Below are 72,089 nucleotides of genomic sequence, written 5' to 3'. Positions count from 1 at the left end.
AATTTTGTCAATTTGAAAAATTAATGTAATTGAACATTCAAGGAAAAACAATATGGGCTGTTCTAGGCCCAAACAATAGCATACAGAATGGCCCAAAAATTGATCCAAGGTCCAACTAATTTCGGGCGGCGCCAGCTAATATGTTAGTCGTCTGTGAACTTGCTATTCCCCATCGCGAATATCACGTTGTAAGTTCCTCTTGTCTCTCGGTCTTTCTCATTTCTAGATTTTTACTCCTTTGTTTTAATCAATTCAATTTATTAAATCAAAAGACAGTCAACCAATTGGGGCTAAGATTAAAGAACTTCATAATATTCATAATTGGTAATCATTTTTTATGTTCAGCATATTTACTAGTTGTTAGAGAGGGGAGTGCAAGCTTATGAATATTAGGCCTAAAGAGTTCCTTGAAGTTCTTCAGTATACCAGCTCTTTGCGTTTCATTTTAGGTTTTGGGTTGAGTGAGACAAACTTAATATTTGATACTCCCTCCGTCAACTTTTACATGTCCAGTTTGAAAAACATTTACCATTTCATACCTATTTTATCCTTATAAGTGAGACAAACTTCAAGGAATTTTGTTGGTGGCTGCACAACTTTTGAAGTATGTTTGATTGATTTCAATTGTTTAGATGATTTTTAATAATTAGGGGTGATATAATAAACTTATCATTTTATTTATGGCTCCTTAAGAGGTATGCCAAGTCAAACATGGGCAAGTAAAAATATCTTGTTCGGTACTTAGTTTCTTAGAAATTGTCTAGAAAGACCTTCAACATCATATAATCCTAGCAAATTTAAGCAAAATTAGACACCAATGAATCAAAATGTCTATGTAGGCAATACCAACTAGTTGAAGATTAAGGCTTCTATTATTATTTTTTTGGGTATAAAGTGAAATCTTACTAACCGAAAAAAAGTATAATTATATGAATGCTGAGCATCCACTATTCCTATACAAAAGACTAATCCACTAGTTATCCTCTATCAGACATAAGTAGTGCAGAGAAGAACTAGTTAAGCCATTACAATTAGAGTTGCCAATACAGGTTTCCATCTACCAGGTTTCTGGTAGAGTAGGACAAAATAGCAGCTCTACAAAATTTGTTTCTTTTTACATTAGTTTTCCAGCAAGGATACTTATTTAAATACAGCCTTTTGGCAGAGAATGAATACACAGAAAATTCCCAGTAATTAAAGGACAACCCAAAGGCACAAAGCATCTTGCGTTGGCAGGGTCCGGGGAAGGGTTGCATCCCTAGGGTTGTGATGCAGACAACCTACCCTAATGCAAGCATTGGTGGCTGCTTCTACGGCTCGAACTCGTGATCTATAGGTTATACAGAGACAACTTTACAGTTGCTCCAAGGCTCTCCGTCAAAATTTTCAATCATTAAAAGGCAATCCGGTGCACAAAGCATCCCGCATTAGTAGGGTCCGGAGAAGGGTTGTACCCCTAGGGTGTGATGTAGACAACCTACCCTAATGCAAGCATTAGTGGTTGCTTCCACGGCTCGAACCTGTTATCTATAGGTCAATCGGAGACAACTTTACCGTTGCTCCAAGGCTTCCCTTCAAAATTCCCAATCATTAAAGGGCAGCCCAGTGCACAAAGCATCCCGCGTTAGCCGGGTCTGGGAAAGGGCTGCACCCCTAGGGGTGTGATGTAGATAGCCTACCTTAATGCAAGCATTGGTGGCTGCTTCCAAGGCTCGAATCCGTGATCTATAGGTCACAAGGAGACAACTTTACCGTTGCTCCAAGGCTCCCTTCAAAATCCCCAATCATTGTTTTCACTAATTCCTAACACCAGTGGTGCTCAGTTTGCCAGTCCCTAGTGGAGCTGTGAATGCCCAACCAGTTCCTCATTCTTGCCCGTAGACTTGATATAGTAGAGCACTCAAATAATAGGTGGTCAAAAGTTTCAATAGCATTTCCACAGAAAGCACAAGCCATTGGATAAACTTGAATCTGGGATAAATACTACCTTGCAAGGTTATACTCTTCCAAGGAAACCTTTGGATGTTGAGGGAGTAGACTGACATACATTTTTCAAATAGAGAACCTCCCTCCTTGTCGCATCTTGTCTAGTCTACTAACCAAACTGCCTTGAAGATTAAGCTGCATGATAAGTAGTCCAGTGTCCAGGATTTTTCTTATTACCCAGGCAGCCAGTTCCTAGGTGTTGAGCAAGTCTCTACTGTGTCCTTTATATAGAAGTCGTGCACCCATTTGATCCGTAGAAAATCCTTCTTGTGAGCCAAAGACTAAAGTTGCTTTGACACTGCCGCTTTATTCCAAAGTCCCATGTTCAAGACATTCAGGCCACCTACCTGCTGATTGTGGTAGACATACTCTGTCCAAGTAACAAGAGGTTTCTTTGATGAACTAGCTGCACCAGTCCCAGAGAAATGCTCTACATAGAGATTCAGTAGCTTTCATAATCTTCTTTTGCAATTAGAAAGTCCGAGACATATTCTGGATGCCAAATTGAACAGACTTTATCATTGGTAGCCTTCCAGACTTCCAGTATATGAGAGTAGTTTAGTGGAACAACATGTTATTGTAGAGGTTCTCTTCTCCACCAAAGACATATGGTCAGTTTCTTTGAAGATTAAGGCTTTGTTTTGTCGGTTGGCGCACACTAGTTTAATATTTGCTGGACACTTTTAATCTTGTTGGGGCTTTGTATGTTGGTAGAAAATGGAAGCTACCTAATCTTGTTGGCAGTTTTGGAGGAGGTTTTGTTGTTGTTCTTGGTGGTGGGGGTATTTTTTTTCTTGTGATTACTGTTGTTTGCTGCTGCGAGCTTGTGCTGCTTGCATAGCAACCTATTTGTCTCCCTCAATGTAATACATAATTACGAAAAAGTAATGTTTTGTTTTTCTTATTTGTTGATTTTTATTTTTTTATCTTGAAAGCTACAGACTTTGAGTGGTTGAATTTCTTTTATTGCTTGGAAGAATCACTAATGGCACTCTCATTAGAGGACTTCCTTCTTCGTGCCCGAGTATTGAAACTGTACAGACATGCTTTGAGAATCTCAAGGAGAGTACCTTCTCATGCTAGAGGTGAGACACATACTTCAAGAATTATTCAAGATAGCAATGATGTATGGTGCGCACATTATGTTGTTTCGTGCTTTTCCATATCTTTGGTTTCTTCAGGACAGTGATATTTTAAATTTTTGCATTCTAATAGTTATGCAATAGTATTTGATCCACTGGGGTGTCTTAGCCATTGAATTTTGTTTATAAATCTGTTAAGTGGAAACTTGTGGTTTAAATCTATGAACCATTAAGTTGCTCCCTTTTTCCCGAGAGAATTGCTAAGAATGAAATAGGAGTATGTTACTTTGACATGTCCTAGACAGATACTAGTGAAATACTCCTGGGTGAATGGTATTATGCCAGAAAATTGCTCCCGTCGTTGCAATCGGGCCTTTGTTAAGCAAAACTAGGGTTCAAACTCACCCAACAATAACTCTAAATAATGTTACTGCTTAAGAATTCCAGCAGAAGAGAACTTGGTAATTGAAACACAGTTAGGGATCGTTTGGTAGGATGTAGTAGAGAAAATAAAACAGGATGTAGTAGAGAAAATAATACATGTATTAGCTTTGGTATTATTAATCCGTTGTCTGGTAGTGTTTTTCAACCTATGTATAACTAATGCTCCCTCGATTTCAAAATGTTTGTCTTACTTTCCTTTTTAGTTCGTTTAAAAAAGAATGTGTTTTTCCCTTTTTGGCAACTCTTTAATTCCAACTTTACACATGGCATGTTTAAGACCCCAAGATTAAAAAGCATTTTGGTACATTCTACACATCTTTAATTGAAGATCACAAAATTCAAAAGTCTTCTTTAATTTTTTAAACTTCTTGCCAATTCAAAGCCAGATTAACATTTTGAAAAGGAGGGAGTACATATATTAGTTATACACCCTATTTAGTACTATTCTTCTCCCAACACCCTATTCATATAATACAACAAACCAAACAGTCGATAAAAAATAATGTCAAAGATAACTAATCCCAGCATTATTAATACACCTATTCAGTACTATTCGTATACACCCTAACAAACAACCCCTTAGAGTTCATCAACTCACTGCAGGAATATAGTTTTCTTTTATTGGGGGAATTCACACTTTGTAACTCACAAGCATTGTATTGGTGCTTGGCTATTGACATCTATAAAATCATTTTTACCTGTTTCCAAAAATAACATGGCTTTTGCAGAAGATGTGCAATGAAAGTAAGTAAAACAAAGAGTTGTTTCTATCCATTTCAGCTATACTTCCGTAATTATCAGCAATAAAGTATTTTATTATTTTGTTCTTTTTCCCTTGAATTTTATTTCTTATTCTTTGAGCATGATAGTCCTTTCTAATGGTGCAAACTTCCTGGAAATTGTTCTCGGTTTAAGTTCTTTTCTCTGTTCAAATATGTTGCTTATGAATTCCGCCCTACACATTTTTGGTTTCAGCTGATTTGAGGCATATTATTAGACAAGAGATGGAGAATAACAGGCGTTGTAGTGAAAAACAGAGAATCCGGTACTTGGTTAGTGAAGGATTAGAAAGAGTGAAACGTCTGGATGAGACGCTTGACATGCAAGGCCATTGATTTAATGTTAATGTGTAAACTATATCGTAGAGCTTACATTTTGCAACCCTAACAAGTCAAATGTGTGTTGCATTTGCCTGTAAAATCAGCAATTAGAAACAGGGAATGTGGAAGTCGAAGAACTTATTCGGATTAGTCAGGGACATGCTACAACGCCGGTGCTCAGCAATATCTCCAGGGCTTTATGCAAATATCTCGAACGATCCTCTTGTAGCCATATTCTTGTGTACACAGTTTACATGTAGGAAAGATGTTTTCTCAAAGATCATATTGATTATTTTCTTTTATGTACTTGGACAACGTTACTATTTACTGGTTCAATGTTATAGTTTTATAACAACTACTTCGTGTTCTATTCTTGAACTGGGTGGGGGGGGGGGGGGGCAACACTTGGTGCCAAGCTGTTAAATAAAAATAATCTGTTTGGTTCCATACAATCTTTTCTAGATATGAGTCCCACATTATCATCAACAAGAGAAATACAAAACGAATGAGGATTATTGTTACTGCCAAGGAAGTTCATTTTGAAATGCTAATACCCAGAGAGTTCTTTCTTAAGCTAGGGTCTTCTTTTTATCATGACTATATCAAACTAACAAGATTCAAAAAGTGTATTTTCTATGTTCTGATGAGGTTTCATTGGATTACATAGGCTACCCAAATTGGTCAAAGTTTATGATGAGCTAACATAGGTTATGCAAACTTAATGTGCTGTTGAATACTTGCCAGAAAATTTCTGTAGAATTTAACATTCCTACAATTTTTTTACATTACAAATCAATTTAACATTATTTTTCTTTCCACTTTGCGCAATTTTCATGCTACCTACTCCACTAGACGCAACTCAGTAGGGAGAAAATGTAAGAATTGTGATATTGCGTTGCTGTTTATTTTACGTGCACAAAAACTAAAGATACCCAAGATTATTTTCTTTTTTCTTTCTTTACTTAGAGTTGGTCAAACATCACACACAAATTGCTAACTATAAGGAACTTCACACTTCTTTCACTTTGCTAATTTTTAGGAACTTCACACTTCTTTAAATAGCATGCAATTGCTAATCATTACAGTATTACTAGTGCCAAGTACTGCCCATATTTTAGTTCTTCTTATTGCTAACTATTACAGTTTTACCAGTGCTACTGCTCATTTTTTAGTTATTCTTGTTGCTAACTTAGTGCTAACTATCCATTATGGTTATCTCATATCTCCCTCTGTCTTCTCGTATGATTTTGCTTACTATACCTGCGGGGCTCCGGATGCTATCGGGGCTTCCATCACTTAGATTTAGTGCAATAGAGCGCACCACAAGAAGCACCCCTCAATTGAGATGTCAAAGACAGGAACATAGTAGCAGTGACATCTCGAAAATCACAAAAGTGTAGAGTTTGAAGCAATCGCAAAGGAGAAATTGCCAAAGATGGTATATGATTACTATGCCTCTGGTGCAGAGGACCAGTGGACTCTCGCAGAAAATGAAAGCGCATTTTCTAGAATTGAGTAAGTATTTCTATGACAATATATGGTCCTGTTTCATATTTTAATTTTCATCGACTTAGTTGTTCACCTAAATAATAGCATGTAAGTAGTTTTTTTTCTTTTGAAACAGGATCTGGCCTAGAATTCTAGTTGGAGTAAGTGACATAGATCTAACCACAAGTGTACTGGGATATAAGATTCAATGCCCATCATGGTTGCACTAACAGGGATGCAGAAAATGGCGCATCCTGAAGGTATCTTCGGATTGCACTTATACTAACTTGATCTCATCTCATCAACTATAGCAAATTGAATGTTTATTTTAAGTATGGGATTGATACAACTCATATGATCCATTTGAACTGAAAAGAGTAGTGCATTATCTGTTTTTTACTACCGACTATTTATATGTTACATATTACTTTGACGTAGAAGAATATGCAACAGCACGAGCAACGTCAGCTGCTGGCACAATCATGGTTTGCATTTTTAAAATACGTTTATTTTTCTTGGCTTAGTTACATTATTGCTGGCTCTATGCTTATACCTTTTATTCCATAAATGTCCGTCCTATTAATGAAATTGTGTTTTTAGACATTATCTGCAATGGCTACTTCCAGTGTAGAAGAGGTTGCTTCAGCGGGACCTGGCATTCGCTTTTTCCAGCTCTATGTGAGTTTCACTGCTTGTGTTGGCCTTTAATAATCGTTAGAGAAAATGTCGTGTCTCTATCACATGGTATGACTTTATACAGCTCCATCTCGAGAATCTCTTGATTCGTAGATCATTTAGTTTTCACACATATTTATATTCGAGCCAGTACAGTAGTTTCTTGCAAAATTTGTTTCTACTTCAACACTTCTATGTGTTGTGTGAGATATCGCATGAGTAATATAAAAAAAGCAAAGAATTAGTTATAACATATTAGAAACATCAATATTGGCTACCATTTGTGTTGCAACACTTACCGTGACTACTTTATTATTCAGGTGTTCAAAGATAGGAATGTTGTTGTGCATCTTGTGAAGCGGGCTGAAAGAGCTGGATTCAAGGCTGTTGTCCTTACAGCGCATACTCCAAGGGATGGTCGAAGAGAAGCAGATATCAAGAACAGGTAGTTTTCTTTTTTCTTAAAATATTGGAATGTGTGATTTAATTATCAGCTAGTCTTAATTTCTCTTCTTGTTTTTGACAGATTTGCTTTGCCTCCTCATTTGACGTTAAAGAACTTCGAAGGACTTGATCTAGGAAATATAGACAGGGTAAGCGACGTACTCAAGACTTCATTTTATTCTATATATGTTGCTCAGACTCGGGTATAACAATATAGAAGATTTTATCCCTTTGTGCCCATTGTTCATTTTGTGTACGGTGCAGATTGATGAGTCTGGACTTGCTGCATATGCTGCAAGCCAAATTGATCTGTCACTGAACTGGGAGGTAAATATATAAATAGGTTGATGCTGCTTAACTTCTTTTTTTTTTGCGTGGATTGCCCTTCATTTGGGATGGTCTTTAATTTTTGGTTTTTTCCCTTCAAATTGGCGGTCTTTAAGTTTTGCCCTTCGCGTAACACCCCAAGGTTATGGGTTCGAACCCCAGCTCAGTAAAAAAAAAAAAAAAAAACTCAAGGCAGAATTTTGCAAATCTGCCCATGCAAGGCAGAATTTGGGTCCTAGGGCAAAATTTTTGCCTCGATTCTGACTTCGTAGAGCCGGTGCTGCTGTTGCCTGCGCGTAGGGCCGGTCCCCACTCCCGTCCTGGGGCGCTAAGGAGCTTTTGTTTTTGGAACAGACGGTAGTGTTTTGCTGACGCCTCGAATCAAGCTTTTATTGCGACATGCTATGCTTTCTCGCCCATTGCTAGTAGGTTGATGGGTCGCGCGCCCATAGGGCCTTCTCATCAGTTGCAGGGTTTGGTGGCTCGAAATTGACTTGGCTTCGCCAAAAGGCGAAAGCTACTAACAGTACCGTGCAATAGCTGGCCTAGTGCAAACCATGGCATACATCAAACTACCAACTGCATAAGAATAAGCAACAAGAGACATTTCCTTCTTCTCTTCATCAGTTGATGGACTTGACTTTTTCTTTAGCCTCTCGGCTTCGAGAAGCCGTGGGCCCAGTAGTGCTTTCTTAAAGCCTGTAACCCGCTCGACGTAAGAACCGATCTCAAGTGCCCATGCAAGGCAGAATTTGGGTCCTACAACAAAATTTCTACCTGAAGGATAAAATTTAAAGACCACCATTTTGAGGGGTAAAAATTAAAGACCACCCCCAACGAAGGGCAATCCTGCAAATTGCCCGCTTAACTTTATCGTTGATGGGCTTTCTCTTAACTTGGTGTTTCTTGGGAATTCGAATAGGATGTGAAGTGGCTTCAGTCGATAACCGACTTGCCAATTGTTATAAAGGGTGTGTTAACTGCAGAAGATGGTATGTATGCAAACATATACTAACATGTGAATGTTGTATTTTCTCCGTTGAAACTCTTATGAACTCTATATTTGTCTTAACAAGGTTAGATGTTGTAGCTGGAGCAGCATCACTTATGGTGTCAAATTACGGAGCTAGGCAGCCTGATTATTCTCCTGCAACCAGGGGCGGACCCACCTTGAAGGGTAGGGGGACACATGCCCACCGTAATTTCGGAAAAAACCTTATATACATATATTCATGTACCTTGAAAAACTATCATATATTTTAAAATGACCCCTCAAACATAATTGGTAAAGTAGTTCAGTTGGTAGGAGTGCCCTTGAGCTGAATCTACTGGTCGCGACCCGAGTTTGAATCTCGACTCCTACAATTATTATTTTTAAAATTTGTGTAGTAAACTGCTGTACAAACCTGAATTTAATGCAAATTTTTATTTTTTATTTTTTTTATTGTTTAGTCCCCCTCTCATTTTACTTTTTCATTAAATCCCTCCCCCAAAAGCCTCAAATTCCAAAAAATCTTTTCCCGCTTCCCGCTCATCTTTTCCCAAGGTAATAAGCAAAAAGAAACTCCTTTGGCTCTCTCCATTCTCAAACCCTTCTTCCATTCTTCCATTATCAAGTTTCTCACAAATCACTAAGGCAGGAACGTCACTCATAGTCAAATCTATTATTGATATTCATTAATTTCTCCGGCAATTGAATTCAAGCCAACGATCGGACTTCTCTTACGGTAAAGATTTTCCTTTTTTTTTAGTGATTAATATAAATTACTTATTATATAACTATTTAATAGTATTTAACTACTAGGGATTGAGGAATATATAACTTTATAGATTTAATTTAATTAAAAATTGTATTATCTTATACTAAGCCCTAAAATCTTAGCATATTCTTAAATTTGGGGTTTTGTACAATCAACTTAAGGTCTTGAAAAGTTAGGTTTGTTTTTATTTTTCAAATGAAAACGCGTTGAGTTCAAGTATGAGTTGATGATGTACTTTTGTTATATTAGTACCAAATTAATTATAATTGATAATATTGAAGTTTGCTCTTTGTGATTGTAATCAATAATTTTTTTAAGAGTCGCATGCCTAACTTTTCGCTAGTAATTGACGTACTAAAGATAATGGTGCCTCCGTTGTGCTCAACTCCTAGGTCCGCCTCTGCCTGTAACTATAATGGCCTTAGCAGGGGTTAGCACTACTCAACTTTGACATCTTTAAAGTAAATATTTTTCTCTGTTTTTGTTGACAAATAGATGAAAATTTTGCAGGTTGTAATAAAGAGAATACCTGTTTGGCGTTCGGCGTGGGACTGATGTCTTCAAAGTATTGGATCTTGGTGCATCTTGTAGAAATAAGTGATTCAAATGTTAGTTATTAAGTGATTCAAATGTTAGTTATGTTAGTTAGGAAGGTACATATGAAGGTAGTTATTAAAGTAAGGGACTCAAGTGTAATTAGTAAGAATGAGTCAGCTATTAAACTTATAGTTAGTTAAATCATCCCATGTATATATACACAGGTTGTATACGGTTACAACAATAATGAGAATTAATCCTTCTTTCTTCCTCTATACTTCTTCTTCTACATACTGATTAGAATCAAGAACTTGATTCATTTCTCTTCTAAATTCTTCATGGTATCAGAGCGACGAGCTTGAAATCCTTGCTTGATCGATCCAGTTCAATCTGTTTGTCATTTCCGCAAAAATATGCAATGTTAATATACAGTTTTGGTGAAAATCTTGAATAATCAAGATAGTTGCTGATGATACTACGAATGTTGCAAATGGAAGTGCCCAGACAAATGAGCATATTAACAACAACTCTCAAAGGCAAGGAAGTCAAAATGCAGGAATCGATTATACTCACCTACTGTTTCTGCAGTCATTTGATGTTATTAACATTCAGGTGATTTCTTTCCAACTTACTGGTTCTGAGAATTTTTCTGCTTGGTATAGGTCAATTAGGTTAGTCTTGTTGGGTAGAAACAAGTTAGGGATAGTGGATGGTACTGATTCAAAAGATAAGTTTCCTGGTTTAGAGGGTCTTTGGGAGAGAGTAAATGTCGTAGTCTTGTCATGGGTGATGAATTCTGTGTCAAAAGAATTACTTGGAGGCATAATGTATGCATCTAGTGGTCAGTCAGTTTGGGAAGATTTGATTGAAAGATTTCATAAAATAGATGGTTCAAGAACATTTAACATTCATAAGGAAATTGGCACATTAACTCAAGGCACCAATTTTGTGTCAGTTTACTACTCTAAAATGAAGGAATGGGTAGAATTTGAGGCATTGGTCCTAACACCTTCTTGCAACTATGACAAGTCAAGAGAGTATGTTATCCACCTGAAGAAACTAAAGCTTTTTCAGTTCTTAATGGGATTAAATGATACATATAAAGCAGCAAGAAGTCAGATCTTGTTAATGAATCCCATGCCATCTGTTAACCAAGCTTACTCAATGATTATGAGTGATGAGGGTCAAAAAGCTGTAGTTGCAATTGCTGAGGTGTTAGGTGCAAATCCTGGTTTCTCCAGGTTCTTATGAGTCTGCATTATACACTAGAACAGGGGGAAATCCAAAGTTCAGGAAAAACTACAATCTGTTTTGTGACTTCTGCAAGATTGATGAGTTATGATACCTTATGTTTTGATGATTTGACAAAACCTTAAGGAACTAGATATGATCAAGCTCACTTGTTGAATTTGATCAACCTCTTGATACCTCATATACTGCTATGTTGACATGCTCGTGGAAGAATCAGATGCAATCAGTCACACTACACAAGCTGCAGGATATGTTCATATATGAAGGACCATATATGTTTTCAGAGGGACCAGATGAGATCAGGTTCCCAGAAGGATATGTTCACATATGAAGGATCAGGTACATCTTCAGAGAGACAAGATGAGATCAGGTCCCCAGCTATTGCTTGATCAATTATACAGCTGTAAAGCTACTAACATTGCAGCAGTGTAGCAAACAACATTAGAGTTGTTGCAGCCCGTTCAAGAACATATGAGGGATCAGGTTCCTCCAGATGAGGGACCAGGTCCCTGGAGTGTTGAAAAGTCAACTCTATATCTGTAAAGCTACCGACACTATAGTAGAGCAGCAGTGCAGCAGTAATACAACAACAGAGTTGCTTTATGGGCTGTCATCTTCACTCTCCCTCTCTCCCTCTACATATACAACATCATGCTCAAAGTGAAGAATCATTCTTGCAAAATTCGAAATTGCTCCATCCTAAGTGCAAGTCTCTACCTTGCAAGGTGTTTCTCAAGAACAGAGCCTCAGCAACTCGAAGGACCAGATCCAGAACTGAAGATGCTTGGGGTCCTTAGGTTGTTGAGTCTTTGTTCTTTTGTACTTAAACTGTAAACCTACTTTTCCATAAAAAGAAGTTTATTGTAGGTGTTTTGAAGTCTCAAAGGTTGCTCGTTGGAAGTGTGTTTCCTCAAGCCTTTAAGTGGTACACTAGGCTAGAGTGAGCTTAGTTGTATTAGTGTATGGGTGTCTAGTGTTAGTCACTGTGGTGAATTCTCAAAGGGTGCCTTTGAGTGGTAGGCTAGGCTAGAGTATTAGTTATAGTCTCAAAGTTGCTTGTTGGAAAAGTGTCTTCACATAAACTTTGAGTGGTACACTAGGCTAGAGTTAGTCTAGGTGTATTAGTGTGCTTGGCTAGGGGTAGTCAAGTGTGAGGGTTGCATAAGCGTTATTGTAAGGGTGAGGGGTTATGGGAGTTAACTTCTAGCTTGCAATAGAGTTGTAACCTGAGTTTGCTCGGTTAGTGGAGTTGAAATCCTACTGGGGTAGGTCGTGGTTTTTAATCCCTTGAGTAAGGAGTTTTCCACGTAAAAATCTTATGTTAATTTTTGTACTGCACTGCATAAGGAAACTGGTACACAACCAGGTACCTCTATACTGTTTTTGGTGGACGCACAACCTCTAACAAATATTAGAGGTCATACTAGAGAAACTTGTTACAAGATTCATGGTTATCCTAAAGATTTTCAATTCAAAAGAAAAAAAGGAAAAAATTCTACCTATCATGGAAACAGTTCTGCACATAATGTGATGTCTGATAGTGCTGGTTATACCTATATAAGTGGACAAGTTAACAGTAGTAATAATAGAGGAGGTGGCTCTACTCAAATTGGACAAAGTCATATGCAGCAGATGAATGCCGAAAATCAAGTGTTTGGATATGGTGCAGGGTCATCTTCATTTGTCGAGTCAAATGAATCAAAAAGAGGCCTGTCCACTAGTATCAGCACATATTGCAGCTGTTGAACAAACCATCAGATGTTACTCACTCAGCAAACATGGCAGGTATTATGATTACTGCATTGACAGTCCAGGATCAGAAACAAGATGGATAGTAGATACAGGTGCTACTAATCATATGGTAGCTGACCTGAAACTACAAGACAAACTAACTGTTTCAAAAACTGGAAATCCTAGAAGAGTATATCTACCAAATGGAGACATTTCTTTGGTTACTTATATAGGATCAAGTACTTTATTCAATAATAATACTGTTACTGATGTCTTTTATATCCTTTAGTTCAAATTCAATTTATTATCTATTTCCAGGCTAACCAAAGAGTTGAAATGTTCAGCTTCATTTTTCCCTAACTTTTGCATTTTTTAGGATCTCTTCAATGGGAAGGTGAATATGATTGGTAAAGCAGACAACATTGACAAGAAATAAGTTATCCTAACTGTTATAAATTCTAGAAATGTGGTGTCTAGTCTAATTGATCAAAACTGCAAAGTAGATATAGATATATGGCATAAAAGATTTGGACATGTATCCATTAATGTTCCGAAAAAATTACTTTCTGTAAGTCTAAAGCATATTACAGACGCAGTAAATAAGTGCACAGTTTGTCCTTGTGCCAAACAGACTAGATTACCTTTTCCTATAAGTACTACTCTTCTAGCAGTTTTGATTTAGTTCATATAGACTTGTGGGGACCTTACAAAGTTGCAACTCTTGAGGAAATAAATTCTTTCTAACTGTTGTGGATGATCATTCTAGCTTTACTTGGGTATTCATGTTAAAACTAAAATCTGATGTCTTTACAATTCTACAACATTTCTTTACATATGTGAATACTCAGTTTAACAAAAGTGTGAAGATAGTAAGAAGTGACAATGATATTGAGTTTATAAACAACTTATGCAGCAACTTGTTTAAAGATCTAGGCATAATCCATCAAACTTCATACACATACACCCCTCAGCAAAATAGAATTGCTGAGAGAAAACTTACACATCTTAGAAATGACGAGAGCAATCAGGTTCCAAGCCTATATTCCTATAAAATTCTAGGGGTTGTGTGTGAAAGCTATAGTTTATATCATAAACAGATTACCAAGTTCTATCCTCAAAAACAAGTCACCATATGAACTACTACATAATAAGAAACCTTCTCTACTACACTTAAGAGTACTTGGCTGTTTATGTTTTGCAAAGATTGTAAATAAAACTGACAAGCTCAACACAAGAGCTAAAACTATTGTCCACTTGGGATATGCAGAAACACAAAAGGATACTTACTCTATGATCTAACTAGTCATGTTTTGTTTGTCAATAGAGATGTTATATTGAAGGAAGATATATTTCCTTTTAAGAAGCAGGAATCACCTACTCCTATATTCAATTTCAATGGCACAAATTATTCGGATATTGCAACATACAAATATACAAACATCAATGTACAAATTCAGACCATAACACAGGCTGAGTGGGAGCACATTCAGTTACAATAAGGTGATTCACCAGAAGTTGACTTACAACGGCCTGAGATTCCAGAGTTGGAATTACTGGAAGTCAACCAACTTGCTGAGCTTCCACCTGAAAATACTGCAGCGATACCACCACAGAATCCTGTACCTGCACATGTACCAGTTGTTGATCAATCTCAACCAAATACAAGTGTCATGAAGAAATAAAACCACCAGTATGGATGAAAGACTTCATTTCACTGCATATACATGATGAACCTTATTCTATGGCCAAATACCTTTCATACGACAAACTCTCACATAAATACCAAGCCTACTTATCCAAAATGTCAAATATACCAGAACCTAGAACATACAAAGAAGCAGCATCAGATCCTAAGTGGATAGAAGCCATGAAGGCAGAAATTTCAGCACTACATGACAACCATACATGGGATATTGTCAATTTACACGGAAAGTCACCTATAAGGTGTAAGTGGATATACAAAGTAAAGTATAATCAATAGGTGAAGTAGAAAGATATAATACAAGGTTAGTGGCAAAAGAATAGAGCCAAAAGGAGGGTGTTGATTACCAAGAAACCTTCAGTACAATGGTGAAAATAAAGACTGTAAGGACAGTTTTGACAATTGTAGCTCAAAACAAATGGCACATTCATCAAATGAATGTCTTTAATGCATTATTACACGGTGATTTACATGATGAGATCTATATGGAGTTACCTTAGGGATTTAAGAGTCAGGGGGAGAAGAATCCAGTATGTAGACTCATTAAATCCATGAATGGATTGAAACAAGTACCTAGACAATGGAATGCAAAGTTATTTGAGGCCCTATTAAGTTTTCAGTTCAAACAAAGTGAGCATAATCACTCTTTGTTCATCAAGAAGACAACAACAGAATCAGTTTTTGCACTCATATATGTTAATGATATGCTTAAAACTGGAAGCAACCTACAAGCTATTAAAGAAACTAAGAATCAACTGAAATAATCTTTCAAGATGAAAGACTTGGGTGAACTCAAATACTTCCTAGGAATTGAGTTTACAAGGTCAAAACATGGCATACTCATGCACCAGAGGAAGTATGCACTTGAACTCAAATACTTCCTAGGAATTGAGTTTACAAGGTCAAAACATGGCATACTCATGCACCATAGGAAGTATGCACTTGAACTCATTTATGAAACTAGACTAAGTGCTTCAAAACCAGCTATAACTCCTATTGATACAAATGTCAAATTTGACTACAAAAGAGTATGACAGTTTGATCACCAACAAAGAAATTTCAGAAGCAAAGAAAGCCACTACTAGTACAAAGGTTATACAGATCCATTGGCAGATCAAGGGGCATATCAGAGATTAATAGGAAAACTGTTGTACTTAACTATGACTAGACCTGACATACATTTGGAGTACAGACTCTAAGTCAATATCTTCAGCAGCCTAAGAAGTCTCATATGGAAGCAGCCTTGAGAATAGTAAGATATATAAAAGGGCAACCAGGTCAAGGAATCCTACTGTTAAGTGCTCAAGATAACACAATTTCTGCTTTTTGTGATGCAGACTGGGCAGGCTGTCCACATACTAGAAAATCAGTATCTAGATACTTGGTAAAATTTGGAAACTCACTTGTATCATGGAAATCAAAGAAACAGTCCACAGTCTCAAGAAGCCCAGCTGAATCAGAATATAGAAGCATTGCCACAGTTGTTACTAAAATCATTTGGTTATTAGGACTAATGACAGAACTAAATGTTGAAGTTCAAAAACCATTTGATATTTTTACATATAGGAAGGCTTTCATGGAAGTTCCTTCTATCGCTTTATTGTGAAAGACCAGATTAGCCCGTTTTGCCGAGGGAGCAACCCCATTTTTCACCTTGAATTGGTCAAAATATGCGGACTTTCTTACTTTTCGTGGAGGATTAGATCCAGTAACTGGGGGTCTGTGGCTGACTGATATTGCGCATCTGACTACTTCATGCATGCTCCACTTGGCTCGGGGGGATATATCTCAGTTGGTAGAGCTCCGCTCTTGTAATTGGGAATCCAGTCTATCATGAAAGGACTAAACACATTGAGATCGACCGCCATTTCATAAGAGAGAGAAGATAATAGAAGGGCTAATTGCTACCAAGTACATTCCTTACTCAAGAGAAACTATCAGACATACTTACAAAAGGGTTATGCAAGGTTCAACATCACTATCTCTGCTCCAAGCTAAGAGTTCAACACATTTTCTCACTTCCTAGCTTGAGGGGGTAGTGTAGAAATAAGTGATTCAAATGTTAGTTAAGTTAGTTAGGAGGGTCCATATGAAGGTAGTTATTAAAGTAAGGGACTCAAGTGTAATTAGTAAGAATGAGTTAGTTATTAAACTCATAGTTAGTTAGATGATCACATGTATGTATTAATGTACACAGCTTGTATACGGTTACAACAATAATGAGAATTAATCCTTCTTTCTTCCTCTATACTTCTTCTACATTCTAATTAGAATCAAGAACTTGATTTATTTCTCTTCTAAATTCTTCACATCTGCTGTATTTGTAAGTAATAATGATCCAAGAAATTTATATGGACTTCCTAAGAATTACAATCACATATTCATGAATTCCTCTTTTGCTGTAAAGATTGGCAGACCAGTATTGTACGCGTTGGTTGTTGATGGGGAAGCACGAGTGCGAAAAGTACTGCAGATGCTTCATGAAGAGTTTGACCTTACAATGGCACTAACTGGTTGTCGTTTAAACCACAGGGGGTGAGTGAGGTACCAGGACTCACAGTGACGGTAAAGATTCTGTAGAGATAGAACTAAAATACTAGCGAAGGAAAAGTACCTTGGTAGTTGAATTAACGGCGCAAAAGTAATCTTCATAGAGATTGAATTGCTCGTGCAAACTTACTTTTGTAGAGATCGAGTTGCTTCACACGAACATCTTCCTATAAGGGGGCTGATGAGGCTCACAAAGGCGTCCCTCTCCACAAATTGGCCGTCAATCGCAAAATTCAGAAAACCCTTGCACTAACAACACAATAAAACTACCAAAATAATTTTACCGTTACAACGCAACACAACTACGTAATGAATTTTTTTTGCACTCATAATGCAATGCAACTACTAAGATAAGTTTCCTATACTATTACTAAAAAAAAAAAAAAAAAAAACTCATCTACTAAAGTAGTTTAAGACTATACACTCAACTATAAAACAACCATATCCCCACCATTTGAAAAAAGAAACTATAAGAGACTTAGCCAGAAGAAAGACATCTTTTATTGGACAAAGTATTTTTACAAGAGTGAGAGCTAGATTGGAAATTGGATGTCCTCCAAGTACTACAAAGGCTCCTATTTCTAGGAGATGAAAAGTTAGTACATATACTACAGTTATTTACAACACATAGTACAAGTGGAACACTTAACAATAAAATAAATACAACAAACAAAAGTGTTACAATGTATGACATTTAAGTAGCTAATAGACAAATCATAGTGCATAATGATGAACTAGAGAATAAGAAAATAGTAACTTGCATGGCCTGGGGTTTTAGTAAAGTTATGGCTGGACATGGATGATGGCAAATGGCCCCTTAAATAGTACTCCCTACATCCCAATTTAAGTCCTTTTTGGTTTGTCCCAAAAAGAGTGTCTCTTTCTATATTTAGTAAATTTTTCAATTCCAATATTCTACATGACAAGTTTAAGACTACTAGATTTAAAGGACTACACACATCTTTAATTTAAGACCACAAGATTCAAAAGTCTCCCTTTATTTCTTAAACTTCGTGCACGGTCAAACTAAGACACTTAAATTGGGACGGAGGGAGTAACTGCTGGAAACTTGAGAATTTTATGGCTACATGTGGATTACTTTATTTTCATGAAAAAAGGGATCCTTAAATAGTGTTTGCACGGCATGAAAACTTGGGAACTTTATGGTTATACATGGGTAGACAACTTATGGTGGTGTTTTTCAATTTTCATGGTAAACTAATGTGGGGTAAAAACAGTAAAAGATGAAAAACTTGTGCACATTTTTTATGTTATTATGGTAATTTTTGTGGGATAGAGTGGTGAAAAAAAGATAAACAAGATATGCATATGTTTTGCTTTTACAAAATGGGAATTTATTATAGGATAATGAGGCTAAAATACTTTAAAGACTTATGCTGATTTTTTTGGTGTTTCTAATGAGAATTCATGATGCAAACAACTTTAAAGACTTATACTAATTTTTTGGTTTTTTGGTTTTTCTGATGGGGAATTATGGTGAGAGGAGTTGGCTAAAAAGGTTAAAAGAAAGGTTTTAAAGACATGGAAGTTTGTCTTATTCCCTAATCCATAATTATACATTGTGCTTGTCCTTTAACCCATCTAACCTGCGCTTTTCATCCCTTGTAAAATATCTCCTCGTGCATGGATTTTCTTCTTCCATAATTTCTAGTTTTTTGCCTTTCTTTTCCTGCGATGAAGTACTGCCTTCCCCATTTAAATTAATCTTAGCAACTTTTTCTGGATTAATTTCGTATGGGACAAGTGAGTCTTCAACTTTTGCCTTGTACTCCCAGAGCGCTACTTTGACATTTTGTGAACAAGGGTGGGTAAAAGGATAGTTCCAGCTTCCTTCCTTACCTGGCCATATCTCATCTGGAATGCATCTGTTCTGTAGGAAAATCATCTTCTGAGCTTCGGCATATTCTTCTTCCATAACTTGGATTGTGACCGGATAGTGGTATCAAAGTGGCATTGTGGCCATAGCATGAATGGTTTCTTTGTCAATATCAACTGGCCCGTGAAATATAAATATTTTGACTCCTTATTAAAAAGATGAACCCAATATTCTTGAGTCTTGAACCACATCAAGAATATTTTGAGAGAAGGCTCAAGGTTTTCAAAGTCCCAAAAATCACTACACTTGAATTCTATGAGGATGTAATATTGATGATAGAGATACCAAAAGAACCATAAGAGCTCCTGGGAAAAAAATGTTTTCTTGTGCTATAAACACCTGGCAAAATGGATATTCTGGACTAACACTGGATGGCGCTAGGATGGAACCTCCGTATTTTTTGAAAATCTAGAGCTCATAAAAAGGCCTCCTTGCTATTAACATGCATGAATCAAGAGGATCTAAAAAAGACTCAAATAGCTCCCGCGGATGGTGTGCCGATGTTGATGATGAATCTGGTTGTGGGCCTCTGAGAACATGAACATTACAGCTGGTGACTTTTTTTTTTCTTTTGCTTTACCTAAGAGAACCTTTTTGAAAATTCACCTGTCTTGAAAGAAAATCTGTCAGATCATTATCTTTCCTTTCAAGGCTCAGTGGTTCTCTACTGCAATGTCAAATACTTTTGGTATCTCCCGACAAGCTTCAGGTCAAGCACTTGAAAGGAAAAGCTACTGTTCTTGCAGATTTCCTTTCAAGACCAGGTGAATTTTCAAAAGGGTTCTTTCTGGTAAAGCATCATCACATGCTAATAGCAAGGAGAACTTTTTATGAGCTCCAACTTTTCAAAAAATACGGAGGTTCCATCCTAGCACCATCCGGTGTTAATCAAGAATATCCATTTTACCAGGTGTTTATAGCACAAGAAAAGAATTTTTCCCAGGAGCTCGTATGGTTCTTTTGGTATCTTTGTCATCAATATTACATCCTCATGAAATTCAAGTGTAGTGATTTTCGGGACTTTGAAAATCTTGAGCATTCTCTAAAAATATTCTTGATGTGGTTCAAACCTCAAGAATATTCGGTTCATCATTTTAATTTTTAAGGAGTCAAAATATTTATATTCCACAAGCTAGCTGATATTGACAAAGAAACGATCCATGTTATGCTCACAATGTTACTTTGGTACCAATATCTAGTCACAATCCAAGTTGTGGAAGCAAAATACGCCGAAGCTCAGAAGATAATTTTCATGCAGCAATTTTCATGTAGAATAGATGCATTCCATATGAAATATGGCCAGTATGGAAGGAAGCTGGAACTAACCCTCTACCTAGCCTCATTGGCAAAATGTCAAAGCAACGCTCAGGGAGTACAAGACAGAAGTCGAAGACTCACGAGACCCATATGAAATTAATCCAGTAGAAATTGCTAAGATTGATTTAAATAGGGAAGGTCATACTTTATCACAGGAAAAGAAAGGCTAAAATCAGGAATTATGGAAGAAGAACATCCACGAACGAGAAGGACAAGCAAAATGCATCATTATGGATTAAAGAATAAGACAAACCTTCTTGTCTTTAAAACCTTCCTTTTAATTTTATCCAAATTCCCGTACCATAATTCCCCATCAGAAAGACCAAAAAATCAAAAAATTAGTATAAGTCTTTAAATTTGTTTGCATCATAAACTCTCATTAGAAAAATCAAAAAATCAGCAAAAGTCTTTAAAGTATTTTAGTCGCATTACCCTACAATAAATTTCCATTTGAAAAAGCAAAAAATATGCTTATCTTCTTTCTCTTTTTTCACCGCTCTACCCGACAAAAAAATCTCCATAAATATAATAAAAAATCTGCACAAGTTTTTGGCCTTTTTGTCTCTTTACCTCACCTTAGCTTACCGTGAAAATTCAAAAACATCATCATAAGTTGTCTACCCATGTATAGCCAACCATAAAGTTTTCAAGTTTCCAAGTCATGCAAACAATATTTAAGGGTCCCTTTGTCATGAAAATAAAGTCATCCATATATAGCCATAAAATTCTCAAGTTTTCATGTCATGCAAATAACTTTTAAAGGGGCCCTTAGCCATCATCCATGTCTAGCCATAACATTACCAAAACTCAAGGCCAGACAAGTTACTATTCCTTTGTTCTCTAGTTCATCATCATGCACTATGTTCATCATCATGAACTATGCTTTGTCTATTAATCACTTAACTGTCTTACATTGTAAGACTTTTTGTTGTATTTATTTTATTGTTTAAGTGTTACACTTATACTATGTGTTCTTAATAAGTGTAGTCTATGTAATAGCTTTTCATCTCCTATAAATAGGAGCCTTTGTAGTAGTTGGAGGACATTCAATTTCCAATCTAACTCTGACTCTTGTAAAAATACTTTGTGTAATAAAAGATGTCTTCTTCTAGCTAAGTTTCTTACAGTTTCTTCCTTCAAATGGTGGGGATATGCCTGGTTTATAATTGAGTGTAGAGTGTTAAACTACTTCAGTAGATGAGAAAAATTGTTGTAGTAGTTGAGGAAACTTATCTTACTAGTTCCATTGCATTATGAGTGCAAAATATTTTAGTAGTTGTGTTGCATTGTAAGTGTTAAATTATTTTAGTAGTTGTATTGTGTTGTTAGTGCAAGGGATCTCCGGGTTTTTTTTATTGATGGCCAATTTGTGACGAGGGACTCCTTTGTGTGCCTCTAGCACCCCCTTGTAGGTAGACATTTGTGCAAAGCAATTGGACCTCTACGATAGTGAGTTTGCACGAACAATTTAATCTCTACGAAGGTACTTTTGTACCGGTAATTCAATTCTCTACCAAGGTACTTTTTCTTTGCTAGTATTTTAATTCTATTTGTACCGAGTCTTTTACCGTTTCTGTGAGTCCCGGTACCTCACTCACTCGTGATCATATCAAAACTCTATGGGATCCCCCTCCCAGGTTATGACTTGCTCCTCAACAGAATTGATTCACAGATGGGAGTACAGCTAGCTGCAGAGTCATTCAACAGTAGACATGTTACAATAACAACAATATATCTAGTGTAATTTCGCAATAGTAGACATGTGTTTAAATTAAATCTAATGGCTAGTTAGCTTCCCTCTAGTTACTGTTTCTGTTGAAAGTCTTAGAAGTAGAGTCAGTGATTTCTGGTGCAAGTATAACAAAGATAACGAGAAACAGAACTGTGTAGATCAATGTAGTATATATGCACAAAGCTAACTACAACTAAACAAACTTATACATTTCAGCTGAAATTCGACGAAAATGATCAACTTCATATATCGCCTTTGTTCTTAAAGTTGAATTATGTCTTTATTTCAGTCTGGTTCTTCATAAGTATAGTGACTTTCTCTCTCCTCTTAAATCCTCTCCGTACAAACCACTCTTAAATCCTCTCCGTACAAACCAACTCCAACGGCTAGTATCTTGCCGTTAACAGCTAAGAAACAAGTTGCCGACTGGACTCCGACCAAAATTCCTTCCAATTCTCTCACCTAGCTAATCTCATGAGCATCTCTATAGGAATATTTGGTCCCCCACAACAAAAAACCCCCAGACCACTCTGATCCAAAGATGTTACCAGGTTGCTCTAGTGCTGCTTCTCATCTGAAAAGCTCCAACTCTATCAATGTGTTGATGAAGAGGGGCTTCGACCTATGCTGGAGCACTTAATCTCAATTCGCAATCACTCAAAAAATGAAAAATCAAATTACAACCTCGACAACACAAAATTGTGGAAGGAAGACGGTGGTGGTCTTTAAAAAAAATACAATCTGCTTGCAGAATGTGCAAATGGACAATTGTTGGTATTTATTCTAAATCTCGTCCTCCAATTGAAACAATTAGAACAAAACTTTTGAAAATTATTCCTTTAAAGAGCATTGTTAAAATTGGAGTGAAGGATCTTAAACATGTTTTTATTGATGTTGAGAATGAAGAATATTTCAACACTATTTAATTGAAGGATGCTATCACCTTCATGGGAGATAACAGTATGAAAATTCTAAAATGGACCGCGAAATTCAGAACGGATGAAGAAACCACTTTAGCTCCTGTTTGGATAAACTTACCTGAGCTACCTTTGCACTATTATGAGTGGGATGCGTTGTGTAGAATTATTGAACCAATAGGCACTCCCATAGTGATGGAGCCACTATCTGAAAAATTAGACTATCCACTGCTAAGTTAAGGGTGGAAATTGACCTAACCAAACCTTTAATCCATGAGGTGACAGTGGAGATCAGAAATGCTTTAGGAAATATGAAAAAAAAATTTACAAAAAATTGATTATGAATCCATTCCTTTATTTTATTCTCACCGTAAATTTCAAGGGAATTGCAATGACACATGCAGAATCCTTAATCCCGAACTTCCTGATCTAAGAGACGCTAAACTAGAGGTTGAGAATCCTATGGAAACTGCTAAAAATGGCCAGCAAAAACAACGGAAAAATATGAACAGAGCTAATGGAATCACTATAACCAGCAAGGGAAAGAAAACAACAATCAGAGAAAAAGTTACAATAGCATAGTGGGAACAAAGGCTCATGATCAATAACACACTTTTAATGGCGCTACCAATGATGAGGGATGGAACCATGTATATAGATTAAATCATCTTCAAAACCAGGATGCTGAGGAAAGACAAGACAAAAAGGGGCAAAATGTTACACGAGATCATATACAAAAAGAGGAGCAGGTCCAACAAAGTTCAAAGATGATAAGATGGGATAATCACAAGAGGACAAGAAGAAGAGCAAAGATAATCAACACACTTGGCAAATGAATATAAGAACTAGAAGGAGTAATAGGAGCTCGGCACCCCCTTGGCTCAAAAATATTGAAGATCTAATGCCGAAAGAAGTGGTCCAACTGGTAGCTGTAAACCAAGAAGAGTTGGCAACTTTGACCAAGAAACAAAAAAAAGTTCAAAAGTGCAGTTTCTCTTCCAACAGATGTTCTCTTTGATGGAGAAGTTCAACATTTCCTGACTAATGGAGAGGCTCTCACTATCAAAAATAATACTCCTCATGAAATCACTAATATTGACATCCAGAGAATATTAAAGGCTTCTATTGATGGACTCAAGAAGATTAGATTACAAGAAATTGATCCAGGAATTGAGAATTTCAACAAATAGGGGGAACAAAAGATTGAAATAATTTTCTCATTGATCCTGATCCACCAGATGAAAGGAAGAACTGTAACCAGATGGTACAACAAGGACAAGAGGAAAACATTATTGACAAAACTTTGGGCACTAATATGTTCATGAAATGTGCTGACGATGACAATCTATCATCTAAATCAGATGATGGTGTAATTAGGAACCAAGACTATGGGTAAAACAATCACGTGGACCCTAAAATAGTTCAACAGAATATTTCATGCTACAACAACTTGTCACCATGGAAGAGTCTCAATACAGGTGGATTATTTAACACTGAAAAAGAGACAACTTACATTCAGAACTCAGAACAAATAGTCCCTTTAGCTAATGTTTCCAATGATTATCATTTCATGGAACATTAGAGGAATAGGGTCTCAAGGATCCTTAGAAAGGCTCAAACTCATGATTCAACAATTACATATACCCTTGATGAATCTTCAAGAAGCTTTCGTCAACAATGGTTGACTGGATAAATACAGATGGAAAATGGGAATGCATCATGCTTATAGTAACTGCTCTAGCAAAAATTGGATTTTCTGGTCAAATAAAATCCAAGTTGACATCATTCAACACAAAGATCAACACATTCTCTTAAGGGTCCGTAATCACAATGATCTTTCCTTCCTTTTGTCAGTAATTTATGCCAAATGCGCTGAATGTCTTAGAGAGGATCTTTGGGATGACCCTGAGAAGTATAGCAAACAATTGATCAGAACCCTGGGGAGCAGTTGGTGATTTCAATGTCATTTGTTCTCAAGAGGAAAAAATCGGGGGAAGGCGACATAGAATGGAGGCAAATTTTGACTTTATTAACTGCCTCATTGACTGTGGACTTCAGGATGCTGGTTATTCTGGATCTAAATATACTTTGAGTGATAATAGAGATCCACCATACACTATATGGAAAAGACTTGATAGCCTAGTCTATAATTCTCATTGGTTTGATGCCTTACTGTCACACATCTTTCTAGAGCATGCTCTGATCATGTTCTCTTGCTTCTGAAGCTTAACAATGGAACAACTCAATTCATTAGATACTTTAGGTTCCTTAATTTCAAGTCTGAGCATGTGGATTATGATGAGGTGATCAAGGAGGCCTCAAAAGAAATTGTCTATGATAATCCTCTTTACATCTTGCTCCAAAAAATTAAGATAACTTGCAAGACTCTTACCTCATGGTCCAAATAGGCTTTTGGTGACATTGATGAGGAACCTGAGAGACTTAAGTCTCAGATGAGGGTACTGGAGGAAAATAGAATCACAGAAAACTCTAAGGAAAACATGTGTGAACTTTCCAAATGCAGAGCACAATATACCAAATACCTTAAAATTCATGACTCTATGCTAGAGCAAAAATCTAGAGTCAAATGGCTAGAAGGGGGGATTCCAACACTGCTTATTTCCATGGTGTCATCTAGGATAAGAGAAAAAGACTTTTCATAAAGAAGATAATGGATGATGAAGGGCAATGGCTTGAAGGAAATGATGCTATATGTCACAACCCAACCCACGGGTCGTGAAAGTTGGTATCAGAGCCTAGGTTATCGGTCTCACAAGTACAAGTAGCAAATGTCTAGTAGAGTCTTGTGGAATGGTACGATGACGTTCGTACCCGTCCGCAAGAGGCTATAGGATATCTAGAAGTTTCCCTTCATTCATTCCATCGTGCCGCCTTAAATACCCCGTCTCCTAGTTGGATCCAATTGGTACCTGGATGATTCCAAGTGGTATCTTGAAGGGCCAATTGATATCTATCGATTCCAATTGGTATCTCTCTATTTCGACTCAAGGAAGACCTTCTATAAGTAGGTGCGTAATTATTTGTGTGACCAAACGAAAATTTTTATGGTAATGATGGTGTTATAGACTGGGTACTGATTCTGAGAATATTAGCAAGTTAATGGCACAGTCATACTCGTAGGTGAAAATCACTTTTTATGTGCTAATCATTTAAGTAAACCCCTACGCGATCTGAGCTAGAGTACCAAAAAAGTCAACCACTGGCACTGTAGCACCGTTGTAGCGGTATGAGGACCGCTACAACGGGATCGCTATAGTGTACATTAGACCGCTATAGTGGAACCAGAGTTTCTGCGAGGGCCGCTATAGCGGCGTACTGTGCCGTAGCGGTGCGGCTGCCCGACGGTCTGGTGACCGCCGTAGCGGTACCGTTTGACAGATCGCATTTTCTTCCTCTCTGTTTTACTTGCCACCTAGTTGTTCATCAATTAAGTGGGGGAGAAATCGGTTTCCAAAACGGTTCATTCGCCAAAAACATCTCGCCCGTAGGGGGCATTCGTCTTACGAGCGCCCGCCAAGAACCCGCGCCCAAAACAACAAAATAGAAATTATCCAAACATGCCAAAACAAGCAAAAAGCAAGCATATTGTCTAAACATCAAAGCCCTACAAGGGCAAGTGCTAACCAAAAGTGGGTAAAAGGGAGGGGGAAGGATCTCTCGCCACTCCTCGACTGGTCCTTATCGCCACCATCAGGAGTCACTAGAGTCCTCGTTGCATACCCCGAGTCCGGACTTGTTGAGGAAAGCCCCCAGGAGGCATCTACGTAGTCTGCCTTGGAAGCCGCCTTCGGGACTAGGGCCTTCAAGAGAGTCTTGATGCCTTTCCACTTCTTCACAAATAGCTTGTCCCTAGTCCGTCTCTTCTTCTACTCCTCGTTAAATCATCCCGGAGATCTACATGAACACAGCCAAGGATCCATAGGCGCCCTGTAAAGCATCCACAACCTCTTCCATCTTGGTACGGGGTCTCCGCAACCGCCAAGTCTGCTCGACGATGAAAATAGCGATACCGCCGGGCGCTAGACGACCCCGCCTCCATGGAAGCCCGTGCAAACCCCATCATGGCCGCCCTCGCCACAACCATATCAGCCTACATGCGCTCCAGATTACAGAGGGTACCGTGGCGACTCGCGTCCTTGGCCCGCATTTGTTGTCCTCGTTGTCATCCAGAAACCGGTCCTCTTCCTTTTGTCCCTTCCCTATGCTCCCTTGACCTTCAATGGGTCAAAGACGATATCACACTCCACATAGCGGTCCCCAGGCTCCATAGGCACCCCAGCATTATGGCAAAGATGTGTGATCAGGGAGGAAACATCGAGTCAGCTCGGGCCGGCGCAGCACTGGCTCTGCCACTCCTCGATCACACCGCCCACATTCACGGGTACACCATCCAGAATACAAGGCATCACAAGGGCCCGCGGGCAAGTGACATCAGTAGTATTGCTCGAAGGGCGAACTCGTCGGGCAACGAAGTTTAACCACCTCCGGGCCTCAGTAGTAAAGTGTCTACTCTTAATAGCCAAGCGGGAGACAACCCAGGTAGCCTTCTTCCTTTTGATTCCTTCACCAACATCCTCACTAACCACGGCCTGTTACCTTCAACGTCCTTAGCCCGAAGCTCATCCTGTGGAGGGTTGGGCAGCCCATGAACAACATTAATGGCCTCAGCACCCACTTTTATGTTAACCCCTTGAATGGTAGTCTGCGACTCCGGAACAATCCAATCCACAGTAGGGAGCATAGCATAGAACTCCCTGACCCAGTTACAGTGGATATTCCCGGGCTCCTCGACTAATGGATCCCAACGAATGCGGTGTAGAGTCTGATAGAATTTTGAGGCTAGCTCCTCAACCCGGTCCATAATGAAAGCCCGTTCATGAAGTAGGCCCTTGGTCTGCTGTTCCATGTAACGCCTCTTACAAGCTTTGTTGGGAAATTTGACATATACGGGGGGAGGTAGGGGTTGTTGTCCTTGTGGCTGTTGTTGTTGACCCGCCATAATAAGGGAGAGACTTAGCCTGAAAAAGTGGAAAGCAGAGTTGGATTAGTGTGGTATAAAGAGTTAGCGGTGATAGACCATGCAGGAAATAGTAGAAAAAGTATAAAATTCGATTATGTCGGAAGCAGCTCCACTGCGGCGATGGTATAAGCCGTTGCGTGGCCCGGCCGTGGCGGTGAGAGGGGCCACTACGACGAGCGTTGCCGTGGGTGCTTTGTCCTTTATGCGGAGCTCGGCTATAGCGGCAGTCACACCTAGCGGCCACCTCCCAAATTTGATGGACCGCTCCCGGCGACCGGTTCCATCGTTACGATAATGCGCTGTGGCGGTGGGTTCCGCCCTGCGGCGATCCCCACCTTCTCGGTCAAAAAATTCTTACCCAGAACACTGGTTCCAAAACCTAAAATTTTCACCATGGTTTCCCCATTTTTGTCAAGGATCAAGTAGTATGATAGCATGCATGATTTTTGTAACGTGTTTTACCCTATTTCAACTACCATAGTTACCAAAATTTTGAGCAAGAACACCGAAACTTTGCACCACTACAAGTCATCCCACCCCAACATGAAAACTACCTCATGTTTAGCAAATCTTCAGTATAAGGTGTTGCTAAGACATTATGAACATGAATTAACTCTCCATGACCCAAGGAACTACCCTCCCCAAGAACCAAAAACCCCTTTTTGTCTAGAAAATTGAATTTCTTCCTAATCTAGCAAGTTAAGCAGGGAATTCTCGAAATAGGAAGTCATAGACAACATATAGAGCAGTAGAAGGAAGCACATACCTTGAAATGGTGAGAGATCTGCAAGCCTGGCAAGAGAAAAATGAACTTTAGGGTATAAAGGAAACCTTTGCTTTCTCAGATATTGTGTAAGTATTTTAGTAAATGGAAGGGGGTAGGGTGGTTATAAGGTAGTGGGGAGGGAAATGAGGGGTTGGGTAATGTATAAGGGGGGAAGAATTCGTGGGCAGTGGAGAGGTTTTCGGTTATGGGGGAATAAGGGAAGTGGGAGGGGTGAACCTTTATTTTTTTTATTAAACGCGATAGGCCGGCCGGTGGCATTTCGACCCTTTTGATGCCGCTATAGCGGTGTGGCAGTGAAATTTTTTGTTTTGTTTTTGTTTTTTTTGTCGTTCATTATTTCCCCATAGCAATGGCTCGAAACCCTGTTTCTCATGGTGTATAATCCAGGAAGGTGACCCTTACCTCTACCCACCCTGTTCAGGGACGAACGGTAGTTTAATTGGTATCTGGTGTAACGACCCGTTCGGTCGTTATTTAATATTTCACTAACCCATGCCCAATCTAGGTCGAGGGTCGTAAATAACAAGCTCCATGATGTGTTTTAAGGGCTGAGAGTGGACAAAATCAATTTCGGAAAGAATTAGAAATTACAGGCCAGGGAAAAGAAGCGGACCTCTATAGCGGTCAGTGGACCGCCATAGCGGTACCGCTATAGCGGCGTAGCGACCGCCGCAGCGGTCCGTGCGGGGAAGTAACCCGTTTTGGTTACTTATGGTTTATTTTTCTCCTTTTCCAATAAAAAGACTCTCGAGGGGTACACTCTGGGGTTCCATGAGAGAAAAACCCTTCGACACCAAGAAAAAAGCCTTTCCTAATTTCCTCCCCCGCACAATCCTACGAATATTAGCGCTCTTGGATTCGGATGAAGGCTAAGAAGACGAGCGATTCATGGAGATTCAATTAGCTCTTCGTCAACAAGGTAGGTTATGGTTTACTTGAGTTAGACTTTGATTAGCGAATCATATATACTGTTAGAGTTGACGGGAGACTGCATGATTAGGTCTTCAGACATGGAGTTTTGATGGACATACTCTTTAATGTGATTAAAATATTGTGTAAATGATAGTTAGGGTAATAATGAGTTATTATTAATAGAAAGTCTTGTCCTTTCAGGGGGTGTAGTGTTTACTTTACGCAACCCTAGAAGTGGGTGATTCCTGTCCTTATAACCGATAGTATTAAATATTTCTATGGTTTTTTTCCTTGGAAAACAAGAGATTTGCAGTGGAAGAATTATATTGAGGTGGATTGGCATTGCGCCCATCAAGGGCAGGAATTATGTTTGATTTGATATATTGCATCGTTGCATTGCATTGCATGGTCTATGAGGAAATGCATGTAGCAGGCAAGGCTGAGTGTGGTATCATGTTATCTGGTCTTGTGGCCGTTGAGTGGAATACATGAAATACATATATGTTTTGGATCCACAGCCGAGGTCCGTTCCGGAGCGGAGGTTTATGCTCGGGTCAGAGAGTGAATCCGAGCAACGAGTGGTATGGACACCGTGGGTCCCTGCGGTCGTGACTGCGGCAATGATATCAGTTAGCATGTCTGTACAGTGTGTATGGGCCCTTGCATCACATTTTTGCATTTCATTACCTCTCTATGATATACATGCATGTTCTACTGTTGTTAATATTGCATATTCATCTTTATGTTTTCGCTGAGAGCCTGGTGGAGAGGGGATTAATATAAGATAAGTATAGCAGCGGATTATCAGATAGTGATCCATTTCCCCAGGTGCATCGTATTGTAGTAAGTAATTTACGTAGGTGAAACTTTACAAGCATAAAAGGTAGAAGTTAGAGTATACAATGAGCGCGGAGCGGAGGAGTACTAGTTTGGATGAAAGGGAGGTAATGGTTGTGATTTAGTAGAATACCTGTAAATTCTTGGAAATAAAAGAAGTGAACATTGAGAGTGGAAAGGTAAGGGGTGATATTGTAATAACCTTTATTTTGAATCATGAGGTTCATTTCCTTATCTGCTTATCTTATTTGAATTTATATTGTGTTTCGTAAACTAATCTTAGTCCACCTATGATGCTTACCGATGCGTGTGGTGTCTTGCGATACTACTCTTGCTACGCATACTTTTTGGGTGTGATATGTTGCGGGTTTTAGTTGAAGTTTCGCCGTGTGGACTTATCGAGCACTCTCCTCTGACTTCGCTCGTCTTACTCCAGAGAGGGCTTTGTGTGTCATTTATTTTGTCTTCTGTATTGTAGAGCTCTCTGTACTTTGTCTAGACTAGATTAAAATTTCTTTTCGGTTTATTGTATTTTAAAGCGGTACGTACGAAGCTTTACTTTAATTTTGTGATTTTTGAAAGATTGTTGTCGCAACTGTTTAAATGTTGGGTTTAGTTGGTAAGGGTTCGCCTAGTAGGTTAGTAATATGGTAGGTGCCTGAATGACCCGTGGGTTGGGTCGTGACACTATAGCAGAAGGAGCAGTCAGATTTTACCAGAACATTTTCAAGGAAGACAATTTCAACAACAATTTTGGAGCATTGAACTGTCTGCAGAGGTGTATAACTGAGGAAGATAATGTCATGCTGAATGGCTTTGCCTACTTTACAGGAAATCAAAGATTGTGTTTTCTCCCTTGATCCTGACAGTGCTCCAGGTGCAGATGGATTAAGTGGTATTTTGTATGAAAAATCTTGGCACATTATAGCTAATGACCTCCATGGAGCTATTAATGCCTTTTTCTCATGAGCTATTCTTCCCAAGTTTTATACTCCCAAGTTTTATACTCATACTTGTTTAGTCCTAATTCCGAAAATAGATCAACCTCAAAGCTTCTCTGATCTTAGACCCATTAGTTTATGTAATGTGTCTAGTTAAATAATTTCTAAAATCATTAATACTAGACTCTCTTGCATTCTTTCAAAAATTATTTTCAAAAATCAAAGTGGATTCGTCAAAGTTAGAGTTATACCTGAAAACATCCTCCTTGCTCAAGAATTTATCAGTGATATCAATAAACCTAGTAGGGGAGGGGATGTGGTCATGAAGTTGGACAGGACCAAAGCTTATGATAAAATCTCGTGGAACTTTCTCTATATGGTTTTAGGGAGACTTGGTTTTTCTAAAAATTGGGTTGAACTCATCAAAAGCTACTTATGCAACAATTGGTATTCTGTGTTGATTGATGAAGGAAGAAATGGTTTTTTCAAGTCCACTAGGGGACTGAGACAAGGTGACCCCTTATCCCCTCCCTCTTCATCCTCAGTGCGAACTTCTTTCTCAAGTGCTAAATGATCTTCGTAAAAAAGCTGGTTACAAAGGCTTCTGGATGAATAGTGGAGGACCACAGATTAATCATTGGACTTTTGCAGATGACACAATTCTTTTCTATAATGGTAGTAAAAGACCTATTCAAATTTTTATGGATGCTCTTATAAGAATGCCTCTGGCCAACTCATAAACAAGAACAAACGTTGCTTTGCAGTAGGGTCTAAGATTGGACTTAATGCTATTAACAAGATTAAGAAACATACATGTATAAGATACCAAAGTATTCCTATGAACTATCTAGGGTGCCCTCTCTATTCGGGAAGGAAACTCATAGAATACTTCTTTGATTTTGTTTTGTAAGGCGATCAACAAGATTAGAGGTTGGCATACTAAGTTCTTATCCACTGGTGGAAGGGAAACTTTAATTAGACGTGTCTTACTTGCTATGCCAATTCATATTCTTACTGCTTTTAGTCCTCCGAAAGGATCCTTGGAGCTTATTGAAAAATATATTAATAGATTTCTTTTGGTCTGGGCATGAAAATGGAGGAAAACACCACTGGGTTTCTTGGCAAACCTTTGTTACCAATACAAAGAAGGGGTGTAAATTTCAGGAGCCTTCATGACACCTGTCTAGCTTTTAAAGCCAAGCAATGGTGGTGTCTCAGAACAACCAACTCCCTTTGGAGCCAATACATGAACTTCAAGTACTTTAGAGAGCATCATTCAACTACTGTGATATGGAATAAAGGTGACTCTTAAAGCTAGAAAGATCTTTGCAATATTAGGAGCTTAACTAAAAAAGGCATATTTTGGAAGCTTGGAAAAGGAAATTAATCCTTTTGGTTTGACAATTGGTCTGGCCTTCGACCTCTTAATCAACTTTTGAATATTGACTTTTATTATAACAATTTAAAGGTCAACATGGTTTGGAAAAGAATACAATGGGATTGGAACTGCCTACATTTCAACCCCCTCTAGAAGTGAAGAACAAGATCATTAGTCTCAACATAAACCATATCATTTATAAGGATGATAAGCCTATGTGGACTGATACCCCCACTGGTAAGTTCATTGTGGGATCAGCTTGGGAAAATATGAGACAAAAAAGAGTCACAATGATACTCTGAGCAAGCTTTGGCACAAATACATCCTATTCAAAATGCCATTTCTTACTTGGAGAGCAGTTCAAGACAGACTTCTAATAGATGCTAGAATTGCAAGATTTGATATTCATAGTGATCCTGGATGTTACTGCTGTGAGAATGCTACTGACAACAATATTCCAGAGAGTATAGATCATCTTTTTTCCTCTGGAGATCATGCTATGAAAGTTTGGAGTATTTTTACAGGACCACTGGGGATACAATACCTAAATTTACCTCTCAAGCTCATTCTTCTCAATTGGTGGAACCTCAACACTGTTAACCTCATTGCTGATTTTGTGACTAAGATCTTGCCTCCCATCATCTGTTGGTAAATTTGGAGATCTAGATGCAACTGCAAATATGAGGAAACTAAACCTTCAATACACTACAAAAACTAACATTCTATTCACTGTTTTGCAGGCTACTAAGAAGCAGTTTAGAAACGCAAGGATTGGAAACTCTTGGCATAGTTTGCAAAGAGTGACGGAAAATACAACAGCACAGAAGTCAACACTAGCAGTGAATTGGATAAAAACCCCCACCATGATTGTGAAGCTGAATAGTGATGGTAGCTGCAAAGAGGGACAATGTGGTGGTGGTGGATTGATGAGAGAGTACAAAGGAAACTTCATATTTGCCTATACTATTAATATCGGGCATGGCACAAGCAACACTGTGAAGTTGCAGCTCTTTTATATGGACTAAAATGGTGAGCCAGCAATGGCTTAAAACTAGCTTGGGGAGAGACTGATTCATTACTACTAGCCAAGTGCATCAACAAAGAATGGAGTCCTCCCTGGAAAATTGCTAGAGAAGTGCAGGAAATTCAAAGATTAGTTGAAGTATATGGATTCAACATTAGTCATTGTTTCAGAGAAGCAAACAAACCAGTTGATAAGTTAGCCTGCTTGAGCCACAGGACTGATGGAATCCAAACGTTCAACTTTTTTGCTGATCTTCCAAGACTAGTTAGAAGGTTAATAAACTTAGACAGATGAAATATGCCTAGCTTCAGGGTAAAACTTGTCAAACCATCTCTTTTGTGTTTGATCCTCCTTAAAGGATAGATCTTCACAGTCATAGTTTAGGTTCCTTAATTTACTATGACTATACTTTTGGTGCTAACCATAGAAGCTAACCTTCTAAGATAGTCTCATCTCAATGATCATGTAAAAGTTTGGGATGCCAAACTCAAAATGTACCTTCTGCTCATAAATGATCAATGGAGACAGTTTAAATAAATAAATAATATGTTTATTTCAGTCTTTAAAACACTGCTTGTTCATGCATTTTAGATTGGTTACCAATTTCTGCTGGTGATTCTTTTGTTTTCTGTCACTCTACTGTTTAGTCGTGCCATATCTTTTATGATTTTGTATAGCGGCAGTGCATCTAATTAATTTTGAAATGAACAATGTTTATTTTCCTACAGCTTTCATGTTCAATGTATTGTCTTCCAAACATTTTTGTTACTTTATAACGAAAATCAGTAAATCACCATTTATCCGTGAGATGTATCAGTTTTTTGTAGTGGCAGTTGTTTAATTCTGAGAAGAATAGTACTAACATAAGTTAAGAGATGTATGTGCTAGTATGTTAAGACCTCTGCATGTTGTCACGACCCAAATACATAAGATCCTGATAAAAGAGGAGCAAGAATTTAAATCTATGATTTCTTGATTCTAGCATTTTTAAGTCACTGGGTTCCTAATTAATAATTTGTACATATCCAATAAAATTTCACAGACAAATATAAAGTTTGGCTAAAGCTATTGGTTCCGCCGAATCCAACGGCGGACTTGTAGCTCCGCCTTTGATTCCCGACCACCACCCCTGCTACTACCACACCGAGTGATCCTTAATTTATTACTCCCAACTTATTACTCCCTCTGTCTCAATTTATATGACACGTACAAAATTCGAGAGTCAAACTTTTTTATTTTGACCGTGAATTTAGTCATACAAATTAATTTACATATTTAGAAACTACATCAAAATACTATAAATCACAATAATTAACAATTTAAAATATTTGAAGGGCATACAAATAAGTCGGGGTCATATATTTTCTTATTTGACTCTCGAAAAATGAAAAGTGTCATATAAATTGGGAGAGGAATAGCAACTAAGTGGCATAAAACAGAAGTTCAATCATATATGTTGGCTTGAGTCAAGTACATTTTTATGGGCAAATTACCCTTCTTTTGGGGTGGTCTTTAACATTTGCCCTTCGCTTAACACTCAGAGGTCCTGGGTTCGACCCCAGGCTCAATCAAATATTAAAATAAAAAGATTTGCAAGCCATAAGTTGGAATTCGCAAGCAGAAGTTGGGATTCGCAGGGTTGGAACACAACTTACGCCTTAAGGCAGAAGTTGAACCCAACTTATGTCTTAAGGCAGAAGTTTGTCTTAAAGCAAACTTTTACCCAAAATTAGGCCTTAAGGTAGAAGTTTGCAAAATTACAGCATTTTTTTTTTTTTAGAGTTTGAAACCCAGCTTATGCCCTGCGAATCCCAACTTATGCCTTGCAATTTTTTTAAAAAATTTTTGACTAAGCTGGAATTCGAATCTGAAACCAAGAGGCTTGTAGCAAAGGGCAAAAATTAGAAGACCACCCCAGCGAAGGACAATCCTGCAAATTGCCCAGTCAAGTATGATAATAAGCCCCAATTAAGGTGTAAATAGATGTGTATATGGAAATAAGAATTGTAGTGGCTTTCTTTCCTTAATAATAGGGTAGGAATATTATGTACTTAATGTAGATATATTTTGCTACCTTAGAATATGACTCTTTCTTTCTGTACAAGAAACAATTATAGTTTTTTTATTCTTTTCCTAATTAGGATTATTGTATCTCTATAAATTAACCCGGTTGAAGCGTAATGATCATACGTCTGTAATGCATTGTATGTCTCATAATAGGTCCCATTCTTCTACTCTTTCCTGGAAGTCGATGACTATTCATAACTATTACCTTGACACCAAAGAAGAGTTCAACCCAATGCTTTATTTCTGTCCTAGTTGATCCTGATTCGACATTAGAAGTATATTGATTTTTCCCCAATAACCGAATATTTTTGTACGTAAATACGCATATTTGATTCCATCCATAAATCGATTTTCTTCCCTATGAGTTATAATCTCAATAAGAATACTAGTTCTTACTATTCATAGATTATGATACAAATATACCACATCAATTCGTTATGTATGGATGATGAGATTCCACTCATGGAGAAAGGTTTACTTTCATCAAGGTAAGCGTCAAGGCTAATCTCTCCAGTCCACATCTAGGTTACATTGTAAGATTTTAATTTGAATTATTTAAAAATGTAAAATCGACTTTTATTGCTTATACTAGCATTTTGATTTTGTTAATTTCAAATATAAGATGCACAACTCCCATAATAAGATTTCCACATAAAAGTTTCAAAATTTATATTGCGATAACAAGAGGCGTTAGTCTTTCCTAATTTTTTTTAAACCCAAAAAGTTTGTATTCATTCCTCTATAATAATAATTTGAACTCGCATCTTTTGTGATATTGGTTTTAAGATGAAATTTTGGCAATTTGAATTATACGTTAATATTTAGCTTTTTGTTTTTTAATACTCTTTTTGGGTCTTTAATTAGATTAAACTCAATTGCGCATCTTTGGTGGTATAATTAATACTGTGCACAAGTATATGCTCTAAACAAACTAAAATTTGTAAACAGATGAATTAACCCAAATATATGTCGTTTATAAGCATTACTTTTCTGGAGAAGAAAAAATGGAGGAATTGAATCTTAATTTATTATTTTGTTAATTCTCTTTATAAGTTTGCCATGCTTTAAATTTACTAGTAGTTTATATATAATGAACGTACATTATGAGAGTAAGCATGGCCAGAGGTAGGAGTTGAGGTTGGGGCGGAGCAAGGTGGGTTAGAGATAGGGGTGGGGTGGGGTGGGGCGAGGTGGGTGAAGGGGTGGTTGGGTAGGGTGAGGGATCTTGAGATGGGAAGGAGACAAATGCCATCTATAGAACTTATTATTTTCCTTACCCACTTCCTTGATTTTTAAGGAACTTATTTTATTAAAGAAAGTATTTCACAAATATTGACCAACCAAACATGAAAAAATTGAAAAATGTTTCGATCCCAAACCTAACACAAAGGATTTTTTGTTCACTTAGTTTTCAAACAAGGATGCTTATCAAATAGCACAAGTCATTACTTTCGTCATTGTTTCTAAGGTGTTTAGTCTAGCATTTTCACTAAAACACTTGAATAGCGGAACTAATAGAAAAGGAAGGTCGATGATTTCTACTACGTTAGACATCGATGCTAGTCCGATATGGATGTACATTGGCACTACCAGTGCATTACAGAACAATGGTATCCGCTGATAAATATTCCTAATAATACAAGACTTGAGCTGAACAAGTAAATTTGGAAAGCCATTCTGTTTGATGCCTAGTTAAACAAATAGAGTGTTATCCGCATAATATAACAGCTCGTTAAGAAATCATCTTAAGGGCATTTTCTTTGAACGTAAGATGCCCCATGCTCTTCGTACCTGTCATTAGAGAGAAAACTTTAGTTATAGCAGGAAGCAAAAACTAGGGAGTACTCTTGCTTGCCAAAAGTAGCATGTTATGCCTAAGAGAGAGATGTCAAACTTACTCGGACTTTGAAAACCACATTTGTTGAAAGGAACCAAGAGACGCCAATATGCTGCCCCCTATCCAAACACTGCACAACAACTTGTTAGTTCAGTGTCGTGTGAAGAAAGCCTCAACCCATTGCCAAGTGCAAGAAACCATCATTTATGGAACAATGCGTATATCCTCTTCACATTAGCATTTCGAGGTTGTCGTAAAAGCAGTTAAAATAAATGGAAGTATGTTTTACTGCTTTCTCAACTCTGCACTTATAAAGGTAGGGGAAAGGGAGAAAATAAAGATATACCAATAGTACTTGAAATTGTACTGGGCAAAATGCAATCAGCCTAAACATAGTAGTAACAAATATAGGGAGAAATCTAAACCGGTCTGAATGTCGCATCCAGATGAGAAAGGTAAATCCATAACGCACACTATACAGTAGAAAGCTTCTTTATACATTCAACATCAAAAGGAACTATTACCATGAAGAGACTGAGAAACAGTAAAAGAGAACCACGGAGTAATAGTTACCTGAATCTCCTCTCCGTAGCATTTCCACTAGCCAGTACCTTGACTCTCGCTGCCTGAGGAGACTCCTGGAAGAAGCGCAAACAAGATACAAAATTAGGCTATTCAAGCTAAGGAGATAGAATGAGAATGCAATCCTTGAACACCGCCACATGCATGAATGGGGGAAAGGGACATAGTTAAGTCTCAAATGGGAAACGACACCTCTAGCAAGTCCTTTTCCAGACGTTCTTTGAGTTGTTGCATCGATGCTGTTCCCCCAGCAAGCTGCAGTTGGCAGTGAAGTCAAACTAACATCTCATCTAAAGTTTCATACTCAAATAGACGAATTAAAATAAGTCTATGGAAATCCATATGCTCGTGGTGCGATCCAATGATGAGTTTGAGAAGCATCGGTTCTAATCTGCTACTTAAATTTTATATTGTTCTTCTTTATAAAAAATTTATGTACTATGTCATAAGGAGCATCAGTCCAGTTTTAAAATTAAAATTATTTTGTTGAGCAGTTTCCCTTTTCTTCTCCTGAAGGAAGCATCCTCTCAATTTCAGTGCATATAATGTGAAAATGGGGATTTAAGAGAATTTACTTTGTTCAATGATCTCACAAGTATTTAAATGTTAAGGGAAGCGCACAAAAAGAAACAGCAGCCTCATGTTTAAATAGATTGCAAGAAACGTTGATGGCTTTACCAATATACTACTAAAAAGTTCTCTTCGAATATCCACATCGCACTTGTTTATGCTCTCTATAACCTGAAAAGTTATAGAGTAAATTACTAATCAAAACAACAAAGGAAAGGCGAAAGAAGAACATTTTGAAGGACTTTAAGTCCTTCTTAACCAATACTATTTCTATATGAGCATCATTCGAGAGAGAAAGGACCAACCATTTGTGGTAGACCACGAAGGGAAGCAGCAGTCTCAGCAAAACTTTCCATACCGGGGATAGTCTGTGACACACCAGTAAGGAAAATACCAAAGTAAAGACTAGATAAATGAAGGAGCTAGCTTGAAACGGCAAAAGGACAGATTATCTGGATAACAGGCATGTTTAAGCAGACAGAACTTTTTTTATTTGTTTGATAAGGGCATTCCATACTACATTTGGAAGCATATGATAGTATACAGAAAAGAAAACAAAGAGATACTTTATTAAAAGTCATTCTAGATTGATATATATATATATATATATATATAGCTTTGGCAATTGAACTACTAAATCTGAATCTCAAGGTAGAGGTCATGGCACATATAAGTGTCACCCTAGAAACATCCCACTATTGTGTGACCTGAATACTATAAGCTTCTCATTGAACCTTTGAAATGCAAGGAAATTTAAAAAGGTAATGTCAAACCAAATTGTGTGAACTCCACTGGAGGTATGTAAATTAGCACAGCCAGGTCCATAATCCTCATTTACTATCAAAATAATTCTGAAAATATAGTTCTCATCCATTGCAATGCAAAGAAACGAGTTCGCAGATCATACCAACAAGTGCTTCAGCTATAAGCACACCCAACGTCTGAAGGATCAATACATGAAAAGCGATAAATACAACAGAGGGAGACAAAGCAAGAAGCACTACAGATACAACACTTAGGATAACCCTAAAAATACAGAATCATGGATAGAACAAGATGAAATTGTGCACAAACAACAGTTCACATCCATCCATGACTCGCATAAGATAAGCAAACTAAACAAGAAACCTGAATTTGGACGACTAAGCAACACCAACCTGAACCAATGATGGATTGAATATAATGTCAGGAATCTTGAATCTATCAGCTCCGACTTCTATCGTCCTGCGTCACCATGTAACAAAATAATAGAAGGCATATTAAACTTAATGAATCCACCCCCCCCCCCCCACCCCCACCAAAAAACACCCACACACATCTAATTGACCTAATCGATTTTTTTGCTAAGGGTAAGAGAACAGTAATGAGTTACTATATTTGAGTAGTATGAAAAGGTGTTGTCAAATTCAAAAAGTATAAACTTATAGAGTAATTCTATCTTCAACTAGTATGACATTGTTTCACATTATGGACTTCGCCAATAAAGGAAAGTGGTCTGTATGTGTTTTAGAATAACAGGTTAATCAAAATAGGACCCAGCAGTAACTCTGAACAGCTGAAGCCTAATCATCTAGGACAGTTTAGATCTCCAATTTTTGCATGTAGATCTCCAACCAAAGTTTTCACAGAAACTGAATCACTCATTCTCAAATAGAAACAAAGGAAGACTACAACACTTACTGCCCATCAGGTAGCTCATAAGATGTCGTAGGAATGTTTGAATATGAACTGTCTGCAAGAAATAGAGTAGCTGCATATTATTTTCAGACTTCAAAACAATATGCTACATATATAGAATGAAATCAAAGAAAAAAAACATATGAAAACATACAAGAATAAAGTATCATTGGGACTTGAAGCAATCTCAACTTCCATCAAAAGCAAAAATATATACGCAAAAGGTCTTCGGACTGGCCAGAAGATATCAGTGACATTTTATTGGATGAGGAAGATTACATTTTTCCTTTTTTCTTTATCTGTTTCATTTTAGATAAGGATAGATAATAGCTCATCCAGGGATTACAGAAGAGATGACTCTTTCCTTTCAGTCGACAACACATTATAGAATGTTAGCAATATCTTCAGGTGTCATATCCTTTCACTACATTTAGATCAAGATTTCATTTCCTGTATATTTCTCCTTCATTGGGCGCGAGATAATTCAATTTTTTCAGCGGCAGAGTTGGATGAGGGAAGAGGAAACAAAATAGTACTTAATACCGCTGCTAGATAAAGATCTACCACAGACGCTACTTCCGTTCATTATAGTCCCGTGTCCCAATTGAAGCAACTTGTTTTTTCTTTTTGAGAGTGAAAACAGATTTTCATTGACAGATAGAATGTCATAGTTTATTACATGCAGTTTTCCAATATCTCGATCAAATTTCACAGGTATAAAGTAACTATTTCCAAATTGACCCTAAAAAGGCAAAAGTGGGCATTCGATTTGGAGTGGAAGTAAACTATTTAGTGAACTGCCTTCTCATATTTAAATACATTTGTATCTTCTAGGGAAACTGCATAATCAATGAATCAAGAAGAGTATAAGAATATAATAGCTCAGAGGAGAAACAAACCATCATATGGAGTATCTGGGGCACGGGAGACGCATTCTTTTATGTCACTAGCAATCGCTCTCTGCAAAAATAGAACAATAATGAGCAACTGAGAGAAACAACCATTGAAGAAAGGAAATGCTAATACTAATTAACCTGGCAATACAGTTTGTAGCTCTCTGTTGTATCAGGGAAATCAAGGTCCGCTATCTGTGAAGCAAATCATGAATGTCATTAATAAATCTATCAAAACATCACAAGATAAATGGCATTAAGCACTAAAATGCTAGCAGACCAAGCAAATCAGAAACAACAACAACATACCTAGTGAAATCCCACAATGTGGGGTCTGGGGAGGGTAAAGTGTACGCAGACCTTACCCCTATCTCGAAAGATAGGGAGGCTGTTTCCGAAAGACCCTCGGCTCAAGAGAAAACATGACGAGAAAAGGTCAGATAAGCACAAGCAGTTCAAAGCAAAATGAAAATGAAACTAAAGAAAGCGAAAAAGTCATGATAGAGCGAAGCAGTAGCTACCACAGATAAATAAGATAATCGAAGTACAAGAAACAACATATAGTAGCAAGAATCAAAGGACAATAGACTATATATCAAGCAAATCAGAAACTGATTCCCTATTTGCCAATGACAAAATTAGGCTTCCTATGATGCTTTCCTTCTAAGCTCCCATTCAATGCGACTGGCTACTTTGTTTTTGGTGTACAAATGCATACCCTGAAGATACAGAGACAATCCTATATGTTCTTGATTCATTTTAGGATTGCAGCTATGCTTCAGTGACTCTTGTTTAATTTTGTTTAATTTTTTTCTTTTCTCCTTTTTCTCTTGTAAAGGGGTTTTCAGTACTTCCCCAGTACTGGTCAATAATACAAAATGTTACCTGTTTCAAAAACCAAAAAAAAAAAAAAAAAAAGAGAATGAAGTCTTCAGAAACAAAGCATGAAGCTTTGAGCAAATAATGCTGATGCAGGAGAAAGCAATGACACTCCAAGTACATTATCTTTGATGTAAGACAAAAGTTGAGTACAAATTCATTTCAAGTCAAAACCTGGCTCTTTGTTTTCCTTTATGGAAAAATAAGGTTATGAAGAAACATAAACCAGAATGCTTAAAACTTACAATTTAGGTGAAGGATTAACAATTAGACTGGTTATAGAACTGAAGCAAGGGGAACCATATTTTGGTGTATATTCGCTTCTTTTGGCATATAGGGGCTTGTATACGAGGTTCCCACAATTGTTAATAAAATTACTTACCTTATTTTAAAAAAAAAACAAAAAACAAAAAACCGAAGCAAGGGTGTGTTACCTGAAATTCTCCTGGACGGATCTCTTTCCTCTTGAATGAGTACCGAGGTTTTATCTAGAAATAAACGAGAAAAAGGAAAGAAAAAGATTGTTTCAAGATAAGCGGATTTGCATTCAATCAAGTCTTAAGGGGGAGCTGACAATAAGTATCTAACCGTAATGCCTTTCTGTTCCAAACTTTTTATCAAGCAATCAGTAAGAATTTCTCCCCCAATAGGAGATGTAGCAACCGCCTGTTATCAAAATAAAGAAATATAACATATCCTATTCAAGGAAAACCAAAACAGAACTTTTTTTTTTTTGGGATGAGTAATAAAGGAATATTATTGATGTAAAACAATCAGCATTAAGGAAATGCTGGGGAAAATGCCAACCCAATAGCTCAACTAAATAGGTAAAAATGATCCTATGTTATTTTGCCAAGTCAAATTATTACAGTGAGAAAAAACAAAAGAAAGGGGAAAAACACACTTAAGCAGTTGCTCTTTATTAAGAGATACCTTTTGAAGAACGTATCCGTCATGAACAGGAGCAACAGTAGTCATTCCTCCACCACTGAACCAATTAGTTCAAGAACATCTCTTTTAGCAATGCTCAATGAGCAACAAAGAAAAGATGCAAGAAAAAAAGGCTAAATTCATAACATTTAACTAGGCAGAGTAACAGAAAAGAACACACATGCATTCAGTCTCATAAATAGCAGCAGCTACAACTTGAAAAGAAAATTGTCCAGAGATCCGAGGCCATAAAAAAATGTAAACACTCCTTAACCAATTTTAAAAAAGTGTAAAACACTGTATCTAAACCTGATAACTTTTTTTTCTTCTAGACTATTCCATCGGTTTCCTTGCAGTCCTACATTGACTACGTTTCTTTTGAGCGGAGGGTCTAACGGAAACAGCCTCTCTACCCCACAAAGGTAGAGGTAAGGTCTCGTACATCCTACCCTCCCCAGACCCCACTTGTGGGATTACACTTTTTTTTCTTTTTTTCTTTTTTTGAGAAACTGGTACTATACACTGGGTATGTTATTGGTGTTGTTATTCCATCGGTCTATGTTATCTCCCACCAATACAAGTACCGGATAACTCTGCCCAGGTACCTAACTCTGCCCACCAAGTCTAAGGTAGATGAAAAGAAATCGCTAGTGTTTTTTGTCTCCGCGGGGATTTGAACCCTAGTCTCGAAGGTTTGCACCCACTTCATTGACCACTGGGTCACACCCTTAAATGTTATTTGATAACTTGAGCTTTAATTTTGTGTCCATGATTGGACATTTGATGCGTAGGTGATCAGAAAACAACATTTTTGTATAGCTCTTTCGTTAGGGATAATTGTTGTAGAGTTAAATAAGCAGATAGAGTGTGCCCTATTTAACACCATAAACTCTTCGATGAGGTGGTGCTACACTTCAACAATAATAGTGAATTTAGTTTCTTGATCATTGAAGAATTTCATTTGTGGTCTTGGTGCTATCTAACTGAACTCGTTTGACATCATTAATAAGCTGTCCGCTTTTGATTCCTCCGTAATAGATTCACATAACTGGTTTTGAAGGAAAAGCATCAAAGTACCATTAGGGTAAGAGTATCAAAATGCCATTCTCCTGACATAGAACATAAGTACTCACATAGCTCATAATAACAACAACTATGCCTCAGTCCCAAACAAGTTAGGGTCTGTATCTGAATTCTCACTTCTCCATGTATAACTCATTTCATCATCATACCAAAAAAAAAAAAAAAAAAAAAAAAAAAAAGTGAAAATAAGTTAAATATATATAAATAATAAGTTATTAATGATGATAATCTTATTATTATCAAAAGCTCTATAATAGCATATACATCCATGATAAAGTCAAGATACTAAAGAGACACCTCTTCTAAATCACCTATCCTTTTTCTTCCATTGCGCCCTATCTTTAAAAGTCTGCATTGATTCCAAGAAATTGTAGGTCTCATGACAACTTCCTTCCATGTGATCTTAGGTCTACCTCGTACCCTTTTAACACCTTCACTCACCATAGTTCCATACCTACCGACCGGTGCATTTGTAGGTCAACGCAGGACATGACCAAACTATATCTAGCGACCTCTCTCATTTTATCCTCAACGTTGGCTACTTGCACCTTTTGGTGAATATGGTCATTCTAATCTTATCTAATCGTATACGACTGCACATCCATCATTGCTTATGAATCCTCTGAAATACCCATCTTATGGTTATGTTGAACTTTAGTGGTCCAACATTCACTGCCCAATAACATTGTCGATCTTATAATTGTTCTGTAGAACTTACCTTACACTTCGATGGGCATTCTTATACACTCTGGTAGCACTTCTCCATTTCAACCATCCAGTTTTAATTTTATGCATGACATGTTCATCTATCATTCCACTCTCTTGACACAATGAGCTTAAATATCTAGATTGATTGCATTTTGGTACAGCAACCCTGTCTGGTCTCACCTCCACTTCGCTCTCATGCTATTTAAACTTGCAGTGTTGTATTCAATCTTACTTCTACTTATCTTAGCAGGTTCAAATGCAGGATATCATAACACTGATCTTAAAAAGGAGGACGACGTTAGAAGTGGTGGTAGAAGAGGAAAAGGAGGTGACAACCACAAATGTGGTCGTGGTGGGAGAGGAAATTAAAGGGCAAAGGCGGTGGTGGACGGGAAGGAGAAGGCAGCAGCGGACTTGTTTTTGGATGCTTGGAAGGAAGATGGGAATGAGTTCTTTCTCTTTCCTTTCCTTTTTTTTTTTTTTTTTTGCTTTCTTTTTATATTTTTTTATTCATAGAACTTATTTCAGTACTTTTTAGACTAATTCAGATCCCTTGCGCGCGATTATACACACATTTCGTCCAACTCAGTCATATCAATGCCACATAAGCCCGATCAACGGTTAGAGACGTATAAAAACTTACTTTGAACAAGTTCAGGTGTTTGGATGAAACTCTGTGGAGCAAGAGGGCTGAGATGTCAAAACCAAACAAGTAAAGGAGTCTGTCAGGCTATTTTTACTTAAATTTAATACCATGATAGTTCACACGACTTGGAATATATCATTTAGTTTTATTTGTAATCATTTGGCGTCTTTACACTCCTTGATACAATATTGAACACTTTGGCATGTCATACTACGTCAATCTCTCCAAGGCACTTCCAAACCTCTATCGAGATAGGGTTTGCACTAGAATCTTTCTAACCTCTTATCTTTCCTGTTTTAATCTTGCATATCTAAAAGTTAATATTAGAAAGAGAAACATATTGAACTTCAAGGAAATATTTTGCCGGCTTATAGTATACAAGACTAAGAGGGTAGTGGCTTTTGTCTATTTTCGAAATACAAATTCCATTTGTACTTCAACTCATACTTAATAGGTGCAAGGATATTACAGAGTTGTGGTGTCTAAATATTTAAATATCTAGGATTTGTCTGCCCGGATACTGGACAGATAAAGGTACCACATACTCCCTCTGTTTCAATTTGTTTGTCCGGTTTTGACTTGGCACAAAGTGTAAGAAAGTAAAGAAGACTTTTGAATCTTGGTTTTAAACTAAACATACGTCGAATGTACCAAAATGTCCTTGTGTTGCCAAAAAAGGAAAGAGGCATTCTTTTTTAAACGGACTAAAAAGGAAAGTAAGACAAAAAAAGTGAAATGGAAGGAGCACTAGAATTGAATAAAGATGATTAAAATGGAAGAGTATGACGTTTGTACTACGCAATAGTTGAGATTGGAAAAGAATAACAATATAGAATAGTATCCACCTAATCTAAGCTAGAGCATTATAGCATTTCTACAGTTCACATTATCACATATTCTTAATATTGATTGCAAAGAGTGATATCATATCTCCATATTCTTGTACATAATAATTCTTACAAGATTCTTAACAGATAAGATGCTAACCTATTGAAAACCTCTCATTTTTCATCATTCACTCATCATATAATTAAGAATCAAATCCAGACTGCTACTGATGTAAATGTATAGAAACTTAACTATTCAAGATGAAAAGTAGCTGGAACTAAGAAGCCACCATGCACCAGAAGTCATGAAATCTCTCCAATTTTTTCATATCCCACTAAAGAAAAGGTACAAAGAGCATAATGCAGATAATATAAATGATATTAAGGCTGAGCGATGAAATATCTCAGCAAAAGAACTTTATTACTGACACGACAAGCCAAAGAAGTAATTCAAGGCCATGGCCAGTAAGTAGAACATAAGATCCTACCTGTCAACAACCAAAGAAGTTGCACGGCCTGACGCAAAAGATGTGAGAACCTGGCATTAACAATATAATGAGAAAAGTAACAACCAGAGTGAAATGATATTGTAACGTTAAGAAGCTACAACTTTTTTTTCTTTTTCTTTTTCAGGTATAAGTGAGTTTTTTTTTTTTTTTTTTTTTTTTGGCCATGCTTTCTTGAGTCGAGGGTCTTTCGGAAACAACCTCCCAGCCTCCCAAGGTAGGGGTAAGGTCTGCGTTCACTCTACCCTCCCCAGAACCCACTTGTGGGATTACACTGGGTATGTTGTTGTATAAGTGAAAGTTGCTTTACTAAATAGCACAAAGAAGGCTATGTCAAGACCCTACAAATTAAAGATTCAAAATGGGTAAAGGCACTTACAGCATTTTTGGCCAAAAACAATGCAGGGACTTGGTATTTTTCGAACATTATCTCTGCAGCCCTGTTAAATAGATGATCAGTCCACTGTAATTTTCATTTTGCATTCAGATGACATGATAATGCAATCACCAGATTGCGTTACGAGGCAACATCTGAATGATAGTGTTCCCTCGATAGTTAAGCTTCAGTTTTAGCTTTGAATAATAACTTCTTTCCTCTTTTTTTGGGTTCATGATGGACAATTTGTTTCACAGTAGACACTTCTTGTTCAGAAAAGAAATCCTTCGACTAAACTGATTCCAGAAGGTATTACACATAAAACAAGGTAAGGCTTTCGGTTGGGACTTGAAATCCATTCTGTGGCAAACAAGTAGTTCATCAGTAAACCAGTCAATAGTTGACAATTCTCACTTAGCAGACCACTACAAATAGGAATTCCAGGCAACATCTTATGTTTGAGAGAAACCACCACCTATAAGGACCACAATGACCTCACAGAAAAGGTCAAGGTGGAGGGACATAAATTTGATGGAAAGCTGACCTAGATTTCTTCTTTAATTAGTTAGACAGCTATTTTGAGAGGTCCAAAATGCTTAAGCATGGCCACAAGAATAGATAGAAACAAGAATTGCTCTGCTCAGAAGAGATTTTACAGCTGAACTGCTTGTAAAATCTCTCTTTGGTGGATTCTTCATTTTCTCTTTCTGTCTTATTCTACTCTCTATTCTTCTCTCCTTCTCCCTTTCTCATATTTCTCGTTCTCTTTCATCCATCTCTTTCTAGTGCTACATCACTGGTATCGGAACTCGAGGTCCTTATTCATCACAAACTGCTGCACTTTTAGCATACATTAATTATATAAATATCCATCACCTAATTACTTAGTTTAATTGGATACATATTGTTTTCCCATTAAATTATACTAACAAACTTTTGGTGTTTATGACTTTAATACAAAAGGAAGCTGTTCGAACGCTCATACTTTGCCCCTTTGAAGTAGAAAAGATGTAGGGGCCTACAGCACTAATAAATATGTAATCTTTACCTAAGGATGTGCTTTCATCCTATAATTTTCTAGTCCTCCTAATAAAACTCTTCTTTTAAAACAGAATTAACATAAGACGCAATAAAGCTTGAAATCTTGTACCTAATTGTTATACAAGACCCAAAAAATAAATGACATGATGTGATTTGAGGTAATAAGACTGCTAAAAGACAGATTGCATAGCTCACTTTTCCCTCTGCTGTTGAGTGTTTGAACAAGGCTCTGCAAGTAACATTGGATGCTCCTTTGGATCGATCAGTAAGCAGTCCCTGTAAGTGAATAAGTAGGCAGAAATAAAGGTACTTTCAATAGTCTAGAGCAGCATCAACTTAACCAAATGACAAATGACAGATTAAAGAAAAAAATATGACACAAAGAAAAGCATATAAAGAAGACTTTTTTTTCTCCCTTTTCGTCAAAATGAATCAGTAATACAACATCATCTTCACATAAAGCAGGTATTTCAGTATTATTATTATTATTATTTATTTATTTATTGAAATGGTAAAGGTTAAGTATTTCAGAGATCAAAGAAGTCAAGAAAGAGAGATGGAAGATTATCCTAGAATGCATTTGGTGGACCATATGGAAAGAAAGGGAATCAAAGATGTTTTGAAGACAAAGGAAGTACTATCCAGAAGTTGAAGATGAACTGCTTTAATACTTTATCATTTTTGGTGTAAACAAGAATTTCTGATGTTCTAGATTACATATAGAAAGGCTTAGATCAAGGAACTCTAATTGTAATTCACCCTGTTTTTGGGTGACTTCACAGCTTGTGCAGTCTATCTTCATATATATAAACTTGTTACCATTCTCAAAAGCAGTCTGACCTTCAAAAATAGAGTGCAAGCAGTCTGTAGCATAATTGTGTTTTCATTTTTAGGATGATCACTAATATGACATTATTTACATTAATATAAGAGCTATCTTGCTCAGGTCTGCGAGTGTCTGATGGGTAAATCCAGAGGCTGGATTCATCATCTCATAGATTTTAATATTTGGGGATAGGTATAGGAGTATGGTACGGATACTGGGATACAACTGCTGCTAATACACCCCAGTCCTATACAAGTTGCGGTCAGCTATATAAATCATCACTAATCACTATCATGTTTCCTCATTTTTTCAGTTTATGTCATCATCATACCAAGAAAATAAAAGTGAAAAATAAGTTAAGTACATTAAGTAATAGTAATAATAATAATAGTGATTATTAAAAGTTCTCTATATTTTTACTGGCATATAAATCTCTAATAAGGTCAAAATTCTCCTAGAAAAGCTGTATACGTTCATACAACATATTAACAAGACTAAAACCTATTCCCAACAAGTAGATATCACCTATGTAGATCTATATTTAAATATAATATATAAAACAATTGATAATTTAGAACATAGAAAAATAACTCAACTATTAGATAAATTTAAGCTAAAACCTATTTTTGTTCAATTAATTAAGTTATGTTTAATATTTTGTTGTGTTACATGATCCAAAATCAACACAATTTTACTTTTTTTTTATAGCTGAAGAGATCCCCAAGGGCCAGCAGAAACACAGTTCGAAACTTAATGAATAATGGCACGCCCGTATACCCTTCTCCAAGTTAGCCCAATTAATGTTGTGCTTGTAGATCTTGTCTTTAAATCTATAATGAACTATCTTCATGGCCCAATTAAATCACAATATGTTTTTGGAATATGTTTGTCCAGGAATTTTTCTTAAAACCCAGCCCACCAATAATTGGCAAAGATACCCTAAGGCATTTCCTCCTTTGAGTTCAGTGGTGGATTCACCCGAAAGTAACCCTAGTGTGTCAGTCCGTTTCAGTTGAATGGTGGCTTTAAATGTCTATCAATTCCAGATATTTTTGTCCGAATTCGAAGGAAGAAAAATTAGAGAGACAACACGGTGAAGCTCGTCAAATCGCTGTTCCTTGTTGTCTCATCTGTTCTTATCTACTGAACGTTGATAAGATCCAGTACGAACCCCACGCCAGTACCGGTGTCATGTTCGAGTCGACACAGGTCCCAGCCAGCGGTAATCGAAGGGTCCAAGCAACATTGTATAAAAGAGGACATTGTCAGTAATCCAAGTAGTAATACCAAAAAGAAAAATGCCCAATTTTGGCTAATAGTGGTCTGGGAGCCCACCAAGAATACTTGCTCAACACAAACCTGCAACAAACTCTACCATGTCCTAGATACTGTCAATTGCCTAAAACTATCCTTTCAGCTATTAGGAAAATTGTGAAATAGACCAATATCAACTAAACCAAATGAGATTAAAAAGAAAATCATTTAGATTTAGTCTGTCTTAGCCAATAATTCTAAATTATGTTTTACAGCACTCGGTAATCAGAGAGCATGTGTGCCAGGGCAACAAGATCAGCTGCATATCACCTTAAGATGCTAAGGTCCATCAGTGAGGGTTTCTAGGGTACTTCCAGACTAGGAGGGGAGGACTAGACACGTATAGAATGACCATGCAACAATAAGCAGAGCAAAGCATATCCCCACTTATCTGAGTTGAAAATATTTAGAGTAACATTCTTCCCATTGACACAACAAAAAGTTAATGGAACAAGGGAAATTGTTACAACATATGAACAAAAAGAAGGGCCAATTACCTAAAAGCATGGTCCCATATGTTTTCTACAATATCCCAGTCCACAATCACCCCTTCCTTGATGGGCGATATCACCTGACAAGATAGTCCAACATCTTAGATAACAAAGATAACGAAATTACATCTCACATCTCAATATGGTACTAGATAAATTGCAAACTGACCTCCATGAAATCACGGCGAAATCCCAAGGCTTGAGATCCCACATACAATTTCTGCTTAGCCTTTGATTTAGAGTCAGGCGCAGATCCAGAATTATCCTCCGGATTATCAACTTCCATTTGATCAACTGATCCAACAACCTTTTAAAAGATCATAAAATCAAAGACAACTTCAATTGCATATTAAATGAAATAGAGGCTACAAAGATGCTGCCTATAACCAAAGTTGTAGACTTTAGAGGTTTTGTCTTTAACAGAAGCAAAATATCCAGTCAAATTTGGTGGTATTTTTTTTTTTTTTTGCATGCACCTCGACTAATTCCACGTGATACTTGCCACCAGTCAAATTTGGTCTTTTGGCTTGCAATTCCAAGGAACTCCATGGATTTAAGTTATATATACACTATGAGGTTTGCAATCAAAGTTGAAAAAGGTTGTTACCTTATCACCACAGTTTAAATAGTTGTAACAAGCTACACACTTTTTAAATAGTTGTAACAAGCTACACACTTTCTTTCTTTTCGAGGTTACCAACTCAAAAAACCTAATATTGTCTACAATCTTTAAAATGCTGGTAAACATAGCTTAAAACAGTTACTTCCATAAAAATTTGAACTTTGAAACATCTAAGTGAAAGCTAGAGTGTTAATTTGCAACCTAAAAAGTACAAAACTTGTTTAAACTTACAGAAGGGAAAACAGCTTTAGGAGCATCTTCACCAGCGTAACCAGCTTTGCAAGTATGGCTACCCAAATCTATCACTATTGCCGACACTTCATCTGTACACATACAAAAAATACAGTGAATTATTGTGCTCATATTAACATATATATGAAAGCCCTAAATTTTGTGCATACTTACCACCACCGTACATGATTCCAATTTGCAGATTTGAGTAAAAGTTTTCCTTTCTTCGTGTTTGCTTATGAGGGTTTAGTTGGGTTTTGAAGAACAACAAGAAGTCGGGTCAGTTCAACAAATGGGTAAACCCGCCTTTTAAATTTCTTACTCAATTTTATTTTAGGGTTAATACAGGTTCTATATTTTAAAATTAAACACTTACAGCCTCTATATTATAAAAATTCTATATTTACACCCCCGTGAGGTATATAAAGATAGATAAATTATAAAAAATATTTTAAAAAAAAAGGTTTTATGTACTTATTTTTTATAAATTTGGAAAAGAGAATAATTTTTTTGTTAAAAATCTTTATTTACGCTTTTGATTTAAAAAAAATTGAAATTTGTATCTATTGAAACTTTTACATAAGAAGTGTTCACAAATTACTTAATAAGATGACTAGAATATTAAGCTTTTGGAAAAAATCTTTTGTCTTTCGGAACTCTTAAATATAATGATGTTATCCTATTTTTTTCTAAAAACATGTAAAGCTCTCATACAATAAATTATCATTTAAATGAAACTTCATCAAATTAAGTAAATTTAAGTTAATTTTGAAGTGGAGAATAAATAGCAAACTAAAGTGAAAAATAAAGAAATTATTATATACTAAAATATTATAATTAAGTGATAATACAAATAACTTACATGTTTATAGTGTAACAAAGTTATATCTTATGAAGTAATTTGTGATATTTATAACTATACGTGGGTGATTTAAGCATAGGATTCTATAGTGAAAGGAGTGTAAGTGTTTAATTTTGAAATGCAGGGATGTATCAAAAACAAAGTCATATTATAGGGGACGTATCCAGAACATAGTTTAATTAGATACAAAGTTTAAGTAAAAAAAAACTAGTGATATTGAATGTCTCATAACATTTGCGTGATTATAAGACTTTTAAACTTCTGGTCTTAAACATGTCATAATATTTGTTTGTTTATAAGACTTTTGAAACTTGTATATCTTAGACACGCCGTAACACTTGTGAGAGTGTAACTGTAAAGGCTTCTGGTGAAGAATAAAATGGAAGTTTATAGTTAGATACTTTCAAAATATAAAAATGAGTCTTTAACGAGCTAATAAGAAAATTGTGTTATCTAAACCGGAACGGAGGGAGTAGTATGATTCTTTGTGCAAACCAAAAGAATATCTAGAACTATCTGAGTTTGTCCTAATTGTTTAATGACTATAAAAGTATGTCATCAAAAAAAAGTTAAGAGTTTCTGAATATAAGACCTCATTTGTTTGCATATAATGAAGGCCTGAATCTTAATCGTTCATATCTCAATTATTAAGTGCATTATTTTTAGGTTTAAATTTCAATTATTTAAGCTTTTTTAAATTTGATAATACTTAATTGGTCTGAATATATCGGAATGATTGAAACTTATGTTAAAGCTTTTCATAGGACTAGAATGCTATCCATTCAAGAGGAAGGACCCGTTGCATATTTCTTTTACTGGACTTCTGAGTAGAAAATGTCTTAATCTTTGATTGATACAAGAGAGTGAAAATAAGAATGGGAACAATGAAAGTAGAGCAGTGTAACACCATGTAAAAAAGTAACTTCCTTTGAAATAATTTAAGAGCCTGTTTGGATGGGCTTAAAAAAAACAGCTTATAAACTGTTTTCAGCTTATAAGCTGCTTTAGATAAACTTAGACAAACGGGCCCTATTATTTTTTTGGGCTTATTTTAAGCACTAAATGTCTTATAAGCTGGCCAGCCAAACACTCAAAAAAGCTGAAAACAGCTTATAAGTTGTTTTCAATGAACTTATAAGCCAATCGAAACGGGCTCTAAGTCATTTAGAGTGCTTCTACTCCCTAATTTATCAACATTTGGTAGCAGGGGAGGGAGATGTGAATTAAAAAGGGACAAATGAGTTTGTAAATTGAGTGGGAGTCCTTCAAATTTTAAATATTGAGTAGAAGTGACAAGTAAGTAATTATATTAATGAGATCAAACTTCATTAAGAAACCTCTTTTCAGCAACCCCTATACTTTTTACTTTTACCTCTACATTTATTACCTCAAAATAACTAAAATTATCAAAACATGTAAATAACTAAAATTATCAAAACATGTAAAAAGAAAAAAGACTACTCATGTCTTCTTCTTCCCATGTCCCCAACTGCCATTGATGCTCATCCTCATCTTCCTTCTTTTTTCTTCTTTTTTAGGAATTTAATCTCCCCCAAAAAGTTTTTAACTAATAGATATGCAGTCGTATTTGTGTTTTTTGTTGAGATGATTTGTAAAGAAAAAGCTGTGGAAAAGAATACCAAAATATTATTGGGTCTTTTTGGGCTGATTTGCTTTGTTTTTGGGCTTGGAATTACTTCAAAGGATCATTCACTAATTGTTGGTAAGTGGAAAACGGTTATTTTTTTGTCCATTCTTCGGCTGGGTTTAGAGAACCCAATCTGATTTTCTCAGTCAACAAATTTCGTAGTTGTCCGAACAACTAATAAGTTGTTTGAAGAAATAGTTGAACATTTGTTTGACAAATACAGAAGTTGTGCCAACAATACAGTTTCCCGACAATTGTGTGTAGTTGTTGGACAACTGAATAGTTGCTGGGATAACCAATGCAATGGTAGAACAACTTTTGTAGTTGTAAGAAGAAATAGTAGAACAATTGTGTTTAGTTGTTGGTCAACTGATTAGTTGTCAGGACAAGTAATCAAGTTCGTTAGCAATACTGAAGTTGTTTGGTGAATCTCTCTTGTAAGGACCACCGAATATGTATCTTCAGGTATTATAACTATCAATAAGGAACGAAATAGTAATAGGATTTCATTTACATAGTGAATGGGTGGAGAATCCTACTCGTTATACTTGGCATTCGATGAGTCGAGAGACAATACCGATAAAGATAAGCAATGATGTTACGTACGATGAGTTGGTTGAGATCATCATTTCTAGGTTTGGGTTAGTTGTGATAAAAATGATCTTTCCATTAGTTACATGCTCGGCTTTGCTGAAAAGCAAAAAGGAGCTCCTTCTAGGATAAGGGATGATCTTGATTGTGGTTTTAACTTTATCATCCAAACAGGCCCATTCTAAGGGTATATGCGGTTGAAAAGATGGTAGCGGGGACAGATTCAGTTCAAGTGGAACAATGAGGGAGCTATACAACATCCTATACCAACGCAAGATAGCCACATAAATGATGACGACACAAATTTTTATTAAGTATAAAATTTTCATGGACAAACACGAATTAATTAGTTTGTTGAAGCTTGCTTCCGTGGAAAAAGATTTAAGATTCAAACCAGTGAAGAATAGTCAAGATGTGTATTGTGTTTGATGTATAGATCCGGGTTGTGATTAGTGGTTGCAAGCTACGAAAGCTTAAAAGTTGTAATAGATTTTAAATTGTCATTTATCACAACATTCACTCATGTCGCTGCAATATCTACAAGCCATCATCTACATGCTTCACTGGACGTCATTGGACAATACTTGCACCATAGGTTCTTGAATGGAAAAGGTCCATCCACAAAAGAAATAAGAAATACAACCCAAGCAAAACTAGGTTGTAAGATTAGTTACTGGAAGTCCTTGAAGGCCAGCGAGATAGAAAATGATATGATAAGAGGGACACTTGTCCACGCTATGCTGTTCTAGATGCTTACAGTCATATGTTTAGGACTGTAAATGAAGGAGAAAGGCATCGTCGAAGATTGACAGAAAAGGGAGGTTCAAATATTTCTTTGTATCCTATGAAGCCTGGATTAGGGGATTTGTGCATATGAGCGATGTCTTAGCCGTTGACATTGTTACGGTTCACTTTTACACGGGTGCATAAAAACTACTAAGAGGTTGTTGGTGCTCTAATTGGATTTTAGTATTTTAGAGTCGCCACCTAATTTATTTAAGAGAAAATAGTCAAATACCCCATCAACGTATACTCGGATTAATTATGATGCACCCAACCTTTAAGGGTGACCTATTACCCCCCCCCCCCCCCCCCCGGTCTTATTTTTTCAGTATTTTAGTGACATGTAAGTGCTAATGTGGCACTGTGCGTGACTACACGACCAAGCAGCATGTTAGGGGGTATTTGACGTGTTATTTTTGGCCACGTGGATCTAAAATAACGGTAAGCCCCCCCACCCCCACCCCCCACCCCCTTTTATTTTTCTCTTCCTTCTCGCTTCCTCTCTTCAATTTCAAAAATTAAACTCCATTGTTGCCGTAGCTTGAAGAAAAAAAAAAGTTGAAATCTGTGCGATGGATTGTAGTAAAAAAAGTTGAAATCTGTGCGATGGATTGTAGTGGTAAGTATTATTTTCTCTAAATTATTATTCTCATCTTTTATTTATATGTTATATTTCAATGATTTCTTGTAATTTCACTTAATTTTATTTCTAGGGTTCTTAATGAAAGAGTTCAAATCGGAGTTGAACAATCATTGTCTTGAAAATGACGATCCAAGGATGAAGCGTCAAGTGCGATGCCAGCACGGAGTATTATTAAAAATGCAGATTTCTTGGTCTCGTAATAGTCACGGAAGAAGATTTTGGACATGCCCATTCTATGGGGTACGAATTTATAATTTTTTTTTTGACGTTTCGTGTCTTATTTCTGCCACACATTACAGTGTGCCTAACTTGAGTTAGATTTTTTTTATAGGCTAAGAAATGTAAGTTCTTTGAATGGAAGGATGATCCTATTGATGAAAGATCTAAGTTTTTTATTCACAAATTGATTAAGAAAATTGAAGAGTAAGCAGTGGAATTGAAGAAGAAAATGGCGGAAGAAGTTGGTTTGACAAAGGAAATGGAAGAAGGAGAGTCTTCTTGCATTGATGGAGATATTGGTAATGACAACAATGAAATGGCCATCGGTAATGAGAATGTCACTACAAATGAAGAGATGAAAGTGTCGAAGCTTGAAGAAGAGATGAAAGTGATGAAGCTTGAAGAAGAGAAGAAGGGTAGATGTTTTACTATTAACAAGTTTTTGTTTTTGTGTATGTTCTTTGGTGTTGTTATTTGGTTTATTGGGTGTTCTTGAACAACCATTACCAATGTCGATTGCCATAGTAGGATTACATGTTTGTATGTTGAAGGATATTTAAGTGATTGTTATTCACTTTATGTATGTAAGTTGAAGGAGTTTCTTGTCATGGATGTTCAATCAAAAAGTTGTCTTCATTCAATTTGAGAACAAAAACCATAGATAAAGATAAAGTTCATAGATATAAATTTCATTGATCATTCATAAACTTTACATAATAGGGAGAGACCTAATCTATTTCAATAACCTCCCTCTTGATATTAACAAAGAAGGTTACTTTCTCATTATGTTCACAACCATTAAAGCATGAGACATGTTCCTCCCTTAGAAGGTTTGCATCAATGAAATCCTTCCACCCTTGGCAAAGGCGGGTATGCACGCCAACCTTATACGTCATATTATATTCACGCTGCTCATAGAAAACAACAACTTGGTTATTTGTGTTTGGAAGAAAATCATGTATGTCAGAAGGTAGGATCTGCACAAAATACATGAGCCATAATGAATAATGAAACAAGTCAATTAAAATAAGTTTGAAAAATAACACTTACAAAGTCATCGTTGTCAACGTATGATTTGGTTAGTTTCTTCTCGAAGTAAACCAGTTCATTTTCACCAAAAGGCATTTTGCTATGAAATTTGACGTTTGAATGAGGAAGAATGATGTAGGGACTAGGGATGAATTGAAATGGACAGATTAATAGCCTTTTTGTAGGCTGATGATATTGAATGGTTGCAATTCCCATTAGTCTTCCCAACTAACAGTCAATGTACCTGAATTCAATTACATTGAATTGAATAGTCAATAAGGCCGATCGAATTCATTTCAGTCAATGTGCATGAATTCAAGCTGGCAATGAAATCTGCCCACATTTATATGTACACACACTGCACAGTACACACACTCCACATTTAACTTCACTGCTCAAGTGACACACTGCACTAATGGAACTAACAAGTATGATTAATAAGTCATCCAAACACTGCTCAAATATGTTTACCAAAATACAGTATGCAATACCACAGCTAATTGAGCACAAACAATAGACACTAACAAGTATGATTAGTAAGTCATTCTAACACTTAATTGAGCAGAAAACATTAATTCAAGTCATTCTAACAGCTAATTCAAGTCTTCCAAACAGCTTAATTCAAGTAATCCAAATAATACAAAGTGTTTAATATCACTTCCATGGCTCCTTTCCTTTGCTGCTAGTGGCCTTGTTGAGTTTGTCCCTTCTAATCTCATCAAGTATGCTTCTTGAGTAGCATGGTTTGCCTTTGTACCTCATCCCTTGCCTTGTGACCAAGGTCTCCAGTGACTTCAGCAGATCTTATAGGCTGGCTTGCTTGATGTTTACCACCAAAATTCAGCACTCTGCTAGAAGGCATGCCATACTGCAATAAACAAATTTGAAAATTAGTCACTTCACAACATCACATACCAATGCTATTGTAAAGAAAATATTAAATTTACATTCAGGGATGTATAACCACTTTCAAAGAACAAAGATTCCCAAACCAACTATTTTTGATCTTTTGTTTAGGTAAGTAGGGGGACCCTCAGAATCAACTCTTTTGAGAATAGCAGGGGTAGGACTAGCAGCAACCTCTACTACCTTTCTTGGCCTTCCTCTAGGCTTTAGACTAGCAAGACGGTGCAGGTTCTTTTCTTGGCCTTCCTCTTGGTCTTGGAGGAGCACTAGGCACATTTTTTCCTTTCTTGGCCTACCCCTTGATCTTGGAGGAGTTTCAGGTACTGCATGTACTTTTCTTAGCCTACCCCTTGGCCTTGTGGCGTTGAAGTAGCCTTCGGGTGCGGCAAGCTTGTCCGGAGTTGAGAAACCGTGTTTGGTCCATCATTGTTTGAAGCAGCAGTTGTGTGAGAAGCATTAAAGGTTTGAGAAGTAGCAGTTGTTTGAGAAGCATCAAAGGTTTGAGAGGCGTCAAAGGTTTGAGATGCAGTAGTGGTTTGGCTTGACAAAACGAGCCCATGTTCCATTCTACAAGTAAAATGCAAAGTTATAAAAATTCAATAGTGCAGTGCTAAGATAAGAAAATTGTAGGATGGACATACCCTCTGACAGCCTCTTTTATTGTGGTTTTTACTTCCACATTGGGCCGCAAGTCATCGTTGCGCTGCTTGGCATTTTTTTCGTATGTCTTTGTTTCAGTGGCCTCTTTCCTTCTTGCTTTTGAGGAGCTCGCTCGACATTTTTTTGATGATTGGTGGTGCAATAGCGAGATTAGCGCACCTAGGCCACGTTGCCATATTTGTCGTCGGTTGAACGTAGTGACAATATGTTTTCAACCGATTCTCCTTCCGTAGTAGTCATGGACATAGTCAATAGGTTCATACTTCTTGTACAACATGGCACAAATGGCATGTGGACATGGTATTCCTTCGAGCTGCCATGACCTACAACTACGTTTCTCATTGACCATATCAACAGTGTGCTGATATGGACCATCACTAATCTCAAACCCATGCTCACCATTAAATACAATATAACAGTTCATTGACTTCCCCGTGTTTTCTTCTAGTGTCCTTAATGCCATTGGAGATATTCTTGTCACCCAAGTGTTTTCAAAAGACCTCACCTATCCTAGTCATTACCTTCACCCTAATCTCTTCTAGCATGGTTATGATGGTCTTGTGTCTTGCAGCCAAGATCCAAGCATTAAAGCTCTCAACCATATTATTGTCAATGATGTCACACTTAATTTCAGTATTCAAGTATACCTTACAGAAAGTGTGTTCCTTGTAGTAGAGTAAATCCTCGACAATCTTCTCACCACCACAGATACTAATTTGTCCAAATTTCTCCTCAAATCTGCCTCAAATGTGCTTCTAGCACATCTCCAAAAAATCAACCTCCTTTAAAGGCCTCCCCAATCTTTTGACCAGTTTTAAAGGATGTGTCTAGCACATTACCTCTGCTCCACTTCTGGTAGTAGCTCTTTTATAGTGGCAAGAAGCCCCTGAAAAAGGAACAGTTTAAATCAGCAAAGTGTAACAACATAAACAATATAAATCAAGAGTTTAGTACCTTATGCATATCTGAAATGACTGTGTGACCAATCCCATCCCCTAAGTTTAAGTCTTCAATTAATATTTTCATAAACCAGGTCCATGTGATTTTGTTCTCACACTCCACAACAACCCAAGCAATTGGCAACATCTGGTTGTTTCTATCCTTGGCCACAACAACTAGCAGTTGCCCTATGCTACAACCCTTTAAGAAACAGCCATCTAACCCAATGCATTTTCTACAGCCACTCAAGAATGACCTTTTCAAGGCATCAAAACAGATGTAGAAACCTAAGAAGCAAGGCCTACCATCCTCAGCAAATTCTATAGTAGACACTTTCACCACACAAGTACTTCTAGGATTTGTTCTCAACACTTTATCTTTGTAATCAAGTATTCTTCCAAACTCTTTTACTTGATCACCCATGATCTCTAGTAAAACCTTAGCTCTAGCTCTCCTAACAGTGGGCCTGCTAACATGTACACCAAGTTCCTTCCTAATTGCCTCTTGGAGTTTGCAAATTCTGATGTGTAACGACCCATTTGGTCGTTATAGTCTCTTCGGCATTTTCGCCACTCCCGAGCATTGATTAGCTCATTTTTTCCCTGAGGGGATCATTGACACGCTTCCCGCGATGCCTAGACCGGAATTCGGGCATCTTTGGGGGAAAATATAGGCTTAAAGTGAAAAATGATTGACCCAAAGTTGACTTTTGGGAAAACGAACCTTTTTCGGAATTTCGTCGATTTCAAGAGGTCTGGATGGTCGTATAGAACTTTTTTATGTGTTTGTTTCGATTCCCAATGCAATTGGATGCATTTCGGGACTTGGGATAGAAAATTAAAATTAAGGCACCGGGGGTTGACTCGGTCAATGAGACCTCCGTTGGAAATTTCGAGGCCAGAGGTGCGTTCATAGTATGTTTTTATGTGGGACTATGTGTCAGGTATGTGAGCAGATGGTCTCAGGAATTAGTCAAAAAATCGGATTGAAAGGAAAATCTTGGGCTAAGTTTCTGGTGTCTGGTGCCCGTTTTGGCGGCACCAACACCACAGCGGCTGCACCGCTGGGGCGGTGGCCCTGCTGTTGAAGAGGTATGAGCCATTTAGGCTTGACCGCTAAAGCGGTCAGGTGGCTGCTGGGGCGGTCCCAATACCACTACAGCGGGTGACAGGCAGTTAGTAATTTTAATGAAGTGTTAAAAAGCCCTAGACCCTCATTTTACCCTATTTCGGTATTTGAGCTTGAAGAAACTGCTCTTAAGGATATTTGGAGGAAAATCTTAGAGGTAGTTCCTACTCATTTCTTCATTCTTCCTTTACACCATAATCATGGTTAGATTCCCCCTTTTCCCTTAATAAGCCCATGGTAGTAAGAGTTGAAAGAGGGTTTGGGAGAACATTGTTCCTAGAATTATTAATGAATAAATTGGTGATGCTTTGTTAGATATTGACTAATCTAGGCTCATTAATCATAGATCTTCCACTTTTAACATTGAATTTTGATATTGAAGACTTAGGGTTTATACCCAATTTGGGGGTTTTGCATGAATTCAGAATTTAGGATAATTATTGAGCTAAATCAACAATTAGTGGTTGGATTATGGTTGCCTATTACTTAATTTGGTATTTTGCCCGCGAATTTTTCGTTTTGCCCTTGTGGGCCCGTTTTCCCAAATTCTAGGGTTAAAATTGACCTAATTGAAATAGTAGCAAGATTAGTATCAATCTTCATGATTTCTAATATAGAATTTGATTATTCTTAGACTACTTTGGTTCTAAGCTTCAGCGGAAGGGCAAGGCAAAGGAGTGACTTGTTGGTGTTGCGGTTCGACCATCCAGGTATGCTATGGTTTACCTTTGGTAAGACTTCGTATAGTGAATCACATATTTAGATTATAATGTCGGAGACAGCATGTGAACCTTCGGGTATGAAGTTGGGATGGATATTGCCTTAGGTTGGGCCCTGATGTGTGTTGGGACTAGCCACCCCGTTATGTGTGCTTTGATTGTTCAATTGTGTTGGCTTGATGCCATGTGTAGTTGGTAAATATTGACTTCTGTTTTGTCGTCTTGATTTGGATAGAATTGACATACCCGTTGTTAGTATTTGTACTTGGATATATTGTTGGCATACCCACTGTTGGTACTTGAGTTGTTGATATATGTTGGCATACCCACTGTTGGTATTGTGATGTGATACGTTGTTGGCGTACCCCGTTGTGGTACTTGTGATATTGAACTTGATTGTTGATGATTGACATATGCATTACACACATTCTCTCATATTCATCATGCATAGTCGATACCCGGTGATGATCCGGTATCGTTGATTGAGCGAAACTGATATTTGATAAACTCTTTTACTTGAGTGATTGTGAAAAGGCCGATGTCCGAAGATCCATTCCGGAATCGTTGATTATATGAAACTGATATTTGATGAACTCTTTTACTTGAGTGATTGTGAGAAGGCCGATGTCAGGGTTCAATTCGAATCGTTGATTGTGTGAATGCGATATTTGATGAACTCTTTTACTTGGTGGTAATGAGGTGGCCTATGTCCGATGAGCTATTTCGGGCATCGTTGTTGCATGGCCGATTCCGATGTTATCCCAAAATCGTTGTTAGTGCATGGACTCCGCGGGTCCCCCAGGGTGGTGCCGGTGAGACTCCCCTTGTGAGCAATTAGCCAGGGTCCCGTCTGTCTGTTGGGCAAAGATCCGGGACGGGTGGCACTTAGACTTCGCGAGTCACGCTGGGTTGTGCTACCGAGACGTCGATATTTTCGTCTGGAGTACATGTGTACACCTCATTTGCATGGCATGGCATGGCATCGCATTCACACCATTATTGCACAGCATTGCATTATGACTTGATTGAGATGTCGTCATGATTGGATTGTGATGATTTTGTTGCGATGATTGGATTGTGGTGATTCTATTGTGATGATTGGATTGGATTGAATACACTCAGACTTGGCATATTTGGGGTTAGATGCTTACATAGGTGATGACGGATACTCGGTTGCGATTATATTTTTCTCATGCTTGGTTGGTTTATTTGCTTATATGCTTTATTTTCTGAATTGTGTTAACTATGCTTAGTCGGCCGATGATGCCTACCGATCTTATTGTTTGTACTAACCGACTTAACTTACATTCTTTTATGAATGCAGAGTATCAGGTCGGAGCTACTTCTCTGACCCGTGGCTGATCGACTTTTCAGCTCCCACTCGAGTTTCCAGGGTGAGCATGACGTCCGCTAACCTTGAAGACTTTCCTATTATATGTCTTAATTTTGTTCCAGAGACATAGATATTATGTGTTAGTACTTTCAGATTGTATTATTCTCCCTAAATGCTCTTGTATTATTCAGACTAGACCCTGGAGGTATTTACCCTGGAGGTATTTACTATCTTCCGCACTTTTTACTACAATATATATATATATATATATATATATATATATCATGAGACTTACGTATCTATTATTTTCGTACTTAATTTTCTTTAATTTATGTATTGGATTCGTTGTTGGGATGATGGTTCGCTTACCTAGGTGGGAAGGTAAGTGCCCGTACGGCCTAGGCTAAATAGGTTGTGATAAGTTAGTAGCAGAGCCCTAGGTTATCCGGTTTTTACTACAAGAGCGCGTCTAGTAGAGTCTCGTGGATCGGTATGATGAGCTCCGTACTTATATGCGGGAGGCTATAGAACATTTAAGAAATCTCGCTTTCTTTCTTTCCGTTGTGCTACTTTATTCAATTTGGTATCTGAAAAGATCAAATTGGTATCTGACTCTTATCTCTTCTCTCACAGATGGTGAGGACTCAAGCTACCACAGCCTGAGGTCAGGTGCCGGACACGGCTACGGGCGGCACCGGCGGCGACGACCCGGAGGGTGCGACAAAGCGAGAGGCCACGGGGCTACCCCAGCCAGGGGTAGAGCTCCGACGGTGGGTCAGCGATGAGAGAGGTCTCCATCTCCCGAGCCCAAGTATCAGCCGGGTAGAGACCAGGCCGCAGAGGATGGTGTGGCCCCAGCACGGACACAGCCTGAGGTTACTTCTGATCAGGCCATGCATGATACTATTGCCAAAATATTGGTTTATCTCGATGCCCAGCAGGCGGCCGCCGGTGTTACTACGCCCGGTGGGGGTTCACAGGCTTGGGTTGGTGTGTAGACACCTAAGCAGGGACCTACGCAGGTAGCACAACCCGCCACAGCTATGGCTCCCCGCAATGATGCTATACTCACCCCTAGTGAGGATATTAGGCCCTTGGATGGCGCCGTTATGACTGCTGCTGATCAGGACCTAGTGGGGAGGTTCAGGAAGTTAGAACCATCGAGGTTCTCTGGTACTTTGTCTGAGGATGCCTATTAGTTTATTCTTGATATGCATGAGTTGCTGCACAGTATGTGGATGGTGGAGACCCACGGCGTTGATTATGTGTCCTACTAGTTTCCCATCGCCGCGAAGACGTGGTGGAGGTATTTCGTGGCGTGTAGACCTGAGGGTTCTCCTCCTTTGACTTGGACTCAGTTCTACCGGGCCTTTTTTGAAAAGTATGTGCCCTGGTCTTTGAGAGAGGCTCGTAGGGAGCAATTTTTGCACCTTGAGCAGAGGGGCATGTCCTTGGAGTCCTATGTGACCCGTTTCCTTTATCTGGCCCATTATTCCACTCCGTTGATCCCTACTAAGGCCGACAGGATCATGCGCTTTGTTGGAGGACTGGTGGGCTCTCTACAGATTCCTTGTCCTCAGATGGAGTCTATGGGGGCTTCCTCCAGTCCATTATTGAGCATGCTCCCATGGTTGAGGGCGCTAAGGCCTGTTCTTTTAGTGGTGGTGACAAGAGGCCACGTCAGCGCGGTTTTTGGGGTTCGGTACGAGGGGAGGTCTTCAGGGGTCGGTTTTGAGGCCATCTCAGCCCTATTCCGGTCGTCTCGTGCATTGAGCATTACCGGCTTTCTCTAGTGAGCCGTCTAGGTAGAGAGCTCCTGAGAGTTCGTTCTCCAGACCAGTGAACAGGGTTGCTTCATTTGGGTCTTCAGCTTCCGTGTTTCAGCACTCGACTCCCCTTACCTGTTTCTCTTGTGGAGAGGTTGGGCATGTTGCCAGGAGATGTCCCCGACCCAGGGGGGATTATCAGCCGCCGAGGACCCCTGTATTATCCGGTTGGCGAGGTGGGACTTCTCAGAGAGGCGGTGCTCAGCCAGGCCGCGGTACTTCCCATGGTTCTAGAGGTGGGTCCCAGCCAGTTAGAGGTGGTAATCAAAGTGCTAGGAGTGGTGGAGCCCATTGTTACTCATTTCCTGGTAGGCCCGAGGCAGAGGCCTCAGATGCTGTGATCTCAAGTACCATTCGTTTACGTCGTCATAGAGCGACGTCCGTGTTATTTAATCCTGGATCCACTTATTCGTATGTATCTGCATTTCATGCCGTTGGTTGGGATTTGCCTTGTGATAGCATAGATATACCTGTTCATGCGTCTACTCCGGTCGGAGAGTTTGTGGTTGTTGATCAAGTTTACCGATCTTGTTTAGTTACTTTTATGGGGTACGACACTTGGGTAGCTCTGATGATTCTTAATATGGTGGACTTTGATATTATATTGGGTATGTCCTGGCTTTCCCGTTACCATGCGATTTTGGACTGTCACGCCAAGACAACTACTTTAGCCATGCTGGGCATTCCTAGGCTTGAGTGGAGGGGTACTCCTAGTCCCGCTTCGAAAAAGATCATTTCCTCCCTTCGGGCGAGGAAGTTAGTAAGTAAGGGGTGTTTAGCGTATTTGGCGCATGTTCGTGATACGACTGTTGCATCTCCACCCCTTGAGTCTATCCCTATTGTGAGCGAGTTCGCGGAGGTGTTTCCGTCAGATATGCCAGGTATGCCACCTGATAGCCACATTGATTTCTGTATCGACGTAGACTCAGGCACTCGTCCCATTTCCATCCTACCATCGGATGGCACTTGCCGAGTTGAGGGAGCTTAAGGAACAATTGCAAGATTTATTGAGCAAGGGGTTCATTAGACCGAACGTCTCCCCTTGGGGTGCTCCAATGTTATTTGTGAAGACGAAAGATGGGATCATGAGAATGTGTATTGATTACTGTCAGTTGAACAAGGTCACTATCCGGAACAATTGCCCTATGCCTCGTGTTGATGATCTATTTTACCAGCTTCAGGGTGCTTCGGTGTTTTCGAAGATTGATTTACGTTCTGACTATCACCAGTTGAAGATCAGGGCAGAGGACATTCCGAAGACAGCCTTCTGGATGAGATACGACCACTATGAGTTTTTAGTGATGTCTTTCGGGCTTACTAATGCCCCGACTGCATTTATGACATGATGAATGGCATCTTTAGGCCGTTTCTTGACTCCTTTGTGATTGTGTTTATTGATGACATCTTGGTGTATTCCAAGAGTAGAGAGGAGCATGGGAGCCATCTCCATACCGTTCTTAGGTTGTTGAAGACGCATAACTTGTTTGCTTAATTTTCTAAGTGTGAGTTCTGGTTGTCATCTGTAGCATTCTTGGGCCATGTAGTGTCTAAGGATGGGATTATGGTTGATCCACAGAAGATTGAGGCTATGAGGGGTTGGGCGAGGCCCACTACTATTACTGAGATTCGTAGTTTTATGGGTTTGGCCAGTTATTATCGTCGCCTTGTGAAGGGTTTGCTGCTGTTTCTTCATCCTTGACTAGATTGACTCAGAAGGATATTCTCTTCCACTGGACGGATGATTGTGAGGAGAGCTTCTAAAAGCTCAAGCTTAACGACCACAACCCTGATCCTAGCCTTACTCGTGGAAGGCAAGGACTTCACTGTCTATTGTGATGCTTCCCGTATGGGTTTGGGTGCAGTGTTGATGCAGGAGGGTAGAGTGATAGCTTATGCTTCCCGCTAGTTGAAAGTTCACGAGAAGAATTACCCAACCCATGATTTGGAGTTGTTGGCCGTAGTTTTCGCCTTGAAGCTTTGGAGGCATTATTTGTACGGTGTCCATTGTGAGGTTTTTACCGATTATCATAGCCTTCAGCATATGTTTACCCAGGGAGATCTTAATTCCAGGCAGCGCCGATAGATGGAGCTCCTAAAGGACTATGACATCTCTATTATGTATCACCCTGGTAAGGATAATCTGGTGGCTGATGCCTTAAGTCGCAAGGCAGTGAGTATGGGGAGTTTAGCTCGATTGATTATTTCCGAGCGCCCGTTGGCCATTGAGGCTCAGACTCTGGCCAATAGTTTCATCCGTCTGATATTTCAGCCCCGGGCAGAATTTTTGCTTGTATAGAGGCGAGGTCATCATTATTGGATCGGATTAAGGCTCATCAGTTTGAGGATGCTCAGTTGAGCAAGATCCGAGATAGGGCTTCGAGAGGGGAGGACAAGGAGGCCGTGATTGATTCTGAGGGCATTCTGAGGATCAGAGGACGCGTATGCGTTCCTCGTGTGGGCGATCTGATTCAGTTGATTTTATTTGAGGCCCATAGCTCTCGCTATTCCATCCATTCGGGAGGGACTAAGATGTACCGTGACTTGAGAAAGCACTATTGGTGGCGTCGTATGAAGAGAGATATAGTTGATTTTATGGCTAAGTATGGAAATTATCAGCAATTAAAATATGAGCACCGGCGACCCGGTGGGGTGCTTCAGAGGATGCCCAGTCTCGAGTGGAAGTGGGAGAGAATTACCATGGATTTTGTCACGGGTCTTCCAAAGACCCTTAGCAGTTTCATACTATTTGGGTGATAGTGGATCGGTTGACTAAATCCGCTCACTTTGTTCCGGTGCAGGTTTCCTATATCGCGAAGAAGTTAGCTAAGATGTGTATTCGGGATATTATGAGATTACATGGGATCCTTATTTCTGTTGTATCTGATTGGGGAACTATCTTCCTTCCCGATTCTGGAGAGCATTTCATGAGGAGTTGGGTGCCCAATTGAACTTTAGTACAGCTTTCCATCCCCAGACCGATGGCCAGTTCGAGCGAACCATTTAGGTGCTTGAGGATATGTTGAGAGCGTGTGTTATTGACTTTAGTGGTCATTGGGATTAGCACTTGCCCTTGGTAGAGTTTGCATACAATAACAGTTATCATTCGAGTATTAGTATGGCGCCTTTTGAGGCCTTATATGGTAGGAGGTGTAGATCTCCGATTGGTTGGTTCGATGGTTTCGAGGCTCGACCTGGGAGCACGGATCTATTGAGAGAGTCCCTTGATAGAGTGAGAGTTATTCAGGCCAGGCTCGTGGCAGCTCAGAGCTGGCAGAAGATGTATGCGGACCGAAAGGTTTGGGATTTAAAGTTTGCTATTGGTGATCAAGTTCTATAGAAGGTTTCACCCATGAAGGGTGTTATAAGGTTTGGTAAGAGGGGCAAGTTGAGCTCTAGGTACATTGGTCCGTTTGAGATTGTGGATTGTATCGGTGATGTAGCTTATGAGTTAGCATTGCCGCCAGGCTTGGCGGGAGTTCATCCAGTCTTTCTTGTTTCGATGCTGAAGAAGTACCATACGGACGGTACCTACATTGTCCGTTGGGATTCTATGTTGCTTGATGAGAATTTGACTTATGAGGAGGAGCCTATTGTGATCTTGGATAGGCAGGTTCGGAAGTTGAGGTCAAAGGAGATTGCTTAAACGTGAAGGCGCAATGGAAGCACCGCCCTGTGGAAGAGGCTACTTCAATGGTATCTGATGTAACGACCTGTTTGGTCGTTATAGTCTCTTCGATATTTTCGCTATTCCCGAGCATTGATTAGCTCACTTTTGGCCCAAGGGGACTGTTGACACACTTCCTGAGGTGCCTAGACCGAAATTCGGGCATCTTTAAGGAAAATATAGGCTTAAAGTTAAAAATGGTTGACCCAATGTTGACTTTTGGGCAAACGAACCTTTTTCGAAATTTCGTATAGTGAATCACATATTTAGATTATAATGTCAGAGACAGCATGTGAACCTTCGGATATGAAGTTGGGATGAATATTGCCTTAGGTTGGGCCCTGATGTGTGTTGGGACTAGCCACCCCGTTATGTATGCTTTGATTGTTCAATTGTGTTGGATTGATGCCATGTGTAGTTGGTAAATATCGACTTCTGTTTTGTCGTCTTGATTTGGATAGAATTGACATACCCGTTGTTGGTATTTGTACTTCGATATATTGTTGGCGTACCCACTGTTGATACTTGAGTTATTGATATATGTTGGGATACCCACTGTTGGTATTGTGATGTGATACGTTATTGGCGTACCCCGTTGTGGTACTTATGATATTGAACTTGATTGTTGATGATTGACATATGCATTGCACGCATTCTCTCATATTCATCATGTACGCCGATACCGTGATGATCCGGTATCGTTGGTTGTATAAAATTGATATTTGATAAACTCTTTTACTTGAGTGACTGTGAAAAGGCCGATGTCCGAAGATCCATTCCGGAATCGTTGATTATATAAAACTGATATTTTGATGAACTCTTTTACCTGAGTGATTGTGAGAAGGCCGATGTCTGAGGTTCAATTCCGGAATCGTTGATTGTGTGGAATGCGATCTTTGACACTCTTTTACTTGAGTGACTGTGAGGTGGCCGATGTCCGATGAGCTATTTCAGGCGTTGTTATTCATGGCTGATTCCGATGTTATCCCGAAATCGTTGTTAGTGCATGGACTCCGCGGGTCCCCCTGGGTGGTGCCGGTGAGACTTCCTTTGTGAGCAATTAGCTAGGGTCCCGTCTGTCTGTTGGGAAAAGATCCGGGACGGGTGGCACTTAGACTTCGCGAGTCACGCTGGGTTGTGCTACCGAGACGTCGATATTTCCGTCCGGAGTACATGTGTACACCTCATTTGCATGGCATAGCATCGCGTTCATACCATTATTGCACTGCGTTGCATTATGACTTGATTGAAATGTCGTGATGATTGGATTGTGATGATTCTGTTGCGATGATTGGATTGTGATGTTTGGATTGGATTGAATATGCTCAGACTTGGCATATTTGGGCTTAGATGCTTACATAGGTGATGACAGATACTCGGTTGCGATTATATTGTCACATGCTTGGTTGGTTTATTTGCTTATCTCCTTTATTTTCTGAATTGTGTTAACTATGCTTAGTCGGTCGATGATGCCTACCAGTACTGTTGTTTGTATTGACCTGCACTTGCTGCATTCTTTTATGAATGCAGAGTATCAGGTCGGATCTACTTCCCTGACCCGTTGCTGATCGACTCTTCAGCTCCCACTCGAGTTTCCAGGGTGAGCATGGCGTCCGCTGACCTTGAAGACTTTCTTGTTATATGTCTTACTTTTGTTCCAGAGACACAAATATTATGTATTAGTACTTCTAGAATGTATTATTCTCCCTAGATGCTCTTGTATTATTCAGACTAGACCCTGGGGTTAATTACTGTCTTCCGCACTTTTTACTACTATCTATCTATATATATCGTGAGACTTACGTATCTGTTATTTTCGCACTTAATTTTCTTCAATTTATGTATTGGATTCGTTGTTGGGATGAGGGTTCGCTTACCGAGGTGGTAAGGTAAGAGCCCACACGGCCTAGGCTAAATGGGTCGTGACATGATGTTTTGTTGTTCAATAATTCTATCTTTGTAGTGGCTGGCTAGGTACTTAGAATTGCACATATAGTTCCTTGTTGTCTGAACACATTTATTTTAGGATAGTATATTTTGATTTGATAATTCTTGGTTGAATTGTCCAGTTTAGCATAAATTAACCAAAGACAACCGTCTCTACATGTGACCCTCACCCTTGAAGGCTCGTTGACAAACTTATCTAACTGAATATGCTTCTAAAGTGAATATCTAGTCACAGATCTCTCTAAACTCATTAACACTCTAAAAAATCATACGAAACTGCCATACTACCTTCTTACTTGTAGGGGTCAAACCTTATGTATTTACTTTCCCTTCTAGGTTTCAAGGTTACCCCCTCCTCAACATCATCCTCATCAGATGTACAACTATATGCATCAGAACTAAAGTAAAAGGGTTCATCACCACTTACTCTTCCTTCCAAACCTCTATTGTTAGGTTCTGTTTCATCAAATCCTATATCTTGTTCAACTTCACCCAAAGGTACATCATCAGGGTTAGGTTGCCCCTTTTCTCTCTTGGTCCTTCCTCTTATAAGCCCTCCTTTCAGCTCTCAATGTTCTAACTTCCTCATGTATATCAGATCTATCATCACCATTTGGACCATCAAATACTGCCACATGGTCAGATTCAACATCAGAATCTGTTGAGTCAGAGTCAACATGGTCACTACTTACTTACTTTACATTTTCACCATCTACATGTTCAGTTTGTTGGGGTGAATTTTCAGCAGCTTCTGTTTGTGGGGTTGAAGAATTAGTGGGAAATTGAGAGGGTGAAGTAGTAGTGGCTGCAGTTTCAAGTGGTGTATTTTCTGAGGCTGGGTTCTCATTAGGGTTGCTTTGAGAACCATTTAGTTCACATTGGATACCCTCACAACTTTATTAAAGCATCACTTTTTGTTTGGTTGTTGAGAACAATATATTCCAAAGGCAATGGGGGCACATCTGGTTCATCTACCACGTGGCAGGCAAAAATCTCCACAATGTCCCCATATTTCAAACTTAGCAAAAGGTCAAAAATATCCTTGTTAGTAAGTATATCTACAAGAATGTCACTATTAGGGGGCTTCACCTTAAAACCATAACTTGGACTATATCCTAGTTCCTTTATGTAGTCCCTAAGCTCAAAATATGATAACCTATCAACATCAACATCTAAAAATTCTGTACAATTACCACCCTCATATCTTGACACACCACGACTTAAAT

General features: G+C 38.1%; 2 protein-coding genes across 3 annotated transcripts; one reads left to right on the top strand and one right to left on the bottom strand.

The window, feature by feature from the left end:
- Positions 1-79: 79 nt before the first annotated feature.
- LOC132039809 (uncharacterized) lies at positions 80-4,982 on the top strand. 2 transcript variants are annotated; one of them, XM_059430336.1, is made up of 3 exons: positions 80-188; positions 2,928-3,071; positions 4,488-4,982. In XM_059430336.1, the coding sequence occupies exons 2-3, from the start codon at positions 2,972-2,974 to the stop codon at positions 4,625-4,627; spliced, it is 240 nt and encodes a 79-aa protein (XP_059286319.1). In that variant the 5' UTR covers positions 80-188; positions 2,928-2,971; the 3' UTR covers positions 4,628-4,982. The 2 variants fall into 2 exon arrangements, with proteins under 2 accessions (XP_059286319.1, XP_059286320.1); XM_059430337.1 differs by having other exon boundaries at positions 170-188; positions 2,922-3,071.
- A 32,457-nt stretch (positions 4,983-37,439) lies between these two features.
- LOC132038964 (actin-related protein 4) lies at positions 37,440-52,301 on the bottom strand. Its single transcript, XM_059429470.1, has 20 exons — positions 52,141-52,301; positions 51,967-52,058; positions 51,283-51,420; positions 51,120-51,193; positions 48,678-48,758; positions 47,445-47,505; positions 47,048-47,097; positions 43,299-43,353; positions 42,954-43,031; positions 42,800-42,853; positions 41,628-41,681; positions 41,493-41,553; positions 40,597-40,648; positions 40,074-40,140; positions 39,222-39,284; positions 39,025-39,087; positions 38,539-38,601; positions 38,338-38,402; positions 37,826-37,894; positions 37,440-37,718 (listed from the first exon to the last, which is right to left on the bottom strand). Exons 1-20 carry the CDS (start codon positions 52,151-52,153, stop codon positions 37,673-37,675), a joined length of 1,299 nt encoding a protein of 432 aa, XP_059285453.1. The 5' UTR covers positions 52,154-52,301; the 3' UTR covers positions 37,440-37,672.
- Between the last annotated feature and the right edge of the window lie 19,788 nt (positions 52,302-72,089).

The sequence above is a fragment of the Lycium ferocissimum genome, chromosome 12 (assembly GCF_029784015.1).
Source record: "Lycium ferocissimum isolate CSIRO_LF1 chromosome 12, AGI_CSIRO_Lferr_CH_V1, whole genome shotgun sequence".
Classification (NCBI taxonomy): domain Eukaryota; kingdom Viridiplantae; phylum Streptophyta; class Magnoliopsida; order Solanales; family Solanaceae; genus Lycium; species Lycium ferocissimum.
This window is presented reverse-complemented; position numbering and strand designations above follow the sequence as displayed.

Excerpts from the sequence above, each read along its gene's own strand:
- LOC132039809 (XM_059430336.1), top strand. The coding sequence starts at position 2,972 with ATGGCACTCTCATTAGAGGACTTCCTTCTTCGTGCCCGAGTATTGAAA. Across the intron at positions 3,072-4,487 it reads AGTACCTTCTCATGCTAGAG|CTGATTTGAGGCATATTATT; the intron begins GTGAGACACATA and ends TTTTGGTTTCAG.
- LOC132038964 (XM_059429470.1), bottom strand. Across the intron at positions 38,403-38,538 it reads TGGAAAAGGACTTGCTAGAG|GAGTCTCCTCAGGCAGCGAG; the intron begins GTGTCGTTTCCC and ends CGCTTCTTCCAG. Across the intron at positions 37,895-38,337 it reads GCTACGGAGAGGAGATTCAG|TGTTTGGATAGGGGGCAGCA; the intron begins GTAACTATTACT and ends GTTGTTGTGCAG.